The sequence below is a fragment of the Notolepis coatsorum genome (assembly GCF_963971535.1).
Source record: "Notolepis coatsorum genome assembly, chromosome: 15".
NCBI classification, from domain to species: Eukaryota; Metazoa; Chordata; class Actinopteri; order Aulopiformes; family Paralepididae; genus Notolepis; species Notolepis coatsorum.
Genome location: NC_140179.1, coordinates 24,797,769 through 24,869,857, shown reverse-complemented (window position 1 = coordinate 24,869,857; position 72,089 = coordinate 24,797,769). Strand labels below are relative to the sequence as shown.

General features: G+C 43.2%; 2 protein-coding genes across 3 annotated transcripts; both read left to right on the top strand.

Moving 5' to 3' along the window:
* Positions 1 to 3,303: 3,303 nt before the first annotated feature.
* On the top strand, positions 3,304 to 4,731 carry LOC311241355 (splicing factor ESS-2 homolog; the record flags this gene model as incomplete). The annotated part of the gene is made up of 1 exon (XM_084330142.1): positions 3,304 to 4,731. The coding sequence occupies one exon, from the start codon at positions 3,304 to 3,306 to the stop codon at positions 4,729 to 4,731; it is 1,428 nt and encodes a 475-aa protein (XP_084186268.1).
* A 22,619-nt stretch (positions 4,732 to 27,350) lies between these two features.
* smo (smoothened, frizzled class receptor) lies at positions 27,351 to 71,797 on the top strand. Of its 2 annotated transcripts, XR_014620595.1 has the most exons (13): positions 27,351 to 28,255; positions 37,986 to 38,194; positions 38,601 to 38,807; positions 42,568 to 42,740; positions 43,614 to 43,833; positions 45,548 to 45,671; positions 49,164 to 49,256; positions 50,445 to 50,553; positions 58,240 to 58,425; positions 59,490 to 59,638; positions 63,874 to 64,008; positions 67,569 to 69,044; positions 69,139 to 71,797. XR_014620595.1 is itself a non-coding variant. In XM_084331140.1 (12 exons), exons 1-12 carry the CDS (start codon positions 27,997 to 27,999, stop codon positions 68,165 to 68,167), a joined length of 2,463 nt encoding a protein of 820 aa, XP_084187266.1. In that variant the 5' UTR covers positions 27,351 to 27,996; the 3' UTR covers positions 68,168 to 71,797. The 2 variants fall into 2 exon arrangements, 1 of the variants encoding a protein (XP_084187266.1); XM_084331140.1 differs by having other exon boundaries at positions 67,569 to 71,797.
* The last annotated feature ends 292 nt before the right edge of the window (positions 71,798 to 72,089 follow it).

The window sequence follows — 72,089 nt, the reverse complement described above, 5'->3', positions numbered from 1 at the left end:
TTTGCCAGTCTTGGTTGTAACTGCAGGTCCGTTTCTTTTTACTGCTTTCCATCTTGAACTAGTTCGCTTGTAATGTTGTTGTGTTTTTTTTTACCAATCAGATTTGCGATATGAGGTAGCGTCACGACTCAGTCTCAGTCACGTCACAAGCAGGCAAGCAGCACGCTAAAGTACTATAACCAATCAGAGCAATATGTGTGGACAAGAGGCGGGTTGCTACGTTTACTGTCTGTAGGGAGGGGCTTTTAGACGCATGTTTTTTTTGGCTTCGAAAAGAGGGACATCCTCTCAATATGAGGGACGCAGGACATTTGGTCAAATGGTGGGACAGTACAACCAAAAGGGGGACACCTGGTCACCCTAATAGTGACAGACATAGATATATGATAAATGGATAGATACAGTGGATTAGATGCAGTCCAGGGAAAACAACCAATCTAGATATTTCAAGATTCTATGCTTTACATCCGCGCATTCTCTGAGAGATGCACTACATTTTGAGATGACAATCGATTCCGATACAATAAAGCCTGGTCTTTATCACAAACAAATCCAAAGATATTTAATGTTTTACAAAACATGTCTAGTGTTGCGCCCGGCTTTAGAGGGTTAAAAGCCAAATTGTATTTTTTATTTAGTCAATAAGTGTCTTGTTGTAATTCCTTATATACCTAATGTAGCGCATCTTCTTGAAGCAGATTCAGCTTTTTTTGCTCTGATTTGACTTCAGTTTAATTGCATTGTTAATATTCACATGTGTGGTGCCGTCACAGTCATATATAAGTAAAGATAAAGTTTGAATGACTTACTGAACTGGTGTTTTAATTTCACACCACACATGTGGTGTGGCTGGTTTGTTATTTCAGCACCAGGCGCTGTCCACCGACTTTTTTCATGTTGAGCAAGCGCTACATTGCACCTCGCTGCCTATACCTGTTATTCACTCTCAACATGGATAAAACAAAGTATAATAAGCATTATTTAGGTGGTGGTAGTTTCTCTATTTGGACATTATAGCTAACATATAGCCTAGCCTAGTTTGTCTGATTAAAAAAAAAAATTACAAAAAGAAAGAAAAAGGGGGCCAGATATTATTGCTGGCGGGCCAATTTCGGCCCACGGGCCGCCTATTGCCAACCCCTGTCCTAGAGACTTGCGGGTTGTGCTATTGTACTCAGTAGGGATATCCTCTTTCATTGGTCTATGTTGACCACGCCCCCATGGTTCGGCTCCTCCCCCTTCAGGGGATTACCCCCTTGATCATTGATCATTAGGCCACACCCCATTTTTGTATCTTTTGAACCGTTTTGGTTGTGTCATTGTACTCAGTAGGGATATCCTCTTTCATTGGTCTATGTTGACCACTCCCCCGATCCTTAGGCCACACCCCCTTAGGCCACACCCACTTTTTGTATCTTTTGAACCGTTTGTCGTAGAGACTTGCGGGTTGTGGCATTGTACTCAGTACATTTACATTTACATTTAGTCATTTAGCTGACGCTTTTATCCAAAGCGACTTACAAGTTCTGTACGACAAGTCATCAGGAAGGGTACAACTCTATCAGCTGAGTAACAATGTTCATCAAAGTGTTGCGTGTTACAGTGTACGTTAGTTTATTAGGACAAGTGCATGACAGTAAGGTTAGTTAGGGTTAGAGTTTTTTTTAATAAAAAAATAAAAATAATTATATATATTATTATTTCAGATAATGGTTGAAGAAGTGCGTCTTTAGTCGACGGCGGAAGATTGGACGGTTTTCGGCTGTCCTAACTGGGGTGGGTAGTTCATTCCACCATTGTGGGGCAAGGACTGAGAATAGGCGGCTTCTCTTTGATGACCCTCCCGGGGCTTGGATAGGAGTAGGTCTGAGGCGGCCAGAAGATGCAGAGCGTAGGGGTCTTGAGGGTGTGTAGTTAGAGACCATTGACCGGAGGTAGGCGGGAGCAGTTCCCTTTGCTGCACGGTATGCTAGGTCGAGGGCCTTGAAGCGGATACGTGTAGCAATGGGGAGCCAGTGCAGGTCCCTAAGAAGTGGGGTGACATGGGCCGACTTCGGTAGGTTTGAGATCAGGCGGGCCGCTGCGTTAGGGATATGGGATATCCTCTTTCATTGGTCTATGTTGACCACTCCCCCGATCCTTAGACCACACCCCCTTAGGCCACACCCCCTTTGTGTATCTTTTGAACCGTTTGTCGTAGAGACTTGTGGGTTGTGTCATTGTACTCAGTAGGGATATCCTCTTTCATCGGTCTATTGACCACGTCCTTTGGCCGCGCCCCCTTTTTGTATCTTTTGAACCGTTTGTCATAGAGACAATACAGACCCTCTCCCGTTGGCCAGCGGTGCACAGGCATCACCCACACTTTCACAATTTCCCCGCGCGTAATTGTCTATTTTTTTTATTTTTTTTTTAAATTAAAAACGAAGGTTCGAATGTCCGTTCGAAAAACCCTGACGAAGTTTGAATCACTTTATTCAAATTGAGGATTTAGTTTGAGGATATAAAAAATTATTATAAAATGTAAGTTTTTTTATTTAAATTTTTGTATTAAAAACAAAGGTTCGAACGTCGTTCGAAAAACCCTGACAAAGTTTGAATCACTTTCTTCAAATTGAGGATTTAGTTTGACGATAAAAAAATTTAAATAAAGAATTTATAAAAAACCCTGACGAAGTTTGAATCCCAAAAATAGGCTTCGGGGACAGCCTTACCAAACATATTATTTATATTATTCAAATGGACCTCAAACATGTTTCTTTGTGGTGTCACAGTATGATGTCATAATAGACATTCTAGAACATTTGTGATGTCACAGTATGATGTCATAATAGACCATATGATGTCATAATAGACCATTCTAGAACATTTGTGATGTCACAGTATGATGTCATAATAGAACATTCTAGAACATTTGTGATGTCACAGTATGATGTCATAATAGAACATTCTAGAACATTTGTGATGTCACAGTATGATGTCATAATAGAACATTCTAGAACATTTGTGAAGTATTTCACAAACATTTGTGAAGTATTTGTGAAGTATTGCGGAGGGCAGTAATACGCCACGATGCGTCTACACTGCCGGAAATTCAAATAAGAAGAAGAAGCACCAAAACGTTTGTGCCAACCGCCAATAAAAATCAGAAGAAGAAGAAGAAGTACTTCCGTTTTAACATCTCACTTCGGCGTCTACTGGGTATTAAAACGTGTACCCGCGTGCAATCGTTGTTCTTAGAGGGAGGAACCACTACTAGTCATCTGAGCTAGCGTTGTTGGATAATAATAAGAAGTGGGCATAATGGAGGGCAGTGCCAGCGTTAGGAGAGCCCTGTCGGGGACTCTGGTCTCAAACCCCCTCACTACAGTAGCTCTCAGACAACAACAGCAAACTGAGGAGGACGGGAAGCTAAATAGGAAGATTCTGGATGAAGATCTGTTTCTAGAGAGTTTAGATAAGATAATTCAGAGAGATTTCTTCCCGGACGTAACCAAACTCCAGGCCCAGAAGGATTACCTGGGGGCGGAGGAGACCGGAGACCTGGGGAGAATGAGAGAGATCGCCATCAGATACGGCTCCTCTCTGACCAAGTCTACGCCACGAGCCTCTGCGCCATATGTGACCCCGGCCAGCTTTGAGACGCCAGTGGGCCGCGCAGGATCTCCCTCCAAATCAGTGACTGGAGGTGAAGGTGGGGAAGGAGAAAAAGATGGTGAGAAGGAGCTTCCCTGTCTGGATCGCTTCCTGGCTAAGAACACCAGCGAGGACAATGTGTCGTTTGAACAGATCAGGGTCCTGGCCGAAGAGAAGGAGAAAGCCCGATACTCCTGGTTATATGAGGCAGAAGAAGAATACAAGCAGCGACACGAGGAGAACCTGGCTTTGCCGTCATCAGAGCAGCAGGCCATAGAGTGCACCAAGGCTGGCCTGGAGACCTGGGAGTACAAGGCCAAGAACACTCTGATGTATTACCCAGAAGGAGTTAAAGATGAAGACAATATGTTTAAGAAGCCCAGGGAGGTGGTCCACAAGAACACTCGCTTTGTAGGAGACCCCTTCAGCAAAGCCCTCAACAAGAGCCAGATCCAGCAGGCTGCTTCCCTCAATGCACAGTTCAACCAGGGTAAAGTGGGACCGGACGGTAAGGAGCTCATTCCACATGAGTCTCCAACAGTGAATGGATACGGTTTTGAAGGAGCGCCCTCCCCTGCGCCTGGTGTAGCAGAGTCTCCTCTGATGACGTGGGGAGAGATCGAGAGCACCCCCTTCCGTCTGGACGGCTCCGACACCCCGTACGCTGAGAGGAACCACGGTCCGTCCTATAAGATCCCAGAACCAGGCAGGAGGGAGAGGTTGGGTTTAAAGATGGCCAATGAAGCCGCAGCCAAAAACCGCCTCAAGAAACAGGAAGCCCTGAGGAAGGTCACTGAGAACCTTGCCAGTCTCACCCCAAAAGGACTGAGCCCCGCTCTGACGCCTGCCCTGCAGAGTTTGGTGAACAGGACATCCAGTAAATACACTGACAAAGCCCTCAGGGCGAGCTACACCCCGTCGCCCTCACACAGAGCTGGGGGCTGTAAGACTCCTCTGGGTGGTCCGCTCACCCCCTCTGGAACACCCACGCCAACCAAGGCCAGGACGCCTGCTGCTCAGGATCTGGCCTCCATCACTGATGACCTACTACAGCTACCCAAGTGGAGGAAAGCTGTTGCTTCTGACTTCTTCTAACCAGGGAACCTGTTTAAAAACAGCCCTCTGCACCAGGGAACCGGTTTAAAAACAGTCCTCTGTACCAGGGAACCTGTTTAAAAACAGTCCTCTGCACTAGGGAACCTGTCTAAAAACAGTCCTTTGAACTAGGGAACCTTTTAAATAATAGCCCTCTGAACCAAGGAACCTGTTTAAAAACAGTCCTTTGAACCAGGGAACATCAACAATTACTATCTGGATGGAGGAGTTGGGAGCACTCCTGTCTCATGGGGTGAACTGGTTCATAACCTTACTGTCATGCACTTGTCCTAATAAACTAACCTACACTATATAAATCCAAGCCATTATTATTATTATTATATCATTACACTGTTTAATTGATTGATTGATTGAAAACTTTATTAACAGAGTGCAGAATGGGTACAGTACAGTACAGCTTAATACATACAATTGTTAAGGGGATGCAGACCAGAGAAAGACTTTCGTCTTGTATACATCAGGGTCCCCCATTTTCAATTCATCATAACATATATGACATACACGACATACAGATAGACAGTACTGCTACATCTATACATTTATGACATACCAGATTTGCAAATACAGTACTGTTTGTGATACAAAAAAAGAGTCTAGAAAAGAGAGTATATACATTTGACGTAGAAACTACATTGGAGGAGGTTGGGTAGGTGGGGTGGGTGGGGTTGGGTGGGCGGGTGGGTGGGGGGGGCTGTACATTGGAGGTGGTTGGGTGGGTGGGGTGGGGGGGTTGGGTAGGAAGGGTGGGTGGTGGACACTGTACAACTGTACAAGCAAAACTGTACTTTGGAATATTGACGAAACCATACTTGGTAATTTACTCTACATTGGAGGGGGTTGAGTTAGGACATTTACAGGGTCCAGTTTCGAATTGCAGTCTCCCGTAGGTGTTCTTTGAGAGTGGTTTTGAAAGTGGGTAGTGATTCACATTCCTTTACAGCTTTGGGTAGGGCGTGCCACATTGATGTGGCATAATTGCAAAACATGTTTAGTCCCTTGTTTGAGCCGAATCTGGGTTTAACATGATTTGTGGAGCTCCCTCTGGTGTTGTGATCGTGGTATTCACTGACCTATGGGAAGTATTTTGACATGTACATGGGTACCTTGGTCGTGTAGTGTATCTTGTAGACCAGGCCCATTGCAAGTTGCTGTACTCTGTCGTCTACTCTAAGCCATCATAGGTTGTCAAAGTGGGAAAGAGTGAGGTGGGTTCTAAGAGTAAGGTCAATCAGTAGTCTGACCAGTTTGTTTTGAGATGTTTGTAATTTTGTTTTTCGCGCCTTTGAGGTGCTTTGGTACCATGAGGTGCAAGCATAGTCGTAGTACCCTTGAATGAGTGCTCCTTCCAGAGTCTTTAGGGTATTCTTGTTTACCAGAGAGGAGATCCGGTACAAGAATCAAGTTCGTTGGTTGACTTTTTTTATTACATTGGATGCCATTTTGTCACAGGAAAGATTTGCCTCTAGGATGGAACCTAGGTATGTAATTTCATCTTTCCTTGTGACAATATTGTCACCCACTGTAACTGAGAAGCCGTCGGTCTTGCTGAGTTTGTTATTTGATCCGAAGAGAATGGACTGTTTTACCCAGGTGTAATGATAGTTTGTTATCAGCGAGCCAGGTGCAGATTCTGCCAAGTTCTGAGCTGAGGGTTTTTTCAACCTATAACTTGTTCTTGTCAGAGACCAGCAGGGCTGAGTCGTCTGCGAACAAGAACAATTTACAGTCACAAGCTGACGACATGTCATTTGCATAAATTAGGAACAGTAGCGGTCCTAGTATGCTCCCTTGTGGAACACCACAGCTCACTGTGAGGGGGGGGGGATAGGGTACCGTTTTACCTCCACCATCTGTTCCCTCCCCTCAAGGTAGGATTGCATCCAGCTCACTGATAGACTATCAAAACCAATTGCTTTTAGCTTGTCAATCAGAATGGAGTGATTGACAGTGTCGAAGGCCTTTTGTAGGTCCAGTATGACCATGCCGCAGTATTTGCCCGCGTCCACCTCTTGTTTGATGTGGTCGTTCAAATAGAGAAGGCATGTGTCAGTGGAGTGGGATGTTCTGAAGACAGATTGGAATTCGTATATTCGATTTTTTCCCGCTAGGTACTTTTCAACCGGTTCGTAGACTATTTTTTCCATGACTTTCGAGATGGAGATAAGAATTGACAGGGCGGTAGTTGCCTGGGTCTAATTTACTGCCCTTTTTGTGCAGAGGGGTCACTCTCGCAATTTTGAAGTCCTTGGGGACGTGTCCCTGTTTTATCGAGAGGTTTATTATGTGTGATGACTGGGGTGATGGCGGCTGCTGAGTCTCTGAGGAATTTGGAGGGGATGTTGTCATGGCCCGTGGCCTTGTTAGGTTGGAGGGCGCTCAGTTTTTTGAGTACCTCATCTGTTGTTACCATTTCCAGTTTGAAGTCGTCTTTGCGGACCCCTAGGTTTTTGTAGTAAGCTACTATGTGTTCTACCCCATAATGCCCTGAGTGGGAGGGTAGTTTGTTTACCAGTGTTGTGGCTATGTTTGTGAAGAACATTTTTAAGTAATTGGCTACATCCAGCTTGTCTGTGATGAGCGTGTTGTCCGTCTTTATGTTTATGTTTGAGAATCTGGTTTTAAGTTTTTTACTGCAGCCTAGTTGATTATTGAGTCATTTCCAAAGTTCACATGGTTTGTTTTTGTTTTCCTCAGTTTTGTCATTGATGAAATTCTTTTTTGCAGTTTTGATCATGGAGTTTATGTCGTTTCTTAGTCTGTTTCTTTCCAGTTTGAGTTCAGTCACATGGGTTTGCCGTTAGTCGACTATTGGTCGCAAAAAAAATAATAATTAAGTATAATATTAAAAAAGAATTACATTTTTTTATTTATTTTTTTTATCATTCCATTTGGGCTGTGGGGGGTGCTTAATGTCTGAAGGAGTCGACTGAAGGCTTCTTGTCCTCTGCAAAAGCATGCAATTGGTCCACTGATGGATACATCTTGATATTTGTCTAGTCTAGTGTGTTCATTAGATGGGTGAAATCCTCTTTCAGTGCCTCTGTGCTTGTTTTCGTAGGCAGTTAGCCTCTGCGTGCCATTAGCGTTAGCCACGCTTCTAGGCCTCTTTTCTTTTGGAAAGAATGATATATTATAATTTCTTTTTTTTATATATATTATGCTCATGCTCCTTTCGACCGATTAGTCGACTAATCGACTAATAGGGGTCAGCCCTAATATATATATAGTAGATATATATATGTAGTAGATATATATATGTAGTAGATATATATATCTACTACATGCCACTACAGAGTTATATGGGTTGTATGCGGTGGATATATATATATATATATATATATATATATATATATATATATATATATATATATATATATATATATATATATATATATATATATATATATATATATATATATATATCCACTGCATACAACCCATATAACTCTGTAGTGGCATGTAGTAGATAGCATGTACAATAATGCTGTATGTTAACAGAATTTGGCTATAGGGCGACAATAATGTGGTCAAGAGGCATGGTTTCTATCTTGAGCCTTAACTGGCGTGGTTTATTATTCACATGGCAGAGCAGTAACACTACAGGTCTTCTCTCACTGAGAGACTGGGGGAAAGAGAAAGAAGTGGGAGGAGACACCTCTATTTATACTCACCACCTGGTGGTGTTTCTGAGTGTCTCCGCCTAGAGCGCCCTCTAGTGGAAACAGTTATATATGCAGTTAGACAGTTACTAGTGTAAACAGTTATATATGCAGTTAGACAGTTACTAACAATCCTACACAGAACCTCTGCCTTCAACACTCCCACTTAGGGTTTAGCATACTGGATAACTTCTTGGAAAAACATTTTACAAAGGAAATAATATAATCCAAAAACATCAACAGGGTATGACAGTCAATACTTTCACATTAAACATGACCCTTGCAAATCCCTTCAATTTTTATTTGGAACAGGTTTCCTCATAGTGTCTGCTACTCTCCGGTGTCATCCTTTCTTCTCTGATGACAGATCTGATGAGATGATATTTTCTATATTGGCATGTTTACATCTATGTTGACACACTGGGTTCCTAGCAATCACAATGGTTCCCTGGTTGCCCTCGTAAACAACAGCCCTCATATATAAACAGTGTCCATCATTTTTAACTGATGTTGACAAAATGCCCAGCATCTTCAAAAACCACCTTATCTGGTATAGAGAGTACATTCCAATTACCTCAAGTCAAGTCAAGTCAAAAGTTTTATTTGTCACGGCATACGGATATACAATGAGATGCGGGTGGTCTTGCCCGCAACGATGTGCAATTGGTACAACATATAATGGAATCCAATACAAAAATGTGTGCAATAAAATTGTGCAATAACAGGTAGCAGGTAACAATAAATGTGTGCAATAACGGGTAACAGTTAACAGTAGTAGTAATAGTAGTGCAATACACTGTTACTGTTGCTAATACTAATTTAAAGTGGCCTTTCCTTTTGGCAATAAGTGGGGTGCGTGCGGCCTGAGTGTGTGCCCGCTCATGCTAAAGTGTTACAGTGGTACTCAATGTTCATTGTTCAGGACTCTGATGGCCTGGGGGAAGAAGCTGAGCCTAAGCCTCTCTGTCCTAGTAGCTGGGGTTCGCAGGCGTCTGCCTGACCTCAGCAGCTGGAACAGGCTGTTATTGGGGTGGTGAGGGTCTTTCATTATCCTGCAGGCTCTGGATTTGCACCTCTTGTTGTATAGAACCTGCAGGGGAGGTAGTGCAATACTTGTGGTACGCTCGGCTGAGCGCACCACTCTCTGTAGGGCCTTCTTGTCTTGTGCCGTGCTGTTTCCATACCAGGCAGTGATGTTTCCAGTGATGTTTCCAGTTACCTATTACATATTAAACAATATACTCGTAATCTTATCTCCATCACTTCTAACAGTTGTTCTGGATAAATATACTCATGTATGGTCATAGCTAGAGCCCTTCCAGCGTCTCCACCATCTTCCTCTGAAATATCTCAGGTGCACTGCTTATCCCAAAGGGAAGACGTTTGAAACAGTACCTTCCGTACGGTGTGATGAAGGTGGTCAACCTCTGGCTGTCTTTGTCCAGTGGGATCTGCCAGAACCCTGATGCTGCGTCAAGTGATGAGAAGACTGTGGAGCCGCTGAGCTGAGCTACCATCCCCTCTGATGTCGGCAAGATGAATCTCTCCCTTTTGACAGCCTTATTAAGCTTCTTTAAGTCCACACAGATGCGTACTCTTCCAGACTTTTTCGGGACTGGCACCATGGGTGCGCACCACTCTGTTGCGTCAGTCACGGCTTCAATGATGTCGTTGGCTTCCATCCTCTCCAACTCCTCTTTCACTGACTCAGGAGCGGTATGGGGACCCGGCGTGCTGTGCATACTGCATAGGGCTGGGCATTGTCCTTTAGAGCTATCTTCACAGGCTGTGTTTTCAGTAGGCCAAACTCCTGTTCACTGGTGTTGACCTCGCCCACTCGCTTTACTAACCCCATAGCTACAGCTACTGGCCTGCTGAGTAGGTTATTCACACTCTGCCCTCTAATGACATAGAGCCTGCATGTGTATGTTTTCCCCTTGTAGCTGGTCTGAGTCATAAACTGCCCTAAACAGTTCAATCCACCCCCTGGACCACTCAGCACCTTCTTTGGCCTCTGTAGGACCCGTTTTGGCTCCAGTGTTTTGTACACAGTTTCACTTATGATACAACAATCGGCTCCAGTATCTATTTTAAATTCTACAGGTGAGCTGCCAATCTCTAATGTGACTGTCCATTCATTATCATTTTGAGGTATGCTATTAACTGAGCCCAGATAATAATACTGTCCATCTTCTGATCCCTCACCCTCAGTCACTTCCCTCACCTGCTTGCTTTTGCACACTTTTCCCCAGTGTCCACTCTTCCCACAATTATTGCAGTTAGACCTCCTTGCTGGGCAGTCATCCTGCTGACTGTGTGGCATTTTGCCGCACCGCCAGCACTTCCTGTGGTCATTCTCACTCTCTCTCTCCTGGCGCCTCTCTCTCTGTGGGTGCCGCCACTTCTGTGTTGCACCTCTGTTATGCCGTTGTGCTACTTCTTGCACGGCGTAAGCCTGCTCCCCCTGCTGGTTAACTTGAGCTTTTACCTCCTCTGACGCGTCTCTTGTACAGTCATCTCCAGAGTGAGGTTAGGGATCAGCTGTAGCCTCTGAGACAGACCCTTATCTAGAATCCCCACCACGATTCTGTCTCTTATGTTTTCCTCACGAGCCGTTCCGAAGTTGCAATGTTCCGACAGCTCATATAGTGCGCGGATGAATGTCTCTGCGCGCTCTCCCGCACGCTGCACTCTCTGGTTGAAACACGCCCGTTCATGTATAACGTTGCGTCTCGGGATGAAATATGCATCAAATTTCGCCAGTACAACATCATACTGCGAGTCATCTTCCTCTTCCCCGTAGGTAAAAGAGCTGAGAATGTTCTCTGCTTCCTTCCCGAGCGCATACACCAGCGTGCTTACTTGAACTGGACCTTCTTCTTTGTCCAACTTAGTAGCTGTCCTGTACCGTGTAAACCGTTTCTTCCAGTCTGACCATTCGGCGGGTTTCTCGAAACAAAAACTCTCTGGTGGTTGAAACTTTGCCATCCTCGACCACTTCTGACACCATGTAATATCTTGGATATTAACGGACAACGGAACAGTTGGTTGGTAAACAAGACGCTTTATTACTACCTCAGGTGGTTCCTCAATCCCAACAATCCCTGCCTCTCGCGCCACTCCCACTTACTGTAACTGTCGTAAATATGTCGTAGCGTATACTCCTCTTGTAGTCAGTTAACAATACTATGACAGTTGTTGCATAGTGTTTATTGTTCGTTGAGCAGCCTGATGGCCTGGGGATAGAAGCTTCTTCTGAGTCTTTCTGTGCTCGCCTTAAGACTCCGGTATCGCTTGCCTGACCGCAGTAGTTCAAAGAGGCAGTTGTTCGGGTGGCTGGAGTCCTTGATGATTCTCTTAGCCTTGCCCCTGCACCGCTTGTTGTAAATGTTCTGGAGGGTGGGAAGCCCCCCTCCAATTGTGCGTTCGGCTGAATGTGTCACTCTTTGTAGTCTGCTACGGTCTTGTGCAGTGCTATTCCCAAACCAGGAGGTGATGTTGCCAGTCAGGATGCTCTCTATTGTACATGAGTAGAAGTTCTTAAGGATCTTCTGACTGACTTGGAACTTCCTTAGGCGCCTGAGGAAGTAGAGGCGTTGTCGTGCCTTCTTCACAACACTGTCAATGTGTGTGGTCCATGTCAAGTCCTCGGATATGTGGGCTCCGAGGTACTTGAAACTGTTCACTCTCTCAACCGGTGCCCCGTCGATGCTGAGGGGGCTGTAGTCCTTGACCCCCGACCTCCTGAAGTCCACAATCATCTCTTTTGTTTTGCTGACGTTCAGGGAGAGGCAGTTCTCCTGACACCACTGTGACAGATTCTCTACCTCTTCCAGGTAGGCCCTCTCGTCGTTGGCAGAGATCAGGCCCACCACTACTGTGTCATCAGCAAATTTGATGATTGTGTTGTTGTTCCGCTGTGCCACGCAGTCATGTGTGTACAGGGAGTAGAGGAGGGGGCTCAGGACACAGCCCTGGGGGGCCCCTATGTTGAGCGTGATGGATGAGGAGGTGCAGTTACCTGCTCTCACCACCTGGGGTCTGCCCGTCAGGAAGTCCAAGACCCACTGGCAGAGGTCATAGTTCAAGCCCATGAAACCGTATGGGTGGAAATTCTATTTGAAAGGGCGAAATCTGTTCTAGTCGGCACAATCTACAGACCGCCAGATCAAACTGGCTTTTATGATACTCTGGATGTGTGCTTAGCTGGAGCTGAGGATGCTGAAAAGATTCTTATTGGGGATTGGAACACGGATATGCAACAAAAAGATGCACCCGTCTTCAAATCCTTCAATAGGTTTTGTGATCTGCACGGCCTCAGCCAGCTAATCACCCAACCCACAAGGGTATGTGAATCAACTCAGACTACCATTGACCTCATCCTGACCTCTGACAAGTCCAAGATCTCCAATAAAGGGGTTATAGCATGCGGGTTAAGTGATCATTATGTGATATTCTGTACCCGCAAAAAGCAAAAGCAAAAGGCTGGCTGTCACAAAACAGTCACATCTAGAGACCTCAAAACCTACTCTAGCGAGGCCTTTAACCTCGAACTGGAGAGTCTGGACTGGTCAGATGAACTCAATGGTACACTGGTTGAAGAAACCTGGCTTGGCTTCAAAACCAAATTTTCATCAATACTAAACCCTGGTAGCTTTTGAGACCAGCGGCTCCAATCCTTAGTTTTTTCTCTTTTTTTACATATTTAGCAGCTTACGCTGAAAAATGGAGAACAAAGGCTACGCTTATTCCAAAGTGGATAGTGACAGAATATGTCGCTTATTTCCAGTGCCAGAGAGTTCGGCACCCCCACCCAAAGGAAGAGAGGCACTGGCCTTGTCTCTTTCCAGACTACGGCAGAGAGAGACTCGTACCCTGCTCCATGGTACGACCCTTACCAAATACTGGCAGGATGACATCATTCCGAGGGGCCTGCGTATCTCCAAGGAACCCACACTAGGAAGAGAATCTCCTGAATTTTGTGACAAGTGGTGTTCGATCCTTGACAAGTGCTCCATGGATCTAATGCTCTTGATTATTGATAACGAAGGCTCCAAATTAGCCAAGGTCAGAGCTGAACTTTCCTCGTTAGAGGCTGAAATCAAAACGGTTTTAACGCCTGACCAGCTGACCGAAATGCTCGAGTCAGTACACCAGAAGCTCGACAAGTACAAATTGGACATCGAACTGCACAAGAGAGCTAAGAGGAGAAGAGATGAGCAAGATTACGCAACGCAAATGGTGTATCCATGGCTCTGTGGGATATTTGTGGATATCCTGATGAAGAATGTCTCAGTCAACCGAGGCTTGGATAATAACAAGGTTTATTAACCAAACAGATAGAATACATAGAGAGAATGGCTGAGGCTCTCGCCCCAGGTGATCAGCTGAAATTACCCAGGTAAGAAGCCTGGATAGATCTCAAGAGGAGATCTATATAGTTAACAGGAGGGGGTGTGGTCCCATTTGATAGGTCAGATGGGGGGGGGGGGTACAGGTAATGGGGACACAGGGGAGGGGAGTGTCTTATTTCACAGAGAGGGGGGGGCACAGGTAAGGGGATATAGGGGAGGGGACTATATTTACATGAGAACATTATATATTATACCACAATACTCACTTTTCTTTCTTATAATGTGGGTGAGATTAATGTATAATATACCAGGATTGTTTGGAACAGGTAAAAGTGAGTGGGGATAATAGTTTAAAATAGAATTATTTACATACATGATTAATAGAATTATTTACATACATGATTCATGACATGATCGACTGGACTGCGGTCTGTGTTATTTTGATATCAGAGATGTGGGAATAGATATCACCCTTTTCTTTTATTAATCGCTCAAAATACCTATATCAATGAGTGGTCCTCATCTCTGATATCAAACAACAATTAACATAATCATTAGAAGCTATCGCTGTGCAAATATATTGGCATACCTTCAGTCGTTCATGTCGTGACTCTGGGGAGCTAATGTGATCGTTGTGCATACAGGCATCGTAATAAACCAATTAAATACATGCACTGTCTGTGTGGTCAGAATGCACAGGGTGAAAAAACAAAATTGTGTTCATAATTATTAGGAATCGGATTTACACATAAGGCTAATGTGTACAAAAACATTTTAACAACCGTTAACCTGGTGGTTAATAAAACTAACATGATTGCTTATGGGAAACTGTTCACAAATATATATATATATTTTTGCACATTTTGTGATGATTCTTGATGAAATTACTTAGGATCCAGTTGTATTTAATCTGAGTTTGAGTGTCACTTTCATCTGTGATTGCCTCAGCTTTGTTGGTCTTTACTTAGAATCAGGCAATTTTCTCCATTTCTTCTCTATAAATGAGGAGATAAAACGTCTTATGCATCGCTTCTGTATGTAATTCTAGTGCATATACTATCAATGGTTCACCATACAGGTGCAAAACAACGTTACATGTCCTCTTCTATGAGAGAATAAAACAACTGATTCTTTCTTGTCTGACAATACAATTTTGTAACCTAAGTAATTCTAATGTGATGTAATGTGATCATGTGGTCACTTCTTCCTTCAGCAATACATTTTAGCTCATTATTACTAACCATTGTTAATGCTTTCTCATTGATTTCTTTTCATCACATCCCTAGTTCATCGTTTTGCAGATACATACAATTGTGTGAAAAGTTTCCTGCTTGTGAAGGTATTAATCTGAATGATGTTGCGTCGTTGTTGACAAGGTGTTCTCTGTCGGTCGTGTGGCAGGGCCAAACAGTAACACATAAAAATTAAATAAATATATACAATAGACATTACCTTAGTGGCTAATGTGTCAAAATAAAATTGAAAACCGTTAACCTAGTGGTTAATATAAAAGGTGATTATGATAATCGTTATGCATTGTTCTGTGGTCAAAACAAACTTGGTGTCTTGGAACAATCCAACTGGTTCTGCCCTGTTTAACAATACCATTTTGCAATGTGACTCTGTGATCATTTCTCATTGTCATTATAAAATTACAGTTCTTGTTTGTGAATCTGACAGTTGCTGTGAAGTGTTGATCATCTGTTCTCGGTCGGGGATGTGTCCTTCTGTGTGACCTGCTGTGTGTTGAACGTATCGTACATTCAGTTGATGTTTCTGTGAGCCTGTCGTGTGGCAGTAAGACAGTCTCATTTGCTATGTGTCTCTTCTTGACGATGCAGTCGGGAATATTCACTGGTCGCCGTCCATTCCCTGTCAAGGGTCACTTGTCTGCGCTGCTCTCCATCACCACCACACATCCGCCACTGTGCTCACGCTTGGCTCCCATCAGGCCCAGAGACATGGTGGTCAGGGCGTTTTTGAATGTGTTGTGCTGGTTTCGCTGTCCTCTCCTCGTCATTGCGGTACCACTTGATGGAGGGCGAGGGCCCGCCGGTGTAGTGGCTAGTCAGTAGGACGCTCTCTCTCACACGGATGACAATCTTGTCATGGGAATCCACCTTGATGGTCGGGGCTTTGGTTCCCATCTGCAGGTGATGGGTTTGGTCATCCAGGGACATTCCCCGGGTGATGACGTCAGCTGGGTTGTGTTTGGTATCCACATACCTCCAGCTTGCTTCTTCTGTTAATTCTTGAATCTCGGTGACTCTGACTCCCACGAAGACTTTGTATCTGCATGAATCAGACTTAATCCATGTGAGTACTGTCGTGGAATCTGACCACAAGATTGTTCTATGCACCGGAATGGTGAGTTCACGTTGGATTAACGTGGCTAGATGCGCTCCTGCGAGGGCTGCGCAGAGCTCTAGACGTGGGATAGATTGTTGCTTACGTGGGGCTATTCTTGAGCGGGCCAGTATGAAAGCAGTGTGTATCTCTCCTCCCATCTCTTGGGCACGCAAATAGGCAACCGATCCGTAGGCTACTTCGGAGGCGTCGCTGAAGACGTGTAGCTCAATCTCGCATGTCTCTGGCCTCACTGTGGATGGGAAGTAGCTGCGGCGTATATTGACACCTGGGAGTGAGCGGAGTTCCGTCTCCCACTCTCTCCATGTTGAGGCAAGGTGTGCGGGTATTGGGTCGTCCCAGCCCTGGTCCTTGTCCCATAGTGCTCGTATAATCATCTTTGCCCTGGTGGTGTAAGGTAGAATACATCCCAACGGGTCATATTGTCTGGCGAGTGTTCTGTACACACTCCGTCTGGTGGTCGGTATCGCCGCCGACCTTCCTTGCTCTGGAGCCAAGGGTTTGTGTCTATAGTGGAGCGAGTCTGTTTTGAAGCGCCAGACTAATCCTAGTGTCATTTCTTGGGCTTCTCCTGGGATTGTCGCCATCCAGGTCTCGCTGCTGGCAGCCTTGTCTGCGGAGGAGAGGCTGCGCAATACGTTCGGGTCACGCGTCGTCTCACTCGTCCTGTCCTGTCACCAATTCGTGATCTGAGGGTGATAAACACTGCCTTAGAAAACTCCTCACATAAATGATTCAACGCCTTTCTGCTAAAGTGGAAAATCATTTTGGGATTAATTCAATTTATTGTAAATAAAATCACTTAATTGACAATAAGAAATGCAAGCCAATTGCATTAGCAGTGATTCTTTACGTCAAGAAGGTCACATTCACTACAATTTTATCAGATTTTGTATCTAACTAGATCTTACAGCATTAGGCTTTAAATAAAATTTGTAAATGAATGGCCAAAGTCTTGAATCAGATAAAATAGTCTGTGGTGTTAAATTGAAGTTGATCTTACCTCAGGCCGCGTACGATGGTGTGCTTCTTCAAGATACTTACCTCGCCATGACTTCTCGGTTGTTCTTCACATCTCAGTGTGGCTCATCATAGCATAGCATGGGGAAAAAACATAAAATCTAGGTAGCCAGTTAATTTTGCATAAAAAACAATCATTTCTTATCATCTAACCCTAACTAACCTTACTGTCATGCATTTGTCCTAATAAACTAATCTACACTGTAGCACTCAACACTTTGATGACCATTGTTACTCAGCTGATAGAGGTGTGCCTTGCCTGATGTCCTGTCGTACAGAACCTGTGAGTCGCTTTGGATAAAAGTGTCAGCTAAATGATCAATGTTGTTGATATCTTGTACATTTAGATAATTGTGCTGCAATTTTGGTGGTTGATAATTTTGCAGTCGTGGAAAGTACTTGAAATTTGCAAGGAGTTAGTGGTTAAGCAGAGAATAGAAGGAGGGGGATAGTATGTTAAATTGTTTTCATCATTGATCTTTCATCTCAGGCACTTCTACTTTGTTTGGTTTTATTCAGAATTCATATCTCTAATTTGTGTGCCTCTTGAAAAGAGATGATGAAAACAACTGGTTAGTTATTGTTAGTATGGGAATTAGGTAGACTTTCATGACTGCAACATCATCATTTGTGTCTGATTTCATGTTTAACTAAGTGGTTCTCTGTTGGTCCACCAAGTCTGTGGTCAGAGTGTAGGCATACCCTGTGGGTTTCAAGTGCCCATCCAATGGTGTCTGCTATCGTCGTCTCTAGGTGTGGTCAGAGTCCTCTCTAGGCATTTGCATTGTTTTGTCTCCCAAGTGCCCACTCTGAAGAAATTTACATGTGGGTATTTGGATGCAGATTTGTTCCAAATGGTCAATCGATTGTCTCTCAGCTCTGCACTGTCTCTCGGTTGACATGCAAATTGTTGGAGCTTCAGTCTTTTGTGATACGCTTTGGGTGTAGTCATGCACTGTTTTGCATCTCGCCTCAGAGCCAGATCTGTAAATACAAACACATGTTAATTTTCCACTCTTTTCTTTTATTCTGAGTGGGTTCTCCTTGATTGTCTGTGAGCTTAACAAAACATCAGCTATTTCTCATCCATCCTGTCCTAGGATGTAATGATAGTGTTATCATTTATCAATCATATCGCATATGTACACAAGCATCATATGAATGTGGAACCACACATTTTGAATCATGTTTAAAAATGTCTTACAATGGAAAGGGCTAGTTATCTTTCATTGGTTCTTTAGATAAACACATTAACTCAAGTGAATATAACCTAAACATCTTACTTTTAAACATAATCTATGTTGTTTGTGTTCCAAGTTTTCAACATTGAAAGCTTATAAAGCCTAATCTAACGCTGTTTATGTGGACTACAAGGTACGCCCACAGATGTATTATAATTCTGAAACAGACATTGTAATTAGCTTTATGTGACTTATAATGTGTAAATTAAAGCAACATAAACACTCAAGTGATCTGAGATAGTTGTAATTTGCTGTAACTGATAGTTGTGTATATGTACAGTTTCTACGTCAAATGACTCTCTTTTCTTGACTCCTTTTGTATCACAAACAGTACTAAATTTGCAAATCTGGTATGTCATAAATGTACAGATGTAGCAGTACTGACTATCTGTATGTCATGTATGTCATAATATGTTCTGATAAATTGAAAATGGGGGACCCTGATGTAAACAAGACTAAAGTCTCTCTCTGGTCTGCATCCCCTTAACAATTGTGTGTATTGAGCTGTACTGTATTGTACCCATTCTGCAATCTGTTAATAAAGTTTGCAATCAATCAATCAAAGCATCTATATTTATGATTTTCATACTCACCGGGGAAAGCTGCAATGTTCGGTTCGTTTCTCCGGTGGTCTGGGATGGTGCAACCTGCATCTCGTCACTGCAACTCAACATTTTCCAATGGCAGCGCGCACATACATATACAAATAAAACATATACTACACGTGGATTTCACGCACCCTTGGCCTTGGGTACATTACACTTTACGTTCGCTTATGGATAGTTTAATATAAAATAATAACTTCACGGCGCGCATAGCGTCACGTCATTGCTCCATGCGACGTTCGTGTGTTCTCATTCACCTCGGAAATAACGCTTTGCAATTCATACAGTATTTTTCCACGAGCTCTCAATAGCCTGGAATTCCTATACCAGCGTTTTGTTACCGAATGAACGCGCCTGTGCATATGTGAAACGTAAACAAACTGAAACGATAAAACTATACTTCCCCAAATGGCCGTTCCCGTGGGCCGGTGTTCTGCGGAATCCGGAAATTACTATCCTAGTTTGTTCCCGTGAACTGCACTTCAATGTTATTCTTTGTATATCGGTAACTCGTCTCTCAATGCTCGTCGCGCTATCCGTAGCCGGTTCTTGACTCAATAAAGCAACGCGACGGGTCCTATAATACTTGTGCACATACAAACGAGACTTAAAACAGACAAACAAACATTAATACATATAAGATAACGTGTGTGTATATCTGACTGTATTGGATCGCTGTACGTTTAGTCGTCCAACATCTGTTGCGACAAGGCATTCATACCCTTGATATATAACTACACATCGTTATTAAAATCATAACGACCGAACCTGACTTCGAAATTTACCAGCGATATATTAGATTATATATACCTTTTAATCATACTCTCTGCCTCTTAACCCGCGACTAACGTCCTGTTTAATGTACTTTCCGCGACTGATGTCCCGTTTAATGTACATTTACGTACTCCCGGGACATCGCGTAATCATGTACTAACTACGACATCGCGTGATCATCTTCCCGCTATCTGTATTGATCAATTGGTTAATTTAATCCAAAATACATCGTTTTCAGGAATGGAAAAGATTGTGAGCTTAGTTTGAGGTTGAAACAATGAATATTATGACGCTACTCTGGTAATTTCTAATTATGATTCTATCAGCTTCTCGGTCCTACTTCCCGCCTCTTTGCAAAGGAATCACAGAACGTTTTTTAACAGAGTAGCGTTTTCAAGGATATCACATCTAATAAGCCCACGTTTCTTGCCTTGTTGCCTATTTTTTAGTCTGAATTAGACTTGGGGTAGCAATCCAACAACCTGTATTGTGTGCCTTAACTTTTGGTCGGCTCCGACTCGACCTGGAATAGCACTTCAACCTGTGTGCCTAAACTTTTGGGAATAGCACTATAACCCATCCTCTCAGAACCGCCTGATAAAGGACCCAGGTGCACGCACGCCCTGGTAACGATTCTCAATACAGATCAGATATATTAATGCACATTATTCCTACTCAGCCATGATCTCAATATTTGACAACATTCTGTAATATTCACCTGGCACAGAGAAAAGCGGGAAGGTTTCAATTCCTTTCCATACATTTTGTCGACCATCCTATTATACTCACTTTTCTCTGTATAGTTGAATGATACAGCACGCCGGGAGGACGCAAAAAGTCCGTCACAAGTTCGTAGACGCCAATTGTGGGATATTTGTGGATATCCTGATGAAGAATGTCTCAGTCAACCGAGGCTTGGATAATAACAAGGTTTATTAACCAAACAGATAGAATACATAGAGAGAATGGCTGAGGCTCTCGCCCCAGGTGATCAGCTGAAATTACCCAGGTAAGAAGCCTGGATAGATCTCAAGAGGAGATCTATATAGTTAACAGGAGGGGGTGTGGTCCCATTTGATAGGTCAGATGGGGGGGGGGGGGGTACAGGTAATGGGGACACAGGGGAGGGGAGTGTCTTATTTCACAGAGAGGGGGGGGGGCACAGGTAAGGGGATATAGGGGAGGGGACTATATTTACATGAGAACATTATATATTATACCACAGCTCCATCATCCCCACTCCAGGAACCGTAGGCAGAATTGGCAGCCTAGAGACCAACAACGGCATTCTGATTCTTCCTCCACAGCGGCGAGCTCAGACGAGACGCCCTCTCAAGGCAGATACCCTCTTCGAAGCCAGTCGAATTTTCGCGGAGAGCAGGACGCTCCTCTCCCTCCCAGACCGGCGAGGGATCCCGTAGGAAGACGAGGAGGAGCCAAAGAAAGAAATCCACGGTTCCGGTGATAAACATTGATTCTAACATTGATTCTAATATAGTAAACATTTCTGACGCACATTTGAGCGACCCACATCACAATATCCTCTCTAAAGGTTTATCGTTTGTCCCGGCTCGGAAAGCGGACTCCTTTACCACCAAAGTTGAGTTATTTAAGTTTTTTAGAAACATTAAGTTAAGAGCATTTTATGCCAGAGGTTTGGATAAGAGAACTCAATATGTTACTAATGAAAATGTGCCTATATGTGATGATGTTGATGAAAGGCCAGAAACAGAGCCGGATACCATTTGCTCCAAAAGAAAGGTATTTAAACCACGCAGCGTGTTTACCCCTCATCTCAACCCACCCTCAGTGGAGACATTCTGCAGATTGGTACAACTTGATGTCCTTAAATTATGTGAAACCAGTCACAAAGCCCACCTTTACCCTAATTTATTAGAATCAGAGTCAGCAGCTCTCAAGGATCTTATTAAGAACGATGATTTAATTTTTAGGAAAGCCGATAAAGGTTCCGGAATCGTGCTCCAAAATAAGAGTTTGTATGTATCCGAGATCAATAGACAATTGAACGATATTGAGGTTTATACCCTTTTAAATACAGACCCAGTATTTAAAATTTCCGCGGAAATTAAGACTACCCTTAAAAGCCTTAGATTGGCAGAGGTGATTACAGAAAATGAATTTAAGTTTATGTTCGTAGAGTACCCAGTTACGCCTATTATTTACACTTTACCGAAGATCCATAAGGATCTGGTTAACCCTCCTGGTCGACCGATCGTCTCTGGTATAGGTTCCGCTACAGAAAAAATCTCGCAATTTGTTGACTCGCATATTAAGGATTTGGCCTCTTCTCAGCGTGGTTATTTGAAAGACACTACTACATTTTTGAACAAACTTTCGACCTGTAATATTAGTCCCTTGGACTTATTAGTTACCATAGACGTAGTCAGTTTATACCCCAGCATTCCACATGCTGACGCGCTGGACGCACTGAGTTTTTATCTAAACTCGAGAGAGGAATTACTCCCCTCCACAGAAGCGCTAGTTAATCTAGCCGACCTAGTACTAACTCGGAATTATTTTAGATTCCAAGATAAATACTACTTGCAAAACAGAGGCCTCAGCATGGGCTCCCCAGCCGCTGTGAACCTAGCCAATCTGTACATGTCCAAGTATGAGTCTGACCACATTTTTAATAATAACCCGTTTGAGAAATTCGTCAAATCCTATATGAGATATATCGATGATATGTTCTTTATTTGGTCTGGTACATCGTCTGATCTTGAAGCCTTCCTTGAGTACTTGAACACCTGCAGAGAAACTATAAAGTTTACATTAAAGTCTGATATACATACTTTACCTTTCCTAGATGTTTTGATCAAGAAAGCCCCGGATGGTATTTCTTTACATACAGAGGTCTTCAAAAAGGAGACAGACCGTAACTCATTCTTACATTATTCCAGTTACCACACTCCTGCCTTGAAAAATAGTCTACCTTTCAGCCAAATACTCCGTTATAGGAGAATTTGCGACACTGAAGATAGATTTACTGCACAAGCAGAAGTTCTAAGAAGCAGTTTTCATGACAGAGGCTATAGTGTCGATTTGACACGTAAAGCCCTGAATAAAACCAAGCTGATTGATAGGGCCTCGTTGTTTATCCCCAAAAAGAAAAAAGAAAACACAGACAAAGTATCTTTCGTGTCCACTTTTAGCCCCATTACGAAAGGCATACGGAGCATTGTCAATAAATATTGGCATATTCTACAGTCGGATCCAATAATAGGGACAGCGTTTCAACATTCGCCTAATTACTTTTATAAAAGACAAGCGAATTTATCCAACCTATTAGTTAAAACCGACTTGCCCGTAAGGAAACCTACACATTTTTTGTCTAATATCCCTGATGGAAATTGTCCATGTCAAGCCTGTGTACAGTGTCAAGGCATGATCAAAGAGAAATTTTACACGCACCCGAAAACGAACAAAAAAATACCTGTTAAAGGGCGTATCACGTGTAATTCAGCCAATCTTGTGTATCTACTAAAATGCCCGTGTGATTTTTCTTATGTGGGGAAGACAACCAGAGCCTTTAAAACAAGAATCAGTGAACATAAGTGTTCAGTGAGAAATTCAGATATAAAGTCGTCAGTAGCTAGACACTTTTCCAGGTGTAAACATACCGTTAACGATCTCAGATACATGGGACTTGAGTTAGTCAACAGGCCCGCGAGAGGGGGAGACAGACATAAGTTACTGTTACAACGGGAATGTTATTATATCCACCTGTTTGATTGCATAGAACCTAGAGGAATGAATGAAGAGAACGTTTTAACCTGTTTCCTTTAAGTACCTTTTATCTATATGGTTTAATCCAAGTGGTTGTTTCCTGCAAGAGGTATGTTTATCCTTTGATGCTTAAAAGAAAAAAGAAAAAAGTATAGGGGCTAAATTAGCCCTATAAACTACGGGCATGTTACATAGCAAGTTTCTGGTAGGGTAATGTAATGCAATTTTTGCTTTTGCTTTTGTGTTTTTTATGCCTTTTTATATGTCTTTTATACATGGTATATTTGTATAATTTGTATTTACTAACAGACTCTACTTTGATAGGTCTTTTCTTTTGTCATTGAGGACCAATAGACTCAGGCACAACTGCGCTGTGATGTCATTTCCTGCCAATTAACCACCTGTGTGTATATAACCATTATCTTGACTGCAAGTCCATTGCAAGCTATAACACTGAAGAAGGAATACATATTTCCGAAACATGTTTGTTTCAGGCTGCCATTAAATTTTGAACCTGAGAGTGCTGGTCTGGCTTCACTGCTTCTTTTATATAATACTTAATGGGATTTCAGCACCCAGTGTCGTATCTTGAGAGCGCGGTCTAACTTGACATTTTTTTCATCAATACTAAACAACATGGCCCCCCTAAGAACCACCAGGGTAAAAAATTGCGCTGAGCCATGGATGCACACTGAAATACTGACCGCTATGAAAGCCAGAGACAAGAAATGCTCTGAGTTTCGTAAAAGTCAGTCAAAGCTTACCAAAAGCATGAGCAGTGAACTCCAAGACCACGTGACTGAACTCAAACTAGAAAGAAACAGACTAAGAAATTACGTAAACTCCATGATCAAAACTGCTAAAAAAATGTCATCAATGACAAAACCGAGGAAAACAAAAATAAACCATGTGAACTTTGGAAATTACTCAACAATCAACTAGGCTGCAGTAAAAAACTTAAAACCAGGTTCTCAAACATAAACATAAAGACGGACAACACGCTCATCACAGACAAGCTGGATGTAGCCAATTACTTAAACACTTTCTTCACAAACATAGCCACAACACTGGTAAACAAACTACCCTCCCACTCAGGGCAGTATGGGGTAGAACACATAGTAGCATACTACAAGAACCTAGGCGTCCACAAAGACGACTTCAAACTGGAAATGGTAACTACAGATGAGGTACTCAAAAAACTGAGCGCCCTCCAACCGAACAAGGCCACTGGCCATGACAACATCCCCTCCAAATTCCTCAGAGACTCAGCAGCAGCCATCACCCCAGTCATCACACACATAATAAACCTCTCCATAAAACAGGGACACGTCCCCAAGGAGTTCAAAATTGCGAGAGTAACACCCCTGCACAAAAAGGGCAGCAAATTAGACCCGGGCAACTACCGCCCTGTTTCTATCCTTACATCCATCTCGAAAGTCATGGAAAAAATAGTATACGAACAGATCGAAAACTACCTTGCGGAAAAAAATCTAATCTACGAATTCCAATCTGGCTTCAGAACATCCCACTCCACTGACACATGCCTTCTCTATTTGAACGACCACATCAAACAAGAGGTGGACGCGGGCAAATACTGCGGCATGGTCATGCTGGACCTACAAAAGGCCTTCGACACTGTCAATCACACCATTCTGATTGACAAGCTAAAAGCAATTGGTTTTGATAGTCTATCAGCAGTGGTGCAGTGCCAAATTGACAGTAGGTCAAACGCTCCACGCGCCACGCGCGTGCGCGCGCATGCACAGTTTTTTTTGGCTGCTCTCGTCCTGCAGCTGGATACTATTGCCTCACAGCGCGGCCGTCAGCGCGCGGCCCAGAGAGCGCCGCTGGCTCTGCGGCTCTGCAGCTGCATGCTTCTCCGGGAGTCCGGTTGGATAATGCCATGTAAAAAGCGATTGCGCGTACTTCAGCCTCAGTGACCGAGGTATAACGCCGTTATACCGAGTTATACCAGCACTGCACCACTGTCTATCAGTGAGCTGGATACAATCCTACCTGGAGGGGAGAGAACAGATGGTGGAAGTAAACAATACCCTACCCCCCCCCCCTCACAGTGAGCTGTGGTGTTCCACAAGGAAGCATACTAGGACCGCTACTATTCCTAATTTATGCAAATGACATGTAGTCAGCTTGTGACTGCAACTTGTTCCTGTTTGCGGACGACTCAGCCCTGCTGGTCTCTGACAAGAACAAGTTACAGGTTGAAAAAGCCCTCAGCTCGGAACTAGGCAAAATCTGCATATGGCTCGCCGACAACAAACTATCATTACACATGGGCAAAACAGAGTCCATTCTCTTCGGTTCAAATAACAAACTCAGCAAGACCGACGGCTTCTCGGTTACAGTGGGTGACAATATTGTCACAAGGAAAGATGAAATTACCTACCTGGGTTCCATCCTAGAGGCTAATCTTTCCTGTGACAAAATGGCATCCAATGTAATAAAAAAAGTCAACCAACGAACTCGATTCTTGTACCGGATCTCCTCTCTGGTAAACAAGAATACCCTGAAGACTCTAGCAGGAGCACTCATTCAAGGGTACTACGACTATGCTTGCACCTCATGGTACCAAAGCACCTCAAAGGCACTAAAAAACAAATTACAAACATCTCAAAACAAGCTAGTCAGACTACTGCTTGACCTGACTCCTAGAACCCACCTCACCCCTGCCCACTTTGACAACCTAGGATGGCTTAGAGTAGACGACAGAGTACAGCAACTTGCAATGGGCCTGGTCTACAAGATACACTACGCGACCAAGGTACCCATGTACTACATGTCAAAATACTTCCCAAAGGTCAGTGAATACCACGATCACAACACCAGAGGGAGCTCCACAAATCATGTTAAACCCAGATTCGGCTCAAACAAGGGACTAAACACGTTTCGCAATTATGCCACATCAATGTGGAACGCCCTACCCAAAGCTGTAAAGGAATGTGAATCACTACCAACTTTCAAAAACACTCAAAAAACACCTACGGGAGACTGCAATTCGAAACTGGCCCCTACAAATGTCCTAACCCAGTTGTACAGTAAATTACCAAGTATGGCTTTGTCAGTATTCCAATGTACAGTTTACAGTGTCCCCCCCCCCTACCCAACCCCCCCCCCCCCCCCCCACCTCCAATGTACAGCCCCCACCCACCCACCCAACCCCACCCCACCCACCCAACCTCCTCAAATGTAGTTTCTACGTCAAATGTATATACACTCTTTTTCTGGACACTTTTGTATCACAAACAGTACTGTATTTGCAAATCTGATATGTCATAAATGTATAGATGTAGCAGTACAGTCTATCTGTATGTCATGTATGTCATATATGTTATGATGAATTGAAAATGGGGGACCCTGATGTAAACAAGACGAAAGTCTTTCTCTGGTCTGCATCCCCTTAACAATTGTATGTATTGAGCTCTACTGTACTGTACCCATTCTGCAATCTATTAATAAACTTTTCAATCAATCAATCAATCAATCAATCAATCAATCAATTGTGCTGCATGATGACAATACATTTTGAATTTAATCTATCATAATTTGGTGAATGGGGGAAAACATATTGTTTTTGTATATAGCATATTGTTGGAATTAATTGATAGAAATAATAAATATAGTAACAGTGTGGTCGGCTGCTGTGTCCAGTATTGTATTGTTTTGGTATTCCTATAAAGCACATTCTTACACTTGGAAGAGGGGGATGGGATGGGGTTTTTGTTACCGTGCCCCCCCCCCCCCCACACACACACACACACCATGTGCATACCAGAGGCACAGAGACAAGGCAGACATGGGACAGCGAGCGAGGAAAAAAAACTAGCATCCCTTCATCATGAAGTTTACCGGGAATCCCTACATTTTCACTTTTCTTGTACACGTATAGAGATGTAAGAGTTTTTTTTCTTTCCTGCAAGGAAGAAGGGGGCAGCAGAGAAGCAGAGAGATCATATTACACAGAGATTCAGACTTTTTCCACGGCAAGTCTTTATTTGGAGGAGGTGGGGGAGGGTGAGAATCTGTAACTCCCTATAGCAGGACTCTGTTGCGTTGAGGGGGGGACAACATATCTCACAGAAAAAACACCGCAAAGGAATAATATCTCTGGCGTTTAATTAATAATAATATAATCATCTATATTATTCCCCGTTCTCTGCGAGTTCGGCAGGGACTGAACTTTGGGGTTGAAAATGAGCGGACCCGGGAGGAGGATCTATCCGGGACTTTGTTGTGAGAGGAGGTGCAAACTGAAAAAGTTTGGGTGAAAACGTTGAATAATACCCACAACTTTTCTTTTTACCATGTTGCGAGTGGAAGGATATTATTTCATACCCTGTACTGCTATTCCTCTCTGGGAAGCAGGGTTTTGATGAAGCACTGATACAAAGTCTTGTTTTTTCTTCTTCTTTTATTCTGGGATAATACCAGAGTTCCCCAGTTGCGCCTCTCCAACAAGATGTCCTCCCCGGGCCGCCCTGCAGTTCTGCTGCTGTGGTTCTGTTGGGCTGCCTGCTCCCTGTCTCTGGCTGCAGTTAATCTGTCTCCAAACGGGACGGTATTATTCGATGATATCTGTAAGAAAAGCACCACATGTGAAGTGTTAAAGTACAACACATGCCTGGGGTCCCCCCTGCCCTACACGCACACATCCCTGGTCCTGGCCGAGGACTCCAGCACCCAGGAGGAAGCTTTCGAGAAACTCACCATGTGGTCTGGTAAGATTCTGATTTCATTTCTCATTTCTGATATTTATGAAATCTGGACATGTACTACATAAGGCTTCAGGCTATGGATTTCGGGAGTTTTTTTGAAGCCTCCAGCCATTCTGGGGAAATACTACGTCTGGAATACTAAATACTACAGAAAAAAGTTTTTCTACAAGTCAAGTTCAGACCTATGTTACTCTATTTCGTTAGCACTAAAAGTGAATTTTCTTTCTGGAATCAGAAACTTCAGAATGTGATCTTTCAAAAGAGACCAGGCTCATGCATGTGCTATAAGTAAAGTATGTTGTTTTGGTTTGCAAAAAAAGTATGCAGTCCTCAAAAACGAAAACTAAAATGGACAATTTTGGGGGCGCAGGTTAAGAGGTTAACTAGCGATGGATTCAATAATATATTATGCAATACATAACACTATTGTTCTGAGTATGTGTGTAGCTATGCAGATTTGTCTAACAACACGAACAGGCATCTCGAATTGAATGCTCCTATAAACTCTTAGAAATTGTGAATCTGTTTATTTACAAATAATTGATACCTAAATAATAAATATGCATTTGTCTTAAAAAAAAAATCCTAATCGATTGTTTCTAATCTAATGATCCGTGGTGGTGTGATAATGAAGTTAATTTGTATGACAATTGGTCTGTCAATTATTCAACCGACGAGTTTGAGACACTTGGGATGAGAGTCTGTGGTTATTGTCACGGGATTGAGAAGAGAGGGCCTCAACAGGAAACAGTGGTTAGGGGCAATTAAAGACGACAAAGGGTATAATTCACAGGTGTTGGGTACAAGAGAGATGTTGCATTCGAAGCTGTTAGATATTCAGTGGGTGCTCCTTGACATGCATAAGCCCTCCTTGCTTCAGCGCTGTCATTTATAATATCATATATGTCTTGTGTATCTGATTTTAAATCATACAGTTCGCAAAGTTTACCTCATAAGGCCTGGCAAGAAATATAACCGTTTTTTGTTGTTGTTTTGTTGTCAAATGTATTGTCATCATAAAGCACAAGTACAGTACAACGAAAATAAGCTTGGCATCCAACCAGAGTGTAAATGTAACAGTAAAGTGAAATAGTAATATACAATGTACAGGTGATTAAACTGGGTATATTTAAATGACTAAGACTGAGTAATAGTGCAAATCAGATATGTACTACAGAGTTGTAGTATAATACGTACAGTGATACAGGTATAAAGACACTATGGTAGTATAGAAGTCATACTGGCCAGCAGTGTACAGATATTGATATAGTATCTACACAGATATGTAACAAACAAGGATTACAGGTATGTACAGACAGATGTGGGTATATATATACGGTAAGAATTAAAAAGAAAATATAAAAAGAACAAAAAAATATACGTATACAGCATTATTGTACATGTTATATGCAGGTGTATAAGTAGCATATAGAGGATTATATGCAGGTATATTCAGACAGATATGTAATGGATATATATGCAGTAAATATAAATGTATAAATACGATATATCACTATTGTACATGCTATCATACAGAGTTGTATGGGTAGACTATAGTATGAGGTAGGTAGTTATGTTTATTATAGTATCACATAGCCATGTCCTCCTGCCTATGATTTAACATTTTAAAATCAGAGTTATTTTAAATAAAAATCAAACAAAAAAAATACACTAACCTTCTTACTGTCCTATACTACCATGCTCTCCTACTATACTAATATGTCTTTACTATTATGCACTCAACACTGCAGCACCAACGTTTCAGCACTGTTTGATGATCATTGTTACTCAGCTGAAAGAGTTGTACCCTTCCTTCCTGCTGACTTGTTGTACAGAACTTGTAAGTCGCTTTGGATAAAAGGGTTCAGCTAAAACTAACTGTTAATGTAAATCATACACAATATTACATATACATCTCAAAGTTGACCTCCTAGAAGCTTATCTCCAAGAAGCAGCAGGCTACAAAGGCCACAGCGACGTAGAGATGGAGGATCTTACAGTTTGTTGTTGTTGTTGTTGTTGTTGTTGTTGTTGTTGTTAATAATAATAATAATGACTTGGATTTATATAGCGCTCTTCATGAGACCCAGAGCGCTTCACAGAGTCCATTATTCGTTCATACACAGTCATACCGGTGGTGGTAAGCTACAATTGCAGCCAGAGCTGCCCTGAGGCAGACCAACGCCTACGGCCCCTCCGACCACCACCAACATTCATTCACATGCATACACATTCATACGAGGCAAGTAGGTTAAGTGTCTTGCCCAAGGACACAACGGCAGTGGGATGGACATGGGCTTGAGCGGGATTCGAACCACCAACCCTTCGATCATTGGACGACCCGCTCTACCCCTGAGCCACGCCGCCCCTGTTGTTGTTGTTGTTGTTGTTGTTGTTGTTGTTGTTGTTGTTGTTGTTGTTGTTGTTATTCCCTATCAATCTAGTATTAGGTTCTGTTTGCTGTTTGTCGTGCCACCTTATTTGGAGAGAGGACGCCATCATGAGGGTCCCTAAGGAAACCGGTTTAATGTGAACTAGACGAAAATAAAAGAGACAAATATTCTCTATCTCTCTCTGTCTCTGTCACTGTCTCTCTCTCTCTCTCTCTCTCTCTCTCTCTCTCTCTCTCTCTCTCTCTCTCTCTCTCTCTCTCTCTCTCTCTCTCTCTCCCGTCAATTTCAATTCAATACGAATGGGCTCTATTGACATGGGAAACATACGTTTACATTGCCAGAAATCAGAAGAAATCAGTACAGTACAGAAGGAATGTTTTGTGTGATTGACAGTCTTTATGGTGGTTGTATTCTGTTGTATGTCCTTTTCTTGTCACAGCAGCTCACAAATCGTGCTGCTGTGTTTGCACATTGTGTATTTCACCCAGTAGGTATGGGAGTTTTGAGTTATTGTCCATGTTTTCAAAGTCTCTTTGGGTGGGAAGTAATGTCTCTTATAGTGGGCAGGTTGTTAAGAAGTGGAGCTCGGTTTCCACCTCTTCTTGTGTGCAGTGGGTCTGTCTTCTCTTGGGAGCCAGAGGTCTGCTATGGTGGCCTTTCTCGATGGCTAGGCTGTGCTCACTGAGTCTATACCTACTAGTCAAGGATCTCCTTAGTTTGGATCAGTCACACTCACAACAAAGGCATCTGCCACTGTGTGCCTACTCTGTGTAGGCCTACTCTCTGTTTAGGGCCTCTGCTCTGGTTTTGGGTTGATTCTTCCCAATGTGTCAGATAGTTTATTTTTGTTTTCTTATAATTTGATTTAGTCCAGTGTGGTCGAAAATCTCAGTTTATGTTTCTGAAAACACCGTTTATGTGTGGATAAAGGCCCAAACGTGGAAGAAAATGTGCGTTTTGCAAAAGATCCAGATACGTGGGGAGTGGGACATGGCCTCAGATCCTTATATTTCTAGTAGGAAGTGAGATTCTGTCTCAACATCCCCCTGATGACAAAGTGAACACAGCCTGGCCTCTCTGGGCAGCCAGTTCTGCCTGTGACGGCCTGTTTATATGGCCAGGCTGTGTCCACTCAGTCTGTACCGTGTCAATGTCTTTCTTAATTTTATATCATTCACGGTGGTCACATATTCTGCCACCGTGTACTCTCTGTTTAGGGTAAAATATAATTCTAATTTACTTTGTGATTTGGTTGATTTGTTCCAATATTCTATATAATTTTCTTTTTGTTTTGAGATTATTTGGTTGGGCCAGATTGCTTGGTGTCTGTCCTGAAGCCTTGGTGTTTGTGGGCAGAGATTCAGGACTAGCTGGCAGAGGAGACTCTTATCTAGGTTCATCTCTTGGCTCTGAAGGGCTTTGTAGTGGTAGGAGTGGGGGTCACTTGATTGGAGGTGTGTATACAATTTGATGGCTTGCTTTTTAATTTGAATAATTAGAGGGTATTGGCCAAGTTCTGCCCTGCATGCATTATTGGCATTGGTGTCTGTGAACCCTAAGTAGGTTTTTACACAATTCTGCATGCAGTACTTCTAATGGATGTTTTCCCATTGTGGGAAGTCTTGGTTAGTTAATAGGGAGGTGTAGTCTAGTCTGACGTCGCTTTGGACCACCCGCGAGGTCCACCCGTATAGGGATTTATCATTGGGAAAATGGATTATCGGCTATTGTAACAATTCTGCCGCATGGAAATTCAAAAGCTTTCCATTTTTGCACAAAATGAGTCCCCTTCTATCACTAACATTATTGTTTACGTTTTTTTTTGGTTGAAATAAAATTCGGTGATTTCTTTTTATGATTAATTGCGAATATTTTCATGTTGAGCTATAGATTGCGGATGAATGCGCACAGAAAGGTACATCATGCAAATGTTAATGCTTTATTTGTTTTAAACGAATTTTTTTAGAAATGGGCAATGGGGAAATACATTGCGTTGGACAGAGGGTGGAACACAGAAAAACGGCAATGACGTAACCACTACACCTCCCTATGGACCCCACACTTCACTGCCATATAATATTATTGGATTTATTACACAATTTATCATTTTGAGCCAGGTCTCCTAATTGGGCTGTCAATTGGAATGTTCCTTTTGATGGCATAAAACGCCCTTCTTCCCTTCTCCTTCAGTTCATTCACAGCCATGTTGAAGTTACCATTATGATTTATTTATGTGTAACCTTTTGTGTTTTCTAATATGTGTGTGCCTAATTTAAATGTATTTTGTGAACTCTGAGACTCGTATCTCCTTTGAAAGACCATGACTTTAGTCTTCTATGTTTACCTTCAGAGACCATGTCTGGCCGAACTGGGCCCTGTTTCATGTACGTGGTTCAACTAAGTCGATCAAGATGTCCATTATCCAGCTTCAGTTAACCCGATGTTCGAAGCCGGGATTTTCCTGTTTCACAAAGGTGGATTCAGTCTCGTTAACTCAAGCCAGACTTGCGAGTCAGGCTAAATGCGCGCGGCCGTTTTAGGTGAAAAGCCAGCACGTATCGATGGCAGAGACCCTGATTCTCAACGGCATTGATTGATTAATTGATTTAAGACTTTATTGACAGATTGCAATACGGCTCAATCGCCTCGCCGACAAGTTAAATGCGTTATCTATAGGCTAATTCTAAGTCCCTCATTACCTCAATCAATCAGATTATATTTCTTTAAACTTGCCTGCTGGATTGAATAATCAAATGAGATCTTGCTAGCGAAAATAATTAGTTAACTTATACAGAATTACGATACGGCCCTCTTGCCCATTAATTGATGTATAGTCAATCTTTAACTTATCTCCAATGTGGTCTAACGGGTTGTTCTTTAGACTTTCACACAGACGACCGGGGTTCGAGACTCTAGTCGTCTCCATTTTTTTGCAATATAGGAATAATTCAATTTGGTGCACGTTGAGAGCTATATAAAGAATGACATCCTCAATGCATGTAGATTTATAATATTTTAACTTAAAACCAGGCTACTTTGGCGTATAATCATTAATATTATATTCAAAAAAATCATATTGGAAACACCGGGATTTGAATCCGGGTCGCAAGGTTGACAGGCTTGAGCACTACCGCTGGGCCACTGTGCCAGATGGGATAAATTCATTGTTTATACATTAATGAACGAGAGACCCGTGTTTAGAATATTCCTTATTTTGAATGAAGTTTTATTTCTTTATCCTCATTCATTCATGTGACGTCAACGGCTCATTCAATTTCTCAAATCCGTCAAACAGCGCATCTCATCAGACATCTTAATCCCAGTTACAATTAAAATAACCACATTTTTGTGTACATCGCACGAGCGAGCGCCACCGTCGCCACGGTATATATAACGTGCATTATTTAGGACAAAGTGAATTTAATATCAGCATTTTGGGTCTATTTTACATTTCAAAAGCCCCCTCTGGAAGAATGGAGCACAAAAACGTAATTCAGAATGGTATAATGCAGATCGTAGACTGTGGGAATAGTTTCAGGAAACGAGCTGTCACTTCTTTGCGGGGGCGTGATCGGGCTAACTTGAACTTGAACTCTGCTTTCGAGCAGGCTCAAACTTTTGTATCTGTTGGCATGGTGATCTGGAAAATCCACGTACATGAAATCGGAAAGTCCGGCTAACCCAGTTATCCAGCTAAAGTTATCCGGCTAACTCAGTTATCCAGGTACATGAAACGGGGCCCTGGTGGAGGATGTCTAGGTTCCGCTGTAGACCCTCTTTAGTGGCTGACATACTCCTCTCTCTCTCTCTCTCTCTCTCTCTCTCTCTCTCTCTCTCTCTCTCTCTCTCTCTCTCTCTCTCTCTCTCTCTCTCTCTCTCTCTCACACACACACACACTCTACCATCACTACTATACAAGTACATGTACAGTAATGCTGTAGTGTATACAGCTGTATATCTATACAGCTGTGTCTGTCTCTCTTTCTCTCTCTCTCTCTCTCTCTCTCTCTCTCTCTCTCTCTCTCTCTCTCTCTCTCTCTCTCTCTCTCTCTCTCTCTCTCTCTCTCTCTGTCGCTCTCTGTCTCTCTCTCTGTCTCTGTACCTCTCTCTCTGTCTCTGTCTCTTTCTCTCTCACACACCCTACCATCACTACGACTATGATGGCATGTACAGTAATGCTGTATATCTGTACAGCTGTATCTCTCTGTCTCGCTCTCTGTCTCTATCCCCTCCCTTTCTGTCTCTCTCTTTCTCTCTCTCTCTCTCTCTCTCTCTCTCTCTCTCTCTCTCTCTCTCTCTCTCTCTCTCTCTCTCTCTCTCTCTCTCTCTCACACACACACTACCTTCACTACGACTATGATGGCATGTACAGTAAAGTAATGCTATATATCTGTATACAGCCGTATCTCTGTCTCTCTCTCTCTCTCTCTCTCTCTCTCTCTCTCTCTCACTCACACACACACACACACACACATACACACACACACACACACACACACACACACACACACACACACACACGCACACACTACCATCACTACTATACAAGTTTCTAAACAATAATAGTTACAGCTGTATCTCTCTCTGAAAACATCAACACAATTAAATTAACATAAATAATTACATTTTGTGTATTAAAGTTAAATTGCATATTTACTGAGGTTCATTCATTTATACACACACATTTATATATATATTTATAGTACACTGTTCTATTATATAATGTATTATTCTATATTATACTTCTATATACTATACTATTATACTAACTATATAATTGTATTATTTTAATTTTATTATACTATAACTAAATCATACTATTATTTATACTACACTATATTATATTATATTGGTATACAGTATTATACAATATTCTTATATATTATTATTCTATGTTAAGCTGCTATATACTATATTACTATACTCCTACTAGCCATCCTATACTGTAATGCTATGCTATATTCTGTTATGCTAAACTCAATACTATACTAAACTGTGCTATACTGTCTATTTATCTTTTCTTTGTACAACCTTTTGAAGTGAAATATATTAGTAGAACTCTTTACATCATTCTGCAAAGAGTTCCATAGTTTGATACCTATAACTGAGGTGCACCTTTGTTTTAAGGTGGTTCGTGCAAATTGGTGCTTAAAATTGTATTTCCTTCTGCTGTCATCTGGACAGGGAATATAATATATTTGCTGGTAATACATTTAGCTCTAAACAAAACTAATCAAGTCTGTATTTCAGCTAACTCTTTCAGCTAAGTTTCAATAGTCTGGATTTAATAAATAATTCATTGGTATGTTCTCTTGAATCTACTTTGTGAGCTATTCTGTAATATAAATAATGGCTTTTTCATACATGTTACCCCACACTTCAACACAGTAATTGTAATCAAGCACATTCTTTGCCTTGTTCAAAACAAAAACACTCTTGGCTACCTTCTTTTTTATGTACATTATGTGAGGCTTCTAGGGGTGGAACGGTACACATTCGAACCGTGTACCGAACAATACACACATGCCCCGAACCGTGGAGGTCGTACCGAACGTACGCATTCGGGGCATGTGTGTATTGTTCGGTTATATAACGTTACTAATTAACTTTAGCCGCGAGCTAACTAATGTTAGCCGCAAGCTAACCGTGGAAACGCTCACAGAGAAGTGACTCCACGACACCAGTTCGATTAGTGGGGAAGGGGGGTATATTTTGACGAGTTAATACTTTGACAAATGTTGCCTATATTTTTCAGTCAGTTCGGTCTTTGTGTGCCAAACATTATTAAAGGTAAACTTTTTTTTTTACCAAATAAATGAGAAGCATGTTTAAATCAGCAATGCCTCCCCTCTTGCTGTACCAAAATCTCTCCTAGCTCAAACCGCCACTGTCAAAATAATGTGCCTGATGTCAAATGGCCTCATTCTTTCAGTTTTTGCATGACTACGTCCTTGAGAATAACTGAAAAGTTGGATTATTTTTAGGCTATATATCTTATGCTGATGTATGGTATTTTTAGAGTGTTACATTTATTTTAAATAAAAAACAACGTATACCGAACCGAACCGAAAACCGTAAACCTAAAACCGTGATACGAACCGAACCGTCGATTTTGTGAACCGTTCCACCCCTAGAGGCTTCCATGTCAATTTCTCACCCAACATAACACCCAAAAAGGATGACCATGTCGTCATCCTCAGACTGATACATCTCTCCTCGTGTTGGGGGGGGGGGGGGGGGGGGCAGCCATAATGACCATGTCATCCTCTGACAGAATCTCTTTCCCAAGGCCATTACTTTAATACACACCAACACTGCCCTACACTGTAATCATAGTCATCATAATATATGTACTAATAGTACATATAATAATATTTATTCCTTTTTACATATCAGTAGACTAGATACTATGTCTATATCTGTACATATCCCTTACCTACTCTTACTAGTTACACTGCTGGTCAGTACGACTGCGACTTTACTACCATAGTGTCTTATACCTGTATCACTGTAGGCCTACATATTAATACTACAACTCTGTACATACATCATTTAGCACTATTACTCAGTGGTACTAATTTATATATTCTATACCCAGTTTAATCACCCATACATTGTATATTAATGTTGCACTTTACTGTTACATTTGCACTCTGGTTGGATGCCAAACTTCTTTTCGCTGTACTGTACTTATGCTGTATGACGACAATACATTTGAATCTAATCAACAACAAAAAAATAGTAATAATAAAAAAATAAGTAATAAATCAAATCTGAATCTTTCTAGAACCCATTGGGTCAAAAAATTATGTAATGGAGGGCAGAGGTTCCCGGTTCGATTCCCGCTCCTCCCGGGCAGCGTGTCGAAGTGTCCTTGAGCAAGACACTTAACCCCTAACTGCTCCCGATGAGCAGGTCGGCACCTTGCATGGTCGCCTCCGCCGTCGGTGTGTGAATGTGTGAGTGAACGGGTAAAATGTGAGGAACAAATTGTAAAGCGCTTTGGATAAAAGCACTATATAAATGCAGCCATTTACCCCTTTCACTACCACACTACAGACGGTTAACCGTCTGTAGTGTGGCAGTGAAAGGGTTAACCGTCTGTAGTGTGGTAGTGAAAGGGTTAACCGTCTGTAGTGTGGTAGTGAAAGGGTTAACCTTCTGTAGTGTGGTAGTGAAAGGGTTAACGCTTTGTTGTGTGGCAGTGAAAGGGTTAACCTTCAGTATTGTCACAGTGAAAGGGTTAACCCTTTGGTAGTGTGGTAGTTTGTAAGTGAAAGTATTTGCCATAACATTTGAATCTAATCTAAACGGTATATACCTGTACCCCCCCCCCCCAGGCCTGCGGAATGCCCCCCGCTGCTGGTCGGTCATCCAGCCCCTGCTGTGTGCCGTCTACATGCCCAAGTGTGAGGGGGGCCGCGTGGAGAAGCCCAGCCAGAGCCTCTGCGTGGCCACGCGCCGGCCCTGCAGCATCGTGGACCAGGAGAGGGGCTGGCCCAGCTTCCTCCAGTGTGACGGCCAGGACAGGTTCCCCCCGGGCTGCTCGGTACGCTGCCCCAGAACACACGCACCGGGATCAGATTACATTAGATTTTTTATCTGATTTATTTATTTTTGATAATTTTTTATCTGATTTAGTTTATGTAACTTGTTTCTTGTTTTTTATCATTGATTGTCACAATGCTTTTACCTTAGGCAGGCTAATTATTTGAAAGATTTTTGCTGTCTCCTGTTTAGGGACTACGGGTGTAAATGAGCATTTCTGCTACAACCCGGCATGTTTTTGTGCTTGTGATTTTCATTACTATGTGCTGTCCCTATCAAATAAACTATCAAATCAAATTACATTACATTAGATTACATTACATTATATTCGATTCAATTACATTACATTAGATTACATTACATTACATTACATTATAGAAGGTTTACCTGCGTTCCCCTCCTTGCAGAACGAGCTGAAGCTGAAGTTCAACACGTCGGGTCAGTGCGAGGCTCCGCTGGTGAAGACGGACATCCAGTCCAGCTGGTACAAGGATGTGGAGGGCTGCGGCATCCAGTGTGACAACCCCCTGTTCACCGAGGAGGAGCACTCCGACATGCACGCCTACATCGCCTACTTCGGGACCGTCACCCTGCTCTGCACCTTCTTCACCCTGGTGGGTCTCCGTCTGGTGTAGTTACAAGCTGTAGTCATTAACCCTTTCACTGCTGTAGTCATTAGAGGGATGAGTTAGAACTTTCGAATAGTCGTGCCAGTCTCCACATTCGATTTTCATGTCGGAGATTTTTTTTTTAAATTATTATTATAATCTTTTTAAATCTAATTATTTATTTAAAAAAATTTTATTTAATTATTTATTGCCGATCAACGTTCTGAAGGATTATCTGAAGTGCCTATTTATGTGCAATACCCTTTGATTTTAATGATCCATTCTATTAAAAAGAATAACGGAACGTAGACCAATCGCGGCCACTCTTATTGTCTGGGACCAAATACGACCACGCCCCATTCCCAGTAAGAAGTGGGAATCTCTAGAATGGGTTTCGGGCAACGCTGTATACGGAAGTGGCTCTCAAGGTGACGATTAGACAACACTTTCTGTTGTCAGTAGATGGCAGCATTGGTTTAAAATTAAAAGCTGAAAATGTTGAAAACTACATAAATACAGTTCCCATGAGCGTTAGCACAGGTCACAGGTCACTGGGATGTGTCTATTCTTTGACGCGATCTGAATAGCGTTAAACTATTAACGGGACCTCAGTACAGTGACCGCGAATGGTAAACTAATTATCTTAACAAAAGTGCATCATTAGCATTACGTTTGTTGTCTAAAGGGAAACATAATGGTACAATTTAAGATTTGAATGTTATCCGCATATAAAGGACAAATAAAACATCGTTAATTTGTAAGAAACCCCAATGAAAACGGCGCAGGGTACGTAATATTCGCTATTGTTATGAAAATGTAATAGAACCCTATAAAAATGTGGACGCACTTGGTCACCGTGACGTTAACTGAATTTAACTGAAACCAGGGGCGTATCTAGACCAAGCACTGTACTGGAGCACACTTAGGGATGCCACATCTTTTTGCTGGTTTTGGGCGAAAATGGGCGGATTTTGTAACTATTTTATTTTTAACTTTATTTCGGTTTTAGGGTTAGGGTTAGGTTAGATGCATCCGTCTGTATGGAGAATTGGAGGGGTTTGTCTGATGTTAAGGCCTTGAGAACATCACCCACTGCCTTTGGAGCAAGGATGTCTTTGACCAGAGCCTCTGCCTTTGTTCTTCCTAAAGTCATTTTCTTCATTATTTTGGAATCATGTAGAATCTTTTGATTGAGCTTGTTTTTTTTAAAGAACAAATTTATAATTTAGATGCCTTTATTTCATATTCGACGCAGACGGTAGGCTATAAAGTATTTCAATTTCAATTTCTTATTAATCTTATTAAACGTTAGATGCTTCACCTTCTCAGCCACCACATCATTGCAGGTAACCATCAATCTTGGTATCCAAGCTGATAAAATCACTGCATTAATAGAAGTCTTTTCAGCCATCTTTTCCTGAACATTATTAGCAGTGAAGTGTTAATAATTCAATAATCCATAGGATTAGTAGATGGATAGCCAGTTCTTTATTTGTTTTAATTTGATGTGTACACTGATACATGTCATACAAGTAATATTCATACTTGTGTGGTGTACACGTTTTGGTTACTCACCCAATATGTGTGTGTCTGGTGAACCCACAACATTATTGGGATTTTAAAACAATAAAGCCATAACCATTTATGTAAAAATACTTAATACTTAACATATGTTAACTGTTATCTCAATTACAACCAATATAGACAGCATAAACAGTATGGTTAATATTAGCCATTTATCTCAGCTAGATCACATTTATAAATACAAGTGCTATTTGTTTTGTGTGATAAAAAATGTAAAACAGTATGAATGAAACAAGGTGGGGGCAGACAGTGAAGGTACACAGTGAGCCTTTTTGCTTCATATTTATCATGTTTATTTGAAACTAACTGTAGTATTATACTATTGAGCTTTTATGCATGCTGTTTACAGTTGTGGTTCTCTTAGCTACCTTACTGTTTATCTCAGCTTAACCCTATGCATATTTTCATCTTTTTTTGAGCTACCAAGTCGGACTCCATTGAACTGGTGGTTGTCTGTACCTACCTGCTTCCATCTCCTCCAACACCGGCAAATCTGCTCAAGCTCCCGCCATCAGCGAGACATCACCCAATACTCCAGTCCATCCAGCACCAAGGCTGTGTTGCTATTTTTCTCGGATAGCCTCCCGGCTTCACCAGTACAGTTGGGCTTTGTGCTTGATCGCTACCCATCTCCTCTTGTCATGCTGTGGATCTTCTCCTGCCTAGAAGTTTTCCATTTCGGCGTGTCTAGCCCATGGCTAACGGCTAACACCAGGCTCACACCCCCTTCCACTGACATGTTACAATATCTCGCCCCGCAACTGCATAAACTGAACAACTGCACAATTCATGCATCTCTGTCATCAAACAACTAGCACTTCTACACCGACCCCGCTATATTCACAGAAGCTCCCGAAGAAAGTGTGTTCGTTCTCAACCGGTTCACAACATCCCATCCATCTGGTCTGTGCGCACTTCCACTTCCGCATTCCTGCAACAACGTCATCTGAACACTGCCGCTACTGGATCTAGTAGCCCTGGTAACACCGCGAGATCTGCAGGCTACCACCAGCATGACACACTCAAGGGAGGCGCGCGTGCATGCAATATTTTTTTTTCTTTTTCTGGGGACATTTTATACTGGGGCACAACTGATCAATCACGTCAGACTCAGTGCGTACACATCAAGGGGGCAAAATGTACGTAATTGTGGTCAGAACAACGGGGCAGACTACAATATATTTGCATTTGTTAGCCATGCTAGCGATCTAAACAATCAATCCATGCTAAAGCTAGATATGTAAAAGGTGAAAGACTCACACTCACAACCGTGCTGATTTGGCAAAATGACATCCAGCCGCTTTCGTTTGAAACTACTTTTAGTCAGGGGAGTGTCATGGTTTCTCCATAGAGCCCCATTATACTTTTAGTCAGGGGAGTGTCATGGTTTCTCCATAGAGCTACATTATACTGTTAGTCAGGGGAGTGCCATGGTTTCTCCATAGAGCCCAATTATACTTTTAGTCAGGGGAGTGCCATGGTTTCTCCATAGAGCTCCATTATACTGTTAGTCAGGGGAGTGCCATGGTTTCTCCATAGAGCCCCATTATACTTTTAGTCAGGGGAGTGTCATGGTTTCTCCATAGAGCTCCATTATACTGTTAGTCAGGGGAGTGTCATGGTTTCTCCATAGAGCTCCATTATACTGTTAGTCAGGGGAGTGCCATGGTTTCTCCATAGAGCCCCATTATACTTTTAGTCAGGGGAGTGTCATGGTTTCTCCATAGAGCCCCGTCCACAGCAGCTCGCAGGTAGGAGGCAACTTAGTCACGTGACTCGGTTGGCATTGCTGATTGGCTCGAAACACGTATACAGCGAACAGGTCTATAGTGATGAGGTATACATGGTGGAAACCATAGTAACACACTGCACCAGAGTCCATGCCGTGTTTATATACTGCTATGCACTCAAGACTGTAGCACTCAAGTTCAACACTGTTAGACAAACGATCTTACTGACCCTCAGCTGCCAGAGTTGTACCCTTCCTTCCTTCCTGCTGACCTGTTGTACACAACTCGCTTTGGATAAAAGCGCTCCGCTAAATGACAGAATGTAAATGTAATAACTTCACAACTATAATGTAACGCAGCTGCCTTGTGGGTTCACCCGTTCAAGAAAAAGAAAGATTTTTTAAATGTTTAATATGAATTTTCTTTATTATCTTTATTTCTCTCTCCTTCAGGCCACGTTTCTCGCCGACTGGAAGAACTCCAACCGCTACCCGGCCGTCATCCTGTTCTACATCAACGCCTGCTTCTTCGTGGGCAGCATCGGCTGGCTGGCCCAGTTCCTGGACGGAGCGCGAGACGAGATCGTGTGCAAGAGTGACAACACCATGCGGCTCGGAGAGCCCTCGTAAGTGGGGGGGGGGGACTCGTAGGTGAGGGGGGGCGGGGGGAAGAACCCTCATGAGTCGTCTTACGTCTCTGTCCTCGTCTTACGTCTCTGTCCTCGTCTTACGTCTCTGTCCTTGTCTTATGTCTCTGCTCTCGTCTTATGTCTCTGCCATTTGTCTTGTCTCTGCCTTCATCTTATGTCTCGCCCCTCGTCTTATCCCACAATGTTGTCCGGCGATTGTATTCAATCGTGTAAAAATCACATTTCTCTACTAATAATGACTCTTCTCTCTCTCTCCTCTCGCCTCCTCTCTCTCTCTCCTCCTCCCTCTCTCCTCCCTCTCCTCCCCCCTCATCTCTCCTCCCTCTCTTCTCTCTCTCTCCTCCTTCCTCTCTCCTCCCTCTCTCTCCTCTCCTCCCTCTTGTCTCTCCTCTCTCTCTTCTCTCCTCCTCCCTCTCTCTCCTCTCTCTCCTCCTCCATCTCCCGTCTCTCTCCTCCCCCTCTCATCTCTCTCCTCCTCCCTCTCTCTCCTCTCTCTCTCCTCTCTCCTCCCCCCTCATCTCCTCTCTGCTCCTCCCTCTCCTCCCCCTCTCCCCCCTCTCCTCTCTCCTCCCCCTCCCTCCCTCCCCTCCTCCCTCTCTCCTCTCTCTCCTCCCCCCTCTCTCTTCCTCCCTCTCTCTCCTCCCTCTCTCCTCCCTCCTCTCTCCTCCTCCCTCCCTCTCCTCTCCTCCTCCCTCCCTCTCCCTCCTCTCTCCTCCTCCCTCCCTCTCCTCTCCTCCTCCCTCCCTCTCTCCTCCTCTCTCCTCCCTCTCTCCTCCCTCATCTCTCCTCTCTCTCTCCCCCTCCCTCTCTCCTCCCTCTCCTCTCCCTCCCTCCCTCGTCTCTCCTCAGGTCTTCCGAGACGCTCTCGTGCGTCACCATCTTCATCATCGTGTACTACTCTCTGATGTCGGGGGTGATCTGGTTCGTGATGCTGACGTACGCCTGGCACACCTCCTTCAAGGCCCTGGGCACCACCCACCAGCCGCTGTCTGGGAGGACCTCCTACTTCCACATGGTCACCTGGTCCATCCCCTTCGTCCTGACGGTAGCCATCCTGGCCATCGCTGAGGTAGGTCTTTATGTGACCAGGCCCAGTATATATGATCCACTGTGTCTGTCCTTCTACATCTGTTTTTAATTCATTTTCAATGATTAGTATCCATTTGTTGGCAAGACAGGGTTAACATTAGATTCTAATTTAAAAATAAACCAATGGACAGTAATACCTTCCGTCACTTTTGTATCTGTTTGTCTGACGGACAAATCAATGTAGTCCATTGATCACATACTGCAAACATACTGTTGTTGCTGGTCTGGACTGGTCCTCTGAGCTCCTCTCCTGTCAAACATACTGCTGCTCGTCTGGACTGGTCCTCTGAGCTCCTCTCCAGACAAACAATACCTATCTGACCTCCTCCACCCCTACACCTCCTCCATGCCCCCCAATACCTATCTGACCTCCTCCACCCCTACACCTCCTCCATGCCCCCAGTACCTATCTGACCTCCACCCCTACACCTCCTCCATGCCCCCAGTACCAATCTGACCTCCTCCACCCCTCCCACGATGTGGAGAGATGATAGAGACCATAGCCGATTAAATTAAGTTGGATCTGGCAGTGATGATTGACGGGGACACGGACACTTCTAACAAATGTCAGCCATTCAAAAGTGCAAACTTAAACAAGGTTGAGTCGCAACACGGTTTTCAAAATAAAGGTCACATATACAAATACCGTAGTAGGCCTCTCAATTCATATAAAAAAAGTCCCGGATACATAAATATTAATTGGCATAGATCTCTATAAACGGCCCAACACATTGATCACTTTAGGCACACACTGAAACCAGTAACATCACAAATATGAAGCGGGTAATTACCCATAAAAATAATAAACCTTTCATGGGGTTATTTACAATAATAATAATTCATTTTATTTCTAAAGCACTTTTCATTGTGAAACAAAGGTATGCAGAGTGTCTTGTCCTCCTGATTAATGCAATGGTGTGTGTGTGTTGTGATGATCTCATTCAAGGAGCACTACAAGCGCACACACACACACACACACACACACACACACACACACACACACACACACACACACACACACACATTGTTGTTTTTGTTCTATTAGTGATTTACACACTTTCTCAGTTGGTTCATTATAAAAGATACAAACCTGAAAACAAAAGCACTTAAATGTTAAATAAAAGGACCACAGTAATGAGGCAGGAGGAACATCTTTTTTTGCACTATAATGGTAAAATAGTTATTTAAAAAAGTGCCCCTAAAATATATTCTGTGCCCCTAGTGAAAAAGCTTAGCGTACAGCCCTGCCCAGTACCTATCTGACCTCCTCCACCCTACACCTCCTCCATGCCCCCCAGTACCTATCTGACCTCCTCCACCCCTACACCTCCTCCATGCCCCCCAGTACCTATCGGACCTCCTCCACCCCTACACCTCCTCCATGCCCCCCAGTACCTATCTGACCTCCACTACGTTACAAACATGCACCAAATAGAAGAAAGACTGGCGAAGGAAGTCCGAAAGTATAGCCATTTGTAGAACACACGCGTTGAACTGACGGGGAAGCTAGTCGGTCTAGCTCCCACACGCAAAATATCGGCGGCGGCCCAACGTTGAAGCATCTCTGCCTTTAGCGCTAACCTTCCTCCTCCATAGAAACCCTGTTTCTGTTGTAGTTGTTGTTAATTTGCCATCAATCTCACAGAGGCTTTTAATCTTCTGGTGTTGTGTTTGTTTTCCTTGGTTCTCTGCAGGTGGACGGTGACTCAGTGAGTGGGATCTGTTTCGTTGGCTATAAAAACTACCACTACAGAGCTGGGTTTGTTCTGGCGCCCATTGGCCTGGTGCTGATTGTGGGCGGATACTTCCTCATTCGGGGTGAGTACCTCTTAGAGACAGGTACCTAGTAGGGCTGTCCCCGAAGCCTGTTTTTGGGCTTCGAACTTCGTCAGTGTTTTTTGAACGGACGTTCGAACCTTCGTTTTTAATAATACATAATACTTTTATTTATTATATATATTTTTTAAAGTTTTATTTTATTTTATAAATATCCTCAAACTAAATCTGATTAAATGAGTCTTTAAAAAAATTAAATCTACTTTCTTTAATGAATATAACTCATCAGTTTTAATACTATAATATTAGTATAGTATAATCTTTATCTGAAACTGTGAAGAAAAACCCCATTGGTTTAAACAGAATGAATAGACACAAAAAAAATATATATATATATATATATAAAATTTATAAAAAAAAAAATTATTCGAATGTTGATTTAGATTTCGAATGCCAACGTAACGAACGTTTGGGCTCAGCCCTAGTACCTAGAGACTAGTAGCTCTTAGATACAGGTAGCTCTTAGAGACGGGTAGCTCTTAGAGACAGGTAGCTCTTAGATACAGGTAGCTCTTAGAGACGGGTAGCTCTTAGATACAGGTAGCTCTTAGAGACGGATAGCTCTTAGAGACGGGTAGCTCTTAGATACAGGTAGCTCTTAGAGACAGGTAGCTCTTAGAGACGGGTAGCTCTTAGATACGGGTAGCTCTTAGAGACGGGTAGCTCTTAGATACAGGTAGCTCTTAGAGACAGGTAGCTCTTAGAGACGGGTAGCTCTTAGATACAGGTAGCTCTTAGAGACAGGTAGCTCTTAGAGACAGGTAGCTCTTAGAGACGGGTAGCTCTTAGATACAGGTAGCTCTTAGAGACGGGTAGCTCTTAGATACAGGTAGCTCTTAGAGACGGGTAGCTCTTAGAGACGGGTAGCTCTTAGAGACGGGTAGCTCTTAGATACAGGTAGCTCTTAGAGACGGGTAGCTCTTAGAGACGGGTAGCTCTTAGAGACGGGTAGCTTTTAGAGACGGGTAGCTCTTAGAGACGGGTAGCTCTTAGATACAGGTAGCTCTTAGGGACAGGTAGCTCTTAGGGACAGGTAGCTCTTAGAGACAGGTAGCTCTTAAAGACAGGTAGCTCTTAGAGACGGGTAGCTCTTAGAGACGGGTAGCTCTTAGATACAGGTAGCTCTTAGAGACGGGTAGCTCTTAGAGACGGGTAGCTCTTAGATACAGGTAGCTCTTAGAGACGGGTAGCTCTTAGAGACGGGTAGCTCTTAGAGACGGGTAGCTCTTAGAGACGGGTAGCTCTTAGAGACGGGTAGCTCTTAGATACAGGTAGCTCTTAGAGACGGGTAGCTCTTAGATACAGGTAGCTCTTAGAGACGGGTAGCTCTTAGAGACGGGTAGCTCTTAGAGACAGGTAGCTCTTAGAGATGGGTAGCTCTTAGATACAGGTAGCTCTTAGAGACAGGTAGCTCTTAGAGACGGGTAGCTCTTAGATACAGGTAGCTCTTAGAGACGGGTAGCTCTTAGATACAGGTAGCTCTTAGAGACGGGTAGTTCTTAGAGACGGGTAGCTCTTAGAGACGGGTAGCTCTTAGATACAGGTAGCTCTTAGAGACGGGTAGCTCTTAGAGACGGGTAGCTCTTAGAGACAGGTAGCTCTTAGAGACGGGTAGCTCTTAGAGACGGGTAGCTTTTAGAGACGGGTAGCTCTTAGATACAGGTAGCTCTTAGAGACAGGTAGCTCTTAGAGACAGGTAGCTCTTAGAGACAGGTAGCTCTTAGAGACAGGTAGCTCTTAGAGACAGGTAGCTCTTAGAGACGGGTAGCTCTTAGAGACGGGTAGCTCTTAGATACAGGTAGCTCTTAGAGACGGGTAGCTCTTAGAGACAGGTAGCTCTTAGAGACAGGTAGCTCTTAGAGACGGGTAGCTCTTAGAGACGGGTAGCTCTTAGATACAGGTAGCTCTTAGAGACGGGTAGCTCTTAGATACAGGTAGCTCTTAGATACAGGTAGCTCTTAGAGACGGGTAGCTCTTAGAGACAGGTAGCTCTTAGAGACGGGTAGCTCTTAGAGACAGGTAGCTCTTAGATACAGGTAGCTCTTAGAGACGAGTACCTCTTCAATAGTAGTAATAGTAATGCTATTAGTGATAACAGTAGTAGTAGTGAACAGTAGTAAGTGGCAGGTTTCATACAGACGGTAGTAAGAATGATGATGGTATACATGGTGCAAACCGTAGTAACACACTGCAGCAGAGTCCATGCCGTGTTTATACTGCTATGCACTCAAGACTGTAGCACTCAAGTTCAACACTGTTTGATGAACAATGTCACTGACCCTTAGCTGCCAGAGTTGTACCCTTCCTTCCTACTGACTTGTTGCACGGAACTTGTAAGTCGCTTTGGATAAAAGTGTCAGCTAAATAAATAATATATAATAAATAATGTGTAAATGTAATGTAAACAGGGAACAAAATAACTGGGAGCCCATCGCCAAATGCGTGTAGATTTACCGTCTGGCGTCTCAAAAATAATAGTCTGCCCGCCAGCTGGCGTGTAATTCATATCGATACTCTTATTTTGAAAATCCTGTGCGGGTCTCATTGCCGCCCCAAGCGCAGATCCAGTCATAATATCTGGGCTCCGGCAGCTAGCAACGTTCAGGTTAATATGATACTCTTATTTTGAAAACCCTCTAGCAACTCCGCGAGTCATATGATATCCGCCCAGTCCGTGTTGTTTCTTGAAAACAGAGCAGCGTTGTAAACAGAGCAGCGTTAACACAGCAGTGCGCCTACAGGCGCGAAATAAGTCTGTGATGTTTTTTTTCTTCTCACAACGAGTCCAATGCAGCTACATGCTTTGCACCGTCGCCATTCCTTTATGCCCACATCGCCCGAAATTAACGTTTATGTACCAATCACTACAACGTTAACGTCAGCTAACAAGCTAATCCTGATAGTAAACAGCACTGAGGAAAGGGAAATGGGGGGGGGGCGCACTCTCCCCTTCCCTGTGTGTGTGTGCGTGCGTTTGGAAAGACGACGGAGTCACTAGTCAGGACTCAGGACAGGAGTATATTATAGTAAACTGAGGATTACTGAGGATGGACAGATAATGTTGATATTCAAATATAAAAATGTTTGAGAGGAGTGGAAGTTTGAAGACAGACTACAATATGATGCGGAGGTGGTGAGTTGAAACACAGTGTGTGTGTGTCCCGACCCCACTTCTATGTTTCAATAAATTATTTGCATTTAAAACTATTAACGCTGACTCATTCCTTCAGTCCACTCAAAATTATGCTAATATTCCTTATGTTGTTTATGATATTAATTTAAAATAGCATATGAGAGTATTATATGTAATAATAACACATGGCGATATACTAAAAAGCTATTTATAATTTTTGGCTAGTAAAAAATCTGCCCGGCTGGTACTTTTAAAAATCTACCAGCCAAATGGCTGGTAAGTCAAAAAGTTAAGTTTGTTCCCTGAATGTAAATATATATATTTTACATTTGTCTTTTCAGGGGTCATGACTTTGTTCTCTATCAAGAGTAACCACCCAGGGCTTCTGAGTGAGAAGGCGGCCAGCAAGATCAACGAGACGATGCTGAGACTCGGTAAGAGACGTCTCGTGTTTCTCAGTAAACAGACAGAAAGAGGACATGGAAAACACAGCGAGGATAAACATTTACTAAACATTTGATAAACATTTAATACACATCTAATAAACATTTGATACACATTTGATACACATTTAATAAACATTTGATAAACATTTGATAAACATTTAATAAACATTTGATAAAACATTTGATAAACATTTAATAAACATTTGATAAAGCCACTGATGACTCAGGTGTTTGCTCAACTTCCAAGTCGGGTTGCGTTACATTCAATCTTTCTGCTTAGATAAAATGTTAAAATTTTTTTATTGTGAAGATTGTTTGGGGGCACTGAGGCTTCTTTTTAACATATCTTTAACGTTTCATATATTTAGATTAGATTCAAATGTATTGTCATCATGCAGCACAAGTACAGTACAACAAAAGTAAGTTTGGCATCCAACCAGAGTGCAAATGTAACAGTAAAGTGCAACAGTAATATAGAATGTACAGGTGATTAACTCATTCAGCGCCAATCACGAGTATAGTCGGGTTAACTCGCCATCGTTTGAGCGCCAATCACGAGTATAGTCGGGTTTTGGTCGTTATTTCTTTTATTAGCGATATCCATTAATTTTCATCCATCCAGCCTGATGTTATTGTTGGGAATGGGTCTGAGCTCGCAAAATGGCAAATACCGCCCCCTATGCCTTCCGGCTGGTATTGCACTCCACTGGGAATGGTATAGTTTTTTTTCTGGGACGATCCAAGCCATGGTTTAAATAATCAGGCGAGGTAACCTGATTTCAACGATACATCTGCGACGCTGCCCCCCCCCCCCCCCCCCCCTCATATGCAATTCTGTTGAACGTGGCACGGACCGCCGCGCCCAGTACTTCAAATGGCGATCAGATAATTGAATTATTTCTTTTGCATTACATCAGATACAAGGTAAGAGCATTATATATAAATTTGATCGTTGATCTGATTTATTTATATCCAGATCGACGCTGTGTGTGTATGTGTGGCTGTTTTCCGTTGGGGGGCCATTTCAGGAACAGGAAAAAAACATTTATAATAATTTTTATATATTTATAATAATTATTAAGATAAGAGATAAGCTATTCCTTTATTGATCCCCTTGGGGAAATTATTATTATTATTATTATTAAATATAATTATCTTATTAATTTCTGTCTTCAGGCATCTTTGGATTCCTGGCCTTCGGCTTTGTCTTCATCACCTTCGGCTGCCACTTCTACGACTTCTTCAACCAGGCGGAGTGGGAGAGGAGCTTCAGAGAATACGTCCTGTGAGTTCCTCTGTTGTCCTCTGCTGTCCTTTGCTATCTTCTGCTGTCTTCTGCTGTCTTCTGTTGTCCTTTGCTGTCTTCTGTTGTCTTCTGCTGTCTTCTGTTGTCCTTTGCTGTCTTCTGCTGTCCTCTGCTGTCTTCTGCTGTCCTCTGCTGTCCTTTGCTGTCTCTTGTTGTCCTCTGCTGTCCTTTGCTGTCTTCTGCTGTCTTCTGTTGTCCTTTGCTGTCTTCTGTTGTCCTCTGCTGTCTTCTGTTGTCTTCTGTTGTCCTCTGCTGTCTTCTGTTGTCTTCTGCTGTCTTCTGTTGTCTTCTGTTGTCTTCTGCTGTCTTCTGTTGTCCTCTGTTGTCTTCTGCTGTCTTCTGTTGTCCTCTGTTGTCTTCTGTTGTCCTCTGTTGTCATATGCTGTCCTCTGTTGTCTTCTGCTGTCTTCTGCTGTCCTCTGCTGTCTTCTGTTGTCCTTTGCTGTCTTCTGTTGTCCTCTGCTGTCTTCTGCTGTCTTCTGTTGTCCTCTGCTGTCTTCTGTTGTCCTTTGCTGTCTTCTGTTGTCCTCTGCTGTCTTCTGCTGTCTTCTGTTGTCTTCTGTTGTCCTTTGCTGTCTTCTGCTGTCTTCTGTTGTCCTCTGTTGTCTTCTGCTATCTTCTGTTGTCCTCTGCTGTATTCTGTTGTCATATGCTGTCCTCTGCTGTCTTCTGTTGTCCTCTGCTGTCCTCTGCTGTCTTCTGTTGTCTTCTGCTGTCTTCTGCTGTCTTCTGTTGTCCTCTGTTGTCTTCTGCTGTCCTCTGCTGTCTTCTGTTGTCCTCTGCTGTCTTCTGTTGTCCTTTGCTGTCCTCTGCTGTCTTCTGTTGTCTTCTGCTGTCTTCTGCTGTCTTCTGCTGTCTTCTGTTGTCCTCTGTTGTCTTCTGTTGTCCTCTGTTGTCTTCTGCTGTCTTCTGTTGTCCTCTGCTGTCTTCTGTTGTCTTCTGTTGTCCTCTGTTGTCTTCTGTTGTCTTCTGTTGTCCTCTGCTATCTTCTGTTGTCTTCTGCTGTCCTCTGTTGTCTTCTGTTGTCCTCTGTTGTCTTCTGCTGTCTTCTGTTGTCCTCTGCTGTCTTCTGTTGTCCTCTGCTGTCTTCTGTTGTCTTCTGCTGTCTTCTGCTGTCTTCTGCTGTCTTCTGTTGTCTTCTGTTGTCCTCTGTTGTCTTCTGCTGTCTTCTGCTGTCTTCTGTTGTCTTCTGCTGTCTTCTGTTGTCTTCTGTTGTCCTCTGTTGTCTTCTGTTGTCTTCTGCTGTCTTCTGCTGTCTTCTGTTGTCCTCTGTTGTCCTCTGTTGTCCTTTGCTGTCTTCTGCTGTCTTCTGTTGTCCTCTGTTGTCTTCTGTTGTCCTCTGTTTTCCTTTGCTGTCTTCTGATGTCTTCTGTTGTCCTCTGTTGTCTTCTGTTGTCCTCTGTTGTCTTCTGCTGTCTTCTGCTGTCCTTTGCTGTCTTCTGCTGTCTTCTGCTGTCTTCTGTTGTCTTCTGCTGTTTTCTGCTGTCTTCTGTTGTCTTCTGCTGTCTTCTGCTGTCATTTGCTGTCTTCTGCTGTCTTCTGTTGTCTTCTGCTGTCTTCTGCTGTCCTTTGCTGTCTTCTGTTGTCTTCTGCTGTCTTCTGTTGTCCTCTGTTGTCTTCTGTTGTCCTCTGTTGTCTTCTGCTGTCTTCTGCTGTCATTTGCTGTCTTCTGTTGTCTTCTGCTGTCTTCTGTTGTCTTCTGCTGTCTTCTGCTGTCTTCTGTTGTCCTCTGTTGTCCTCTGTTGTCTTCTGATGTCTTCTGCTGTTCTCTGCTGTCCTCTGTTGTCTTCTGTTGTCTTCTGTTGTCTTCTGCTGTCTTCTGCTGTCTTCTGTTGTCTTCTGTTGTCTTCTGTTGTCTTCTGTTGTCCTCTGTTGTCTTCTGCTGTCCTCTGCTGTCTTCTGTTGTCCTCTGTTGTCTTCTGTTGTCTTCTGTTGTCTTCTGTTGTCTTCTGTTGTCCTCTGCTGTCCTCTGTTGTCTTCTGCTCTCTTCTGCTGTCTTCTGTTGTTCTCTGCTGTCTTCTGCTGTCTTCTGTTGTCCTCTGTTGTCTTCTGTTGTCCTCTGTTGTCTTCTGCTGTCTTCTGCTGTCATTTGCTGTCTTCTGCTGTCTTCTGTTGTCTTCTGCTGTCCTTTGCTGTCTTCTGTTGTCTTCTGCTGTCTTCTGCTGTCTTCTGTTGTCCTCTGTTGTCCTCTGTTGTCTTCTGATGTCTTCTGCTGTTCTCTGCTGTCCTCTGTTGTCTTCTGTTGTCTTCTGCTGTCTTCTGCTGTCTTCTGTTGTCTTCTGTTGTCTTCTGTTGTCCTCTGTTGTCTTCTGCTGTCCTCTGCTGTCTTCTGTTGTCCTCTGTTGTCTTCTGTTGTCCTCTGTTGTCTTCTGTTGTCTTCTGTTGTCCTCTGTTGTCTTCTGTTGTCTTCTGTTGTCCTCTGCTGTCCTCTGTTGTCTTCTGCTGTCTTCTGTTGTCCTCTGCTGTCTTCTGCTGTCTTCTGTTGTCCTCTGTTGTCTTCTGCTGTCTTCTGTTGTCCTTTGCTGTCTTCTGCTGTCTTCTGTTGTCTTCTGCTGTCTTCTGTTGTCTTCTGCTGTCTTCTGTTGTCTTCTGTTGTCTTCTGCTGTCTTCTGTTGTCCTTTGCTGTCTTCTGCTGTCTTCTGTTGTCCTCTGTTGTCTTCTGTTGTCTTCTGTTGTCCTCTGTTGTCCTTTGCTGTCTTCTGCTGTCTTCTGTTGTCTTCTGTTGTCTTCTGCTGTCTTCTGTTGTCCTCTGTTGTCTTCTGTTGTCCTTTGCTGTCTTCTGCTGTCTTCTGTTGTCTTCTGCTGTCCTTTGCTGTCTTCTGCTGTCTTCTGTTGTCGTCTGCTGTCTTCTGCTGTCTTATGTTGTCCTCTGTTGTCTTCTGTTGTCCTCTGTTGTCCTTTGCTGTCTTCTGCTGTCTTCTGTTGTCTTCTGTTGTCTTCTGCTGTCTTCTGTTGTCCTCTGTTGTCTTCTGTTGTCCTCTGTTGTCCTTTGCTGTCTTCTGCTGTCTTCTGTTGTCTTCTGCTGTCTTCTGCTGTCCTTTGCTGTCTTCTGTTGTCCTCTGTTGTCTTCTGTTGTCCTCTGTTGTCTTCTGCTGTCTTCTGCTGTCCTTTGCTGTCTTCTGCTGTCTTCTGTTGTCCTCTGTTGTCTTCTGTTGTCTTCTGCTGTCTTCTGCTGTCTTCTGTTGTCCTCTGCTGTCCTTTGCTGTCTTCTGCTGTCTTCTGTTGTCTTCTGCTGTCTTCTGCTGTCTTCTGTTGTCTTCTGTTGTCTTCTGTTGTCCTCTGTTGTCCTCTGCTGTCTTCTGCTGTCCTCTGTTGTCTTCTGCTGTCCTCTGTTGTCCTCTGTTGTCTTCTGCTGTCTTCTGTTGTCTTCTGTTGTCCTCTGTTGTCTTCTGCTGTATTCTGCTGTCTTCTGTTGTCTTCTGTTGTCCTCTGTTGTCCTCTGCTGTCTTCTGCTGTCCTCTGTTGTCCTCTGTTGTCTTCTGTTGTCTTCTGCTGTTTTCTGTTGTCCTCTGTTGTCTTCTGCTGTCTTCTGTTGTCCTCTGTTGTCCTCTGTTGTCTTCTGCTGTCTTCTGCTGTCTTCTGTTGTCTTCTGCTGTCTTCTGCTGTCTTCTGTTGTCCTCTGCTGTCTTCTGCTGTCTTCTGCTGTCTTCTGCTGTCCTCTGTTGTCCTCTGCTGTCTTCTGCTGTATTCTGCTGTCCTCTGTTGTCCTTTGCTGTCTTCTGCTGTCTTCTGTTGTCCTCTGTTGTCCTCTGTTGTCTTCTGCTGTCTTCTGTTGTCCTCTGTTGTCTTCTGCTGTCTTCTGCTGTCTTCTGCTGTCTTCTGTTGTCCTCTGTTGTCCTCTGTTGTCTTCTGCTGTCTTCTGCTGTCTTCTGTTGTCTTCTGTTGTCTTCTGTTGTCCTCTGCTGTCTTCTGATGTCCTCTGCTGTCTTCTGCTGTCTTCTGTTGTCCTCTGTTGTCCTCTGTTGTCTTCTGCTGTCTTCTGTTGTCTTCTGTTGTCCTCTGTTGTCCTCTGTTGTCTTCTGTTGTCCTCTGTTGTCCTCTGCTGTCCTCTGTTGTCTTCTGTTGTCCTCTGTTGTCTTCTGCTGTCTTCTGTTGTCTTCTGTTGTCCTCTGTTGTCTTCTGTTGTCCTCTGCTGTCCTTTGCTGTCTTCTGTTGTCTTCTGTTGTCCTTTGCTGTCCTCTGCTGTCCTCTGCTGTCTTCTGTTGTCTTCTGCTGTCCTCTGCTGTCTTCTGTTGTCTTCTTTTGTCCTCTGTTGTCCTCTGCTGTCCTTTGCTGTCTTCTGTTGTCATCTGTTGTCTTCTGTTGTCTTCTGTTGTCTTCTGCTGTCTTCTGTTGTCCTCTGTTGTCTTCTGCTGTCTTCTGCTGTCCTTTGCTGTCTTCGGCTGTCTTCTGTTGTCCTCTGTTGTCTTCTGTTGTCTTCTGCTGTCTTCTGCTGTCTTCTGTTGTCCTCTGCTGTCCTTTGCTGTCTTCTGCTGTCCTTTGCTGTCTTCTGCTGTCTTCTGTTGTCTTCTGCTGTCTTCTGCTGTCTTCTGTTGTCTTCTGTTGTTTTCTGTTGTCCTCTGTTGTCTTCTGCTGTCTTCTGTTGTCTTCTGTTGTCTGCTGTCTTCTGCTGTCCTCTGTTGTCTTCTGCTGTCTTCTGTTGTCTTCTGTTGTCTTCTGTTGTCTTCTGTTGTCTTCTGTTGTCCTCTGTTGTCTTCTGCTGTCTTCTGTTGTCTTCTGTTGTCCTCTGTTCTCTGCTGTCTTCTGCTGTCCTCTGTTGTCCTATATTGTCTTATGTTGTCTTCTGCTGTCTTCTGTTGTCTTCTGCTGTCTTCTGTTGTCCTCTGTTGTCCTCTGTTGTCTTCTGCTGTCTTCTGCTGTCTTCTGTTGTCTTCTGTTGTCTTCTGCTGTCTTCTGTTGTCTTCTGCTGTCCTCTGCTGTCTTCTGCTGTCCTCTGTTGTCCTTTGCTGTCTTCTGCTGTCTTCTGTTGTCCTCTGTTGTCTTCTGCTGTCTTCTGTTGTCCTCTGTTGTCTTCTGTTGTCTTCTGCTGTCTTCTGCTGTCTTCTGCTGTCTTCTGTTGTCTTCTGTTGTCTTCTGTTGTCTTCTGTTGTCTTCTGTTGTCCTCTGTTGTCTTCTGCTGTCTTCTGTTGTCTTCTGTTGTCTGTTGTCCTCTGCTGTCTTCTGCTGTCCTCTGTTGTCTTCTGCTGTCCTCTGTTGTCCTCTGTTGTCTTCTGCTGTCTTCTGTTGTCTTCTGTTGTCTTCTGTTGTCTTCTGTTGTCCTCTGTTGTCTTCTGCTGTCTTCTGTTGTTTTCTGTTGTCCTCTGTTGTCCTCTGCTGTCTTCTGCTGTCCTCTGTTGTCTTATGTTGTCTTCTGCTGTCTTCTGTTGTCCTCTGTTGTCTTCTGCTGTCTTCTGTTGTCCTCTGTTGTCCTCTGTTGTCCTCTGTTGTCTTCTGCTGTCTTCTGCTGTCTTCTGTTGTCTTCTGTTGTCTTCTGCTGTCTTCTGCTGTCTTCTGCTGTCTTCTGCTGTCTTCTGCTGTCCTCTGCTGTCTTCTGCTGTCTTCTGCTGTCCTCTGTTGTCCTTTGCTGTCTTCTGTTGTCCTCTGTTGTCTTCTGCTGTCTTCTGTTGTCTTCTGTTGTCCTCTGTTGTCTTCTGCTGTCTTCTGCTGTCTTCTGTTGTCCTCTGTTGTCCTCTGTTGTCCTCTGTTGTCTTCTGCTGTCTTCTGCTGTCTTCTGTTGTCCTCTGTTGTCCTCTGCTGTCTTCTGCTGTCCTCTGTTGTCTTCTGCTGTCTTCTGTTGTCCTCTGTTGTCCTCTGTTGTCTTCTGCTGTCTTCCGCTGTCTTCTGCTGTCTTCTGTTGTCCTCTGTTGTCCTCTGTTGTCTTCTGTTGTCCTCTGTTGTCCTCTGTTGTCTTCTGCTGTCTTCTGTTGTCTTCTGTTCTCCTCTGTTGTCCTCTGTTGTCTTCTGTTGTCCTCTGTTGTCTTCTGTTGTCTTCTGTTGTCTTCTGTTGTCCTCTGTTGTCCTCTGTTGTCTTCTGTTGTCTTCTGCTGTTTTCTGTTGTCTTCTGCTGTTTTCTGTTGTCCTCTGTTGTCTTCTGTTGTTTTCTGCTGTTTTCTGTTGTCCTCTGTTGTCTTCTGCTGTCTTCTGTTGTCTTTTGTTGTCTTCTGTTGTCCTCTGTTGTCTTCTGTTGTCTTCTGCTGTCTTCTGTTGTCTTCTGCTGTCTTCTGTTGTCTTCTGTTGTCTTCTGCTCTTTTCTGTTGTCCTCTGCTGTCCTCTGTTGTCTTCTGTTGTCTTCTGCTGTTTTCTGTTGTCTTCTGCTGTCTTCTGCTGTCTTCTGTTGTCTTCTGTTGTCCTCTGTTGTCTTCTGTTATCTTCTGTTGTCTTCTGTTGTCCTCTGTTGTCTTCTATTGTCTTCTGTTGTCCTCTGCTGTCTTCTGTTGTCTTCTGTTGTCCTCTGCTGTCTTCTGTTGTCTTCTGTTGTCCTCTGCTGTCTTCTGTTGTCTTCTGTTGTCCTCTGCTGTCTTCTGCTGTCCTCTGTTGTCCTCTGCTGTCCTCTGCTGTCCTTTGCTGTCTTCTGCTGTCCTCTGTTGTCCTTTGCTGTCTTCTGTTGTCTTCTGCTGTCCTTTGCTGTCTTCTGTTGTCTTCTGTTGTCCTCTGCTGTCTTCTGCTGTCTTTTGTTGTCTTCTGTTGTCTTCTGTTGTCTTCTGCTGTCCTCTGCTGTCTTCTGTTGTCTTCTTTTGTCCTCTGTTGTCCTCTGCTGTCCTTTGCTGTCTTCTGTTGTCTTCTGTTGTCTTCTGTTCCAGAAAATATTCAAGGATGCTACACAAAAAAGTCGAGACTTATTTCCATTGTGGTCCTTGGTCTCAGACAGACGAGCGATACAAAAACATGACCACAAATAACAATTTGACAAACTACACATATACATGTACATTTAAGTGCAGTACAAACGTAGCCACAGACAACAATGTACCGGACACCATTTTCATGCATTTTAAAATCTAGTTTTTAACATTGTCGAGGAGCCATGATTTTATTGTGTTTATTTAAATTGTGTCGGCTACTAATGCATTTGAGCTGTGAAAGTAGCTAAATTCCAATTTGTGGCTCCCCAGAATTTAAAAGAACATTTGTGTGTGCCATCATCGCACGCTGCAGCGACAGACCGCTGACGTCTAGGCGTGGGAATCACGATGCGATATTATCACGATACTTAAGTCACGATACAATTGTGATTCAAAATATATTGTGATATGCTGAATATTGCGATATTAATATTGCGATATATTGCGATTTATTACCTTTTTTCAACTTTGTCAACATGTTTTATCTAATAAAATAAAGTTTTCAGCCTGTTCATCTCACTTCAATAATTTTTATTGCAGCAAATGGGATTTTCTCAAGCAGACAGATGTCAACACTGTAATCTGTGTTGCATGTACCTGACAAACTGAACTGTTTGTATTACAGTCATATTCCAACTTAACTGAATGCACGCGTGTACTATTACAGGTATTGAAATTAACAATGCAACTTCCTTATACACATTTCTTTTAAAAATACATAATAAAATATCGATACTTGGCGTCCTTGTATCGATACAGTATCGCCACGCAAAGTATCGCGATACTACTACGTATCGATATTTCCCCCCACCACTACTGACGTCTGTGTTGTCCTTGGCAACAGGTGCGAGGCCAACGTGACGATCGCCTCTCAGACCAACAAGCCGATCCCAGAGTGCACCATAAAGAACCGGCCCAGCCTGCTGGTGGAGAAGATCAACCTGTTCTCTATGTTCGGCACCGGCATCGCCATGAGCACCTGGGTCTGGACCAAAGCCACCATCCTCATCTGGAAACGCACCTGGTGCAGGTGAGACATGAACCACACTATGTTGACCTGGTGCAGGTAATACCAGGGAGTAGGGATGTCCGATATTATCGGCCTACCGATATTATCGGCCGATATTGGCATTAAAATGTAATATCGGAAATGATCGGTATCGGTTTTCAAAAAGAAAATAATTTTTCTTTTATTTTTTACATTTATTTAACCTTTATTTACCCAGGCAAGCAAGTAAGAACAAATTCTTATTTAATTTATTGTGAAAAGTATGCATAATGTTGTGTTTTTTTGGGGGGGGGGGGGGACCCTGCATATATCGGTATCGGTTGATATCGGTATCGGAAATTTGTTTCAAGTTCAAGTTTCTTTATTAGTTGTCATAAAGAAATACAGAATACTTTTGCATGAAATGCTTCTTTCTGTTTTGCTCCTGAGAGTGTGCTAGATAAAAATAACAAGATAGTGTAAAAAAGTATAATATAAGTATAAAATAGAAAGTCAAGTACGTAAACAAGTGTAAACAAAACAAAAATTTTCAATATACATATATACATATATACAGTATATGTACAGTATATGTATAGTCTATACTTCTGTACAGTCTATACAGTCAGTACAGTGTAGAATGGTGAGGTATAGCTTAGCTTGTGGTGCCACAATATTGGTATATCGGATATCGGTAAAAAAGCCAATATCGAACATCCCTACCAGGGAGTATAAAACAGTGAAGTTAACTTGGGGGGGAGAAGGGTACAGGGAAGCCGTCGATGGTGATGTTTGGAACTGGGGGTGTTTTGTGACTTGGTGAGGGTGGATTTGGAGCCGATGAGCAGGGCCTCAGTTTTGCTGCCATTTAACTTCAGGAAGTTTCTGCTCATCCAGCTCCTGATGTCTTCAAGGCAGGTGGTGAGGGAGGTGGGGGGGGGGGGGGGGGCGGGTAACCGTCAGTAGTGTGATAGTAAAGGGTTAACCTTCTGTCGCGTGGCAGTGAAAGGGTTAACCTTCCGTGTGTCGTCGCAGTGAAAGGGTGTTAACCGTTCGGTAGCGCGGCGGTGAAAGGGTTATAAAGACCTGTGTCCTTGTTGTTTCAGGATCGTCGGTCGCAGCGACGACGAACCCAAGAGGATAAAGAAGAGCAAGATGATCGCCAAGGCCTTCTCCAAGAGGAAGGAGCTCCACAGGGACCCGGAGAAGGAGCTGTCCTTCAGCATGCACACAGTCTCCCACGAGGGACCCGTGGGTGAGTGTGCGCTCGCACGCAGTATACTGCCACCTGGTGGTAAGGAGCTGGTATTGCACCACATAGTCTGGACTCTTTTAAAGCAGCCCTAAAAAAATATCTGTTTCAAAAGGCTGTTAGCTTTTTATTAAAAAAATGTTCTTGTGATATTTTTATTTTTTTCTTGTGCTGTTTCTGTTTATACTATGTTTTTAACTATGTTCTATTTTATCTTATTTTTATTCTGTATTAAATGTTTTACTAATAATAATACAACATTTTAACTGTTTTAACCCTGTAGCACTTTGGGATCCTAGTGAACAAAAAGTGCAATACAAATTCTATTTATTATTATTATTATTATTATTATTATTATTATTATTGCAACCAGTCCGCTGTGCACGATTCATTAGATTAGAATTAAACATTCCAAATGTAAAATTAAATGTATTGTCATCATGCGGCACAAGTACTGTACAACGAAAAGAAGTCTGGCATCCAACCAGAGTGCAAATAAAGTGCAGTAAAGTGCAACAGTAATATACAATGTACAGGTGATTAAACTGGGTATTATTCTAATGACTTAAATCAAATCAAATCAAATTTATTTGTAAGGCCCGACAACACACGTTAATGTCCCCATGGGCCATACACTTCTTCTTTAAACAAGTCAAGAAGAAACATCACAATAAGTGACCATAAGGTCACCACAATAAGTCACCATAAGGTCAAAGAAATATTAAATAAATGCAAAAAATAAAATAAATGCAACACTCCCAGACATACCCCACGCGAAGGTAAGGAAAAACTCACTAATACCTAGCAATAGGAGGGGGTTAGAGAGTTCCCATGTTTGTAGTGGGCGGAGATGGAGCAATAAATACAAGTGCATACGCATACATGGTGACAGTAGAATCATAGTATATAAGAAAATTGTGAAGACAGAGACAGAGGTTAAAAGGTTCTCTTATGTCTGCAGAAAAGCAGACAAGGGAGCAAATAGACATCCTAACTAAACTAGACAGATTAATCTAAGGGTCAAGCCCCGACCAGGTGAGATCAGGGTAGGTTGAAGGAGAGAGAGAAAAGATGGGTCTTAAGCAGGGATTTAAAAGCTTCGACAGAGCAGGCGCTCCTGAGACAAAGGCTCTGTGGCCGGCGGATTTCTTTTTAACCCTAGGAATCGATAGAAGCCCTGCATTTTGCAAACGACGAGAGGGCCTACCTGGAAGAGGTCAAGGTCCTAGCGGGATGGTGTCAAGAGAACAGCCTCTCCCTGAACGTCAGCAAAACAAAGGAGATGATTGTGGACTTTAGGAGGTCGGGGGTCAGGGACTACAGCCCCCTTAGCATCGACGGGGCACCGGTTGAGAGAGTGAACAGTTTTAAGTACCTCGGAGTCCACATATCCGAGGACATTACATGGACCACACACATTGACAGTGTTGTGAGGAAGGCACGGCAACGCCTCTACTTCCTCAGGCGCCTAAGGAAGTTCCAAGTCAGTCAGAAGATCCTTAAGAACTTCTACTCATGTACAATAGAGAGGAGCCTGACTGGCAATATCACCTCCTGGTTTGGGAATAGCACCGCACAAGACCGTAGCAGACAATTGGAGGGGGGCTTCCCACTCTCCAGAACATTTACAACAAGCAGTGCATGCAGGCTAAGAGAATTATCAAAGACTCCAGCCACCCAAACAACTGCCTCTTTGAACTGCTGCGGTCAGGCAAGCGATACCGGAGTCTCATGGCAAGCACAGAAAGACTCAGAAGAAGCTTCTATCCCCAGGCCATCAGGTTGCTCAACGAACAATAACACTATACAACAACCATCAGATGCACTCACAGCACACACATCCACACGCACACACTCACTTTAAACAAACAACTCAATGCAGCACCCACTTACACACTAAACCTAAACACACTTTATATTTATTGGCAAAGAATTTGCACTACAACCCATACCTCAGTACACCTTACTGTAAATTGTACCTATATTGTACCTCATCCCATTTCTGCTTTGCACTATATATAGTATATTGTATTGATGGATTGATTGAAAAGTTTATTAACAGATTGCAGAATGGGTACAGTACAGTACAGCTCAATACATACAATTGTTAAGGGGATGCAGACCGGAGAAAGACTTTCGTCTTGTTTACATCAGGGTCCCCCATTTTCAATTCATCATAACATATATGACATACATGACATACAGATAGACAGTACTGCTACATCTATACATTTATGACATATCAGATTTGCAAATACAGTACTGTTTGTGATACAAAAGTGTATATTAGTATATTGTATAGTATATTGTATGGTAACTCAGTTACTTCTACTTTGCATTGAACATTGTACATATTGAACACTTGTGTCTACGTAAATTACTTCTATTTTATATTTTATACTTATCTTTTTTGTCTAGCACAGTCTCTGGAGCGTAACAGAAAGAAGCATTTTGTATAAAAGTATTCTGTACTTCTGTATGACAACTAATAAAGAAACTTGAAACTTGAGCGCAGAGCATGAGCGGGCGAGTATCGAGAGATGAGATCGGATAGATAGAGCGGTGCAAGCCCATTTAAAATTTTGTAGGTGAGGAGTAGCACTTTAAAGTCAGATCGGGCTTGAATAGGAAGCCAGTGTAGGGTGGACAAAACTGGTGTGATGTGATTAAATTTTCTAGTTTTAGTTAGTATCCGTGCAGCCGCATTTTGCACTTTTTGATTTTTGATGCTTGACTTGTTTGATTAGATTCAAGATTCAAGAGGTTTATTCATCACATGCATGCATACACAAGACATAATAGTGAAATGAAGGTGGCCATGCCCGCTTCGATTGTTTAAAAAATACAAATAATAATAGAATAAAATAGAATAGAAATAAAATAGACATGATAAAAATACTAAGATAAAATACAAAAGGCAATGAGTCCTATGTACACTTCTATACAATATACAGTTCTACCCTATGTCACTATGCTATCCTAACTATTCTATACTACTACTATACTATAACTATACAAAAACATCCAGTCATGTTATTTATTTATTATTATTATTTAACTTTTTTCTTTCCTATAAAGTGACCTCTTTTAGATATGCACTGCCCTATAGTAGTACGTTATACTGTAGAACGTGACATCTTATTTAGTACTGTCAATACGAGCATGCTTGGCTCTCCACCTCCTGCTCCGTCTGGGGGTTGGTGAGTGGGGTCATGAACCAGGGGGGCAGCAGCGTATATCCGCGATCTCCTAATGAAACAAGTCATTCGAATAATAGAAGCCTACTGCTGCTGGAAACGATTCATTATGCACGTATACAGTACGTACCAATTAGCCATGCGTCTCCAGCACACCCACAGAGCTGTTCTGTAAGATGTAGGAGTCATGTTCACCTCCTTGGAAAGTGTGAGACCAGGTAGAGCAGGTGGTCGATGCGCACCTGCCCAAGGTGGACAGTACCTCCTGGACGTGTGGTGGCACAGGGTTTGAGCGTCTGGTCCAGCTCCTCAGTGCACGATCAGCAATATCTTCCAGCAGCAGTATATATGCCATTGTGTGTGTGTGTGTGTGTGTGTGTGCACGCGTGTGTGTGTGTGTGTGTGATGTGTGTGTGTGTGTGTGTGCGCGTGCCCAGGAGCAAATGTATCCTCCCCAAGCTGCCTGCATCAGGCTGCTGCATCGTCGTTATAATCGATTTACATGGAATTTGTTAAACTTATCCTTTGTGTCTATTGTGATTTGCAGTGTTTGTGTTGTGCCTTTATTTATTCACGGACATCACGATGGTTCGTTGAGTCATGAGTCATGACTATAAATAGGAATTTTAATTAATAATAATATAATAAATAAAATAATAAATAACAATTCAGTACATTTATATCTATGTGTTAATTTGTTACATTTTGTTTCACTAAGTTAGGAAAGTAATGCTTTAACGCTATCCAGCTGCAAGCTAGCCTAGCACAGCACAATGAATGGAAGCAAACGGTACCGGTTAGCCTAGCTTAAACTTCGGGAGAGGCGTTGCCTAGGCTAACCGGTATTGTCCGCTTCCATTCATTGTGCTAAGCTAGGCTAACGTGCAGCCAGATAGCTTTCTACTGAACGCACAGAGAGGAAACTGGTATATTATCTTCTTGTCTCTCTCTGGAGCAAATACTATTATGATATTTTTGTTTTCAGAAAAAGTGCTACGCAAATAAAAACGTTTTTTCTATCGTTACTATTATTATTCGCAGCTGGAATCAACTTCGAGCTGAACGAGGCATCCAACGACATGTCGTCGGCCTGGGCGCAGCACGTGACCAAGATGGTGGCCAGACGGGGCGCCATCTTGCCTCAAGACATCTCTGTCACGCCCACAGGGACGCCTGGTGAGAACTGGCAAACGCTGCCTGCCTCTTTGGCCAAACTTTGGAAGTGTGGAATAATTATCCCCTCCCCCCTCCCATTCTTATTATTCCCCCCACACCTCTCCAATCTGTCTACCCTCCCCCATTTATACACCTTTGTCTCTCACCCTCAACCCCCCCTTTCAACCCTCTCCAGCCCTCCCCAACCCATGTCAACCCCCTCCTCCTTCTAACTCCCCCCTCCCCCCTCCTGGTTTGATTGATTGATTGAAAACTTGAATTAACAGATTGCAGAATGGGTACAGTACAGTACAACTCAATACACACAATTGTTAAGGGGATGCAGACCAGAGAAAGACTTTCGTCTTGTTTACATCAGGGTCCCCCATTTTCAATTCATAATGACATTTATGACATACACAACATACAGATATATATCTTGACATTTTTTACATACAAGATATGCAAATATACAGTACTGTTATCCTAACAGAAAATCCTAACAGAAAATATATACATATGAGCGGGAGGAAACTGTACATTAGGAGGGGGTGGGAGGGGGGGTTTGTACATTTACGGGGGCCATACAGATATATATCATGACATTTATGACAATACATACAGACATACAGGTATATAGTACTGTTACATTTGTGACATACAAGATGTACATCTGACTGAGTACATCCTTACTCAAGGTAAATTCCCCTATGGAAGGATGTAGTGTAGAGCACTATTATACCTCTACATAAGGATGTAGTGTAGTAGAGCACTATTATACCTCTACGTTGGTTTATTGTGTACAGGGTGTGTCTGCAGGGTATTAAAAAGTCTTAAAATGTATTAAATTCATAATTCTCAATGTAAGGCCTTAAAAGGTATTGAAAAGTCTTAAGTTTCATTTGCACAAGTATTAAATTGTTTGGGGGGGGGGGGGGGGGGGGGGGGGTTGCAGCCTGGCTGTCGGGAAATGAAAAATATAAAATATATGCATTTTTTTTGTATTCAAGTCGTTGATTTTTGCAGGGCTACCGGGAGCCCGGTGCGTCTGGCGAGAGCTTGTATGGAACGCGCAAGAATTTAAATCGGCGTGCAAGTGCAGCCGCCAGTTCAGTGTCGTTGTGCATTTAGTTTTTTCCACTAGTATGGTCGTGAAATTGGTATTAAAGTTTGTGGTCTTAACACATTCATGGCCATTTGGATCCGTCTAAAATCACTGTAGACGGCCAGCATTTCTAAACAGACTTGTATAGTCCGTGGGGCTGTTTGTAGAGCTAAATCTATACTTTATAGTATTGCTATCTGTCCATTCTCATTGTCAATTGAGACCATAAACCGTCCCTTCAAAATGGCTTAAAGAAATAATTTTTTCATCAATACGTTCTCATTTTATAGCGTCTTGAATATAAGCGTTATAAGGGATTTCTGCTGGGATATTTCCTGGAACGTGAGATACAGGGCTAATAGCTACTAACGTTAAATCCAATGGCATTTCGGATATACAGAAGCTACAGTTAAAACTCAAACTGCATATGATCGGTATGATGGTCCACCACGAATGCATGGAAGGGGGGGGGGGGGGGCAGGACACGTCGTTTCTGATTATTGATTACCAATAACCGTGTTAGCCTCATTAGCCTCATTCGTTGATCGGGTGGATGGCTATCAAAACAAGCCCTGATCAGCATGTAATTTACGTGAAAAAGATCTTACCGTGGGCCGGTTGGATCCCCCAGAGCATTTCTCAGTTATCGATCGCCATCTGGTAGATCGATATGTCCATTGGCTGATGATATATTCCTTTACTGTAGTGCTTCTCAAACTTTTTCTGTCAGGCCCCCCTTTGGCGGACCAAAATATCTTGGGCCCCCCCCCCCCTCGCCCCAACAAAATAGTCATGAAATGGGCCATGTTTAAATTTATTGAAATAACACCAATATCGTGACCTTTCAAATTGACAACACCTTCCCTCGCGAGAGCCACCTTGCCTCGCTGTGAAACAGCACTGCAGAATGGTCAGCTCCCATCTCCTCACACAGCGCAGAGAACAGGTGCGCTTTCAGGGGTCGGGTTTTGATGAAATTTACCACGTTTATAACTTCTGTCAAAACCTCATTCAGCTCAGGGCTAAGCTGGCACCTCTCTGTGAATTTACAGTGCGTCCATTGCGCGTTTGGTGAGACCCCCTTGATGAGCGCCTGTAGCCCCCTCCTTTTCCCTGCCATGGCCTGCGCACCGTCAGAGCAAAAGCCCACACAGTTCTCCCATTTCAGTCCATGTTCTGTCAGGTAACTGTCAATAATTTTGAAGAGCTCATCAGCTGTCGCTCTGTTTTTGACATATTTGCAAAACAGCAGATCTTCACTCAGTGACTGGGAATTTACAAAGCAAACATAGGAAATAAGCAAACAGTCTTTATTGCTGTCAGTCTTTGACAAGGCAACACGCATGTCATCCTCAAGGCTCAACTTGGCCCTATATTTTGTTTTCAGAGCTGTCATGGATGAAAAGCCAGCTTCACACAGATATGTGGTGCTGAATGGTATCAACACCTTAACTGCTGCATCATGAGATACTTGGTACTCAGCACCACACTCTGAAACTAGCTCTCCAGGTGGTATCAGATGGGAGTTCTTCCAAGAGTTTGGATGGAGATGTGTCAGGAAGCTTTGTCTCAATGTTGTCTGTAAAGTTTTTTTTTATCGAGAGTAACTTGGTGATCCTTTTCTGTGTTTTATTAAATAATGATTTTCAGATTTTGAGAAATGGTCAAACTTATCCAAATATGGTATTTTCATGGAGAACAGTGCAGCTGCAACAGATAGCACTTTAGTGATAATTTTCTGTAATCCTTTTTTTTTTTTTTATTATTATCTCAAGGCCCCCTCTGTCATGCCTTTGCGCCCCCAAGGTATTCCAAGCTACTATGCTGCACATCCAGAATCCAGCTACTGGAGACTACATTGAAAGTAAAAAAAAAATAATGCACCGGTCTGCCACAGGGCACACTGCATTATCGAGACAGCGCCCCTAAGAGGATCTGGCCGGTAATGCACTTTTCAGAATTCGAAGAGGAGGGTAGATCTGCAGTGCCGCTCGGTGACATCGAGTAGGTTATTAAAATGGAATAAAAGCCTAAATGTCCGTGTCCGTGGTTGGTCGTCAACCGTTGGTTTCAAAACACGGATTTATCCGTGGCCCGTCCCGATTGTGTTAATAAATATATACTGGTTGAAACCTGCAGATACCCTGTGTGTATTCATTCGTTTGTTTGTTTGATTCTAACTCCTTCCCTTCCTTCCTTCCTTCCTTCCTTCCTTCCTTCCTTCCTTCCTTCCTTCCTTCCTTCCTTCCCCTTCCTTCCTTCCTTCCTTCCTTCCTTCCTTCCTTCCTTCCTTCCTTCCTTCCTTCCTTCCTTCCTTCCTTCCTTCCTTCCTTCCTTCCTTCCTTCCTTCCTTCCTTCCTTCCTTCCTTCCTTCCTTCCTTCCCTCCCTCCCTCCCTCCCTCGCTCAAATAAGAACAGGAATAAACCAACATGGCTCCTCATCCTCTGTTATCCCCCCCTCTTCTCTCCCCCTCAGTGCCCCCGCCCGAGGAGAGGAACAAGCTGTGGATGGTGGAGGCCGAGATCTCCCCGGAGATGATGAAGAGGAAGAAGAAGAAGAAGAAGAGAAAGAAGGAGGCGGCGGCGCGGTCCCCAGAGGAGGAGGCGACCGAGCGCCGGGGCCACCGCCCCAGCTCCGTTCCCCGGCTGCCCAAGCTGCCCTGCCACCCCAGCCTGGTGGCCAACCTGTGGGAGCGGGAGCAGCGGGGGGGCGTCCTGCCCGGGTCCTACCCGGACTTCAAACCCTCGCAGCAGCCCCCGGGGTACTGCCAGGACCTGGGCCCGGCGCCGGGGCCCTCCTACCCGTACTACCAGGGCGGCAGGCACCGCCGCGACGACCCCGGCCTGCTGAGCGACCGGCCGGAGGACCTGGGCCTGGGGCCTCGCTGCCGCCCCCTGGCGCCGCCCCGGTACCCCCCCCCACGCCCCGCCTTCCGCTACCCCGGGGAGGCGGAGCCTGTCGCGGGGGGCTCCGAGAGGAGGGTCCCGGCGGGTCGGAGGGCGGGCTTTGGACCCATCCACTCCAGAACCAACCTGGTGGAGGTTGAGCTCATGGACGCCGACTCGGACTTCTAGGACGGGGGGCGGCGGGCGTTGCATTGTGGGTACTCGGTGTGGTACCCAGACTGAAAGCTGGAAGAAAGTGCTGGATACTTGACCACAGTGCAGCCTCGTCCCCCACTAGCGCGCCCCTGTGGCCACGGTGCAGCCTCGTCCCCCCCCACCAGCGCCTCCCTGTGGTCACGGTGGAACAACAGCCAGTTGGGATATATGCTTAATGAAAAGGGAAGGGCTTTAGGAAAAAGAAAATTACATGTAAATAAGTTTATGAAAAAATATTTTTTATCTTGTGTATGTAAAAAGAAAAAAGAACACGTGTCCAACAGAATGTCATCGACGACACCGTGATGACGAAATAAACAAGGCAGCTAAAGTCTTCATAGCTTGAAACAAACAGTCACGGATCGTTCTGCACTCTTCTTTCCAACGTCTTCTATCCTGATGTGGCTGACATACGTGTTGCTGTCGGGGTTTAATCATGACATACGTGTTGCTGTCGGGGTTTATTCATGACATACGTGTTGCTGTCAGGATCCTATTCAGCATGTTTGCCCCGTTGACAGGGTTTATTCTGCACGTTTGCCCCGAATGTTTGTGTCACTGACCAATCAGGTTACCTTTTTCTGATGAGACGGCTGCGAGGAGGAACCACCCTTCACGCTCTTTAAGCGTCGCGCCACGACGAGCCCGACGCACGGTTTGGAGGTCTTCGAGAAGACGCCGAAAGGCTCTGCCACCGACAAAATACCCACAATCCTTTTGTGTGCGCGGCCCTAATCGGGGCTGGCTTCACGCGCAAGTCCCACAGGAACACGGCAGCTGCCAGTCGCCTGAGCGAAGCCTAGGTACTCATTTAGTTTGTGTTAAATAACCTCACCGGAGCGACGCCTAGGTACTCATTTAGTTTGTGTTAAATAACCTCACCGGAGCGACGCCTAGGTACTCATTTAGTTTGTGTTAAATAACCTCACCGGAGCGAAGCCTAGGTACTAGGGGTGTAACGGTACACAAAACGTACCTCGGTTTTGAAGTCAAGGTTCGGTACGGGTTTTCGGTACAGTGGGGGAAAGTTTGGCTTTCCATGTTCCACTCAGGGGTGATGTAGTGTGCAGTAACTAATTGTACTTGTAGGGCTGTCAACGAATATTCTATATTGAAATAAATAATCGACTTGTTAAATAAAATGAAGTATTTTTTTTTATTAGATTGTGAAAAAACAGCCCCCAGTGGGTGGTCGTTATTGGTTAACATACCGTTGTATTCGTTCGGTACACAGCCGTACTGAACCTAAGGTCCAGTACTGAAACGGTTCGGTACGGATACGTGTACCTTTACACCCCTACTGGTACTCATTTAGTTTGTGTTAAAACAACCTCACCTGATCCAGTCGCCTGAGCGAAGCCTAGGTACTCATTTAGTTTGTGTTAAACAACCTCACCTGAGTCGTCACTCTTCAGTTCAACGGGTCACTCACTCTTCTGTCCACACTTGAGAGAGTTCGCACGCTAAACCTGTTCAGGTGAGGGCCGGTGCTGCTCAGATTTGGACCTAATGGTCATCAAGGTACTGGAGACACGGATCATCTTTAGAAACATGTTAATAGGGTGCAGAAAAATCTTAACGTTTCAACACAACAGTGTCTTCTTCAGAGTGAAGTCCACCTCATGTCGTTTAGCTCGGTAACACTGGGTGTGTCTCGGTTATTAGTTATGTATCATATGTTCCCTCATCCATTCTGATTGTCACAAAGGTCGACGGGGTGGACATTTTAAATGGACGTGGCCAACATCTCCGAGAACTCTCACGAAAGAGGATTGTGTTGACAACCCAGCGGTATTGTTAGCTGAAGTAAACGCTATATTCTTTATTTGTGTGTCCCATTATATTGCCTGGTGCAAATCACTGATCACCAGTGAGCGTATTCTACTAACGCAGAGTAGAGAGGCTCTCATCTGTTGAATTAAACTAAACAGTGATCCTTTACTCAATGAGTTCTTTTCACATAATGTACATTAGTGCACCGTTGTTTGGAGGAGAGAAAAAAAGGTTATTTTTTTATGGTAGTATTTTTTACTTTCTTTTTTATTCTATTGTACATATTTAAACGATAACCTTTCTGTTTGTTTTCTGCTCAAGGATACTTTTTGTGTTGTACTTCTTTACCCCCAAAGGGCGAAATATGTCTCCCTAAGTTCTTAGCTATTGAATATTTACAATCTGTGACTGAAAATGTGTTCTTTGGTTTTGTTTTGTTGCGTTGTGTCTGGATCTTCCGCGGGAGGTCTATTGTACAGCTTGTTTATATCAACTAATTTCCCGACTGAAATGACAAAAAAATTTAAAGGGAAGAGTCAATTGACCCGTCTCAAACCCCGCCCTCTTTTCTCGATTCCTCCAATCGCAACCGTGAAAGCAACAGCGGCGGTCGGAGGATCGAGAAAAGAGGGCGGAGCTTGAGGCGGGGTCAACTGTGCTATCTGCTATGAAAAGTCATGCTGTAAATGTTAACTATTCTGTAACCAAAATGTATCTAGTATTACCGTGTGGGTTCCTACTCACGTTGCATTAATGATCCTGAATTAGACTGTAATAGCCCTTAGACTATGCTAATTAGTTTGTCTTTGAAGTGCCTACTCTTGGATGTGTGTAAGTATAGGAGAGGGTTATTTATACGGTTACTGACTGCTATTAAGAAGATAAAAAAACACTGTAGCAACTGCATTTAGTTTCATATATTTGGACTTTTGCACCATGAGAATATAAATCATATCCACTTTACTAAGTTAATGTTCACAGAGGCTCCGTTCACACTGCAGGCCTTCGTGCTCAATTTTGATTTATTGCTCAGATCTGATTTATTTTGTTTGGCTGTTCACATTCTTTTTCAAATGTGGCCCGACATCAGATTCCAGTGTGAACTGGTCACTGCTCCTGAACTGACCCGCACGCAGCAATGAACAATAAAGAAGATGGCGTAATTTTTTTTGCTGAATGTCAATCGAGAGTGACGTAAAAGTCACATGACTGTTCAGTCGCAAGAAATCGGACCTGTATATATAATACGATGAATTGAAAATGGACCCTGATGTAAACGAGATGAAAGTCTTTCTCTGGTCTGCATCCCCTTAACAATTGTGTGTATTGAGCCATACTGTATTGTACCCATTCTGCAATCTGTTTAATAAAGTTTTCAATCAATCAATATCTTGATTTAGGACCACATTATGAAAGTGGCCAGAATCTAAAATGGAAAAGATCAGATTCCATGTGAGTTGTGCTGTTCACACTGTTGTGACCAAATCTGATTTGAGTCACATATGAGCAAAGAAATCAGATTCGGGCCACTGTCACCTGCAGTGTGAATGCAGCCAGAGTGTTAAGAGGTTAAAGGGAGAATCATCAAACTACTCGTTTGAACCTCTTGAAGTAAACTACGTCATGTTGGTTTGGGTTCAACTAAAACAAACCCTCCCTTTGCTTTGTGCCATAAGATTACATTTAGATGTTTTATTTTAAGTTGTTAAAAGGCCAGGTGACTATAATCACCTTTTTCTTATCTCTCTCTCTCTCTCTCTTCACTGAACTGCGGAAAATAATATTTTGTATCGCGTTTCTTTTTGTACAGTTGCATTTTGTAAATGTAAATAAAAAAATTTAAACATAATTTTGTGTTTTTTGTCTTTCCATAATTCAAAAGGTTTAGTTACTCTTCCTAATATACTAACATACACTCAACACTATAGGACTCAAGTCTTAACACATAAGATAAGAAAATAATAAACAGTGTAAACAATATAATTAACTCTGAATGGATACATTGGATGATGTCTCAGTGAAGGAATTATGGGCCTAGATTTGGATCCTTCCATGATGGGTAATAAATAATAATATCACTCCAGCTCCCAGAATGCCTCGCGTGCAGACCAGAGCACTAAAG

What these genes read in the sequence shown, in the direction of transcription:
- smo (XM_084331140.1), top strand. Translation starts at nt 27,997, where the DNA reads ATGTCCTCCCCGGGCCGCCCTGCAGTTCTGCTGCTGTGGTTCTGTTGG. An exon ending in GGTTCCCCCCGGGCTGCTCG is followed by an intron (nt 38,195 to 38,600) that starts GTACGCTGCCCC and finishes CCCTCCTTGCAG; the next exon opens with AACGAGCTGAAGCTGAAGTT. An exon ending in CCATCCTGGCCATCGCTGAG is followed by an intron (nt 43,834 to 45,547) that starts GTAGGTCTTTAT and finishes GGTTCTCTGCAG; the next exon opens with GTGGACGGTGACTCAGTGAG.